The sequence below is a fragment of the Panthera leo genome, chromosome B3 (genome assembly GCF_018350215.1).
Source record: "Panthera leo isolate Ple1 chromosome B3, P.leo_Ple1_pat1.1, whole genome shotgun sequence".
Lineage (NCBI taxonomy): Eukaryota > Metazoa > Chordata > Mammalia > Carnivora > Felidae > Panthera > Panthera leo.
This window is the reverse complement of record NC_056684.1, coordinates 96,078,415-96,150,503: the sequence shown is the minus strand read 5'-3', so window position 1 is coordinate 96,150,503 and position 72,089 is coordinate 96,078,415. Positions and strand designations below refer to the sequence as shown.

The following is a 72,089-nucleotide window of genomic DNA, read 5'->3' as shown; positions in this document are numbered from 1 at the left end:
TTTTTTCCTTAGGTAGATATAAACCTTTGGGGGCACTTAAATTTACCCTTGAAACTTATTTGATGGTTCTGTGGATCTAGGAAAAATAATAAAAGTAGATGGGGAGGGTAAAAATAGGAAATATCTATAATATAGAAAAGAAAATGAAACTTCCTTAAAATACTAAACAAAAAGAAAACATAATGATCCATTAGAGTTAATAAGAAGGACACTTTTGGGGTGCCTGGGTGGCTAAGTCGGTTGAGTATTCGACTCTTGGTTTCTGCTCAGGTCATGACCTCACGGTTCAGGAGTTCGACTCCTGCATCAGACTCTGTACTGACGGCACCCGGCCTGCTTGGGATTCTCTCTCTCCTTCTCCCTCTGCCCTTCCCCTGCTTATGCTTGCTCACTGTCTCTCAAAATTAATAAATAAACTTAAAAAAAAATAAGGACACTCTTACTTCCTTGATGAGAGCACTTTCCAGAGAGTGACATGGATGACATTATTCTACAGGATAGATGAGTAAATGAGAATAGAGGGAGCATAGACAAGTGAAGACAATCTTTCTCAACCCCCTATGATTTTCTAGAAGTATAGCACTTAGGTAAAGTTCTACCTTGTCGTACACAACTCAAACAGTGAAACAATACTCACAGGCATTCTTATTTGACAGAAGAAAAAGAAGCTCATAAAAGTTACTCATTTATTGGATGACACACATCTTAGCTTGGATTCAAATTTAGCTATAACTAATTCTAAAGCTTGTCTTTTCCTTAAATCTCCCTTCTTCCCTTACTTACAAAAGAACTCAGATTCCTCGTCTAGACAGAAAGTGATTATGATTATTTACATCCTTCCAAGCCTGGACCAACCAACTGTAGTTTTCATAGATAAACTCAACTCTACTGATAATTTTTTAAATCTTCCAATATAACTTTGTAACTTACTTATTTATGTATTTATTTTGAACGACATTTTCATGTTCATTTGAGAAAGAGGAGCTGAAGGCCACTGTAATGCTGATGCCTTGGACTATGTTGTGGAATTTACTGCCTTCTAATGACCAGTTGCATCTTTTGATAGTTAGAGAAATCAGCAGTTGTTTGTGTTGAACTTCCTACAGTGAAATTGCTGTTGAGCACCACGAATGCTAATTTTTTTTAAGTGAAATAATTGTTTGTTGAGTATGGCTAAGAAATAATTTTTGTGTTTGTTATTTTATTTAAAAATGTGATAAAACAATATATATTTGGCCGTGTTTGATTAAAAAAACCTTAAGTATTAAATGTACTATATGCTTTAATAAAGCAGAGGCTGTAGGGAAATTAATCCTGCTCTGGGATAAACATATTTTCTGCCACTCCACACCTTTGTTCTATTTTAACCCCCCACAAATCTTCCTGTAGCAACCTCTGTGTGCCCACTATTAGATTTAATCATTGAGTTATTATAGTTATTTGACATTTCTTTATTTCAGGTTTGTGGTAATCTTTTAATGTTTATTTTATTTTATTTTGTTGTTGTTGAAAATGTAGATCTTGTCCACATTTGCATTAATCAAGCCCAGTACTTTGTAGGAATAATGATTTAAAAATAATGACTTTAAAATATATTGATACATCGCTTATCATGGCCTTAATAGAAACTGTATTCATTTATCAACCATTCATTCTAACCTTATTATGGCATTTATTTTTGAAAATAGCAAAGCTGCAAATAGAGTTTTTAAGAAACACACAGTATGAGTTTTTTTTTCTGGGAGACATAAAAGAATTTAAACATTTCTCTGAAGCTATAAATAGTTTACATACAACATAATATAATAACTTATAAGTAACTTGAAAATGTGAGATGTCACATGCCACTTAAATCGGACAGAAGAAATCATAACTACAGTGACATTTCAGTCGTGTTTAAAAATCAGCAGAAAAAAAACATTTAATAACCTGCCACACTGGGAGGTTTGTTTGGGACAATTTTTAAATAATTAATATTTGTTAACTAATACGCTCTAATAAACCATAACTGTGACATTTCAAGTACAAGAGTAGGTCATTATTACTGCAGTCAACATCATATTGTATTAATGTAACCTCAAGCCCATCCATGTTTCTTTGAAAATAAATTTTTAAAATGTACTTTACATGATGTGTTTGAAGTTATCAACTAATTAATGTTAGAAATATGACACTCCCACTAGAGGCAACTAAGAATCCTGAAAAAAATAAAGGAACTCTTAGGCCAGAAAACTGGGTGAGGCAGGAACTCTGGGTTTGCTGTCGGGCATCTGTTCAACCTGGCAGGCCGAGAAACTGGGGGCCTGGGGTGAGAGACCAAGCCAGGCAGGCCAAGGGGGGATCTGAGTGAGAGTGCCACCCCAAGAGTCACAACCTTGGCTTGGAGGGACAGAGAGCTCCAGACAGGTCTGCTCAGCAAGGAATAGCAACTCTGCCCTCAGCTTGCCAGGGGCCAGCGGTGGCCGCCCCAGCAGGCTTTGTCCTGCGTGAGACCTGGCCAGCCTCTGCACACCTTAGCCAGGACTGGCTGTGGGTCTCCTGTCTGCGAGGACTCCCACACTAACCCCTCTGAGACAGTCTTCCACGGGGCCTCCAAGCCTGGGCTCTGTTTCTGGGTCAGCCTGTACCTGTGTCCTTTGGTAAATCTAGCTGACAGAGAGTCACCTTGCCCCTCCTGACCTCAGTTTACTCATGTTTAAAATGGGTGCCATAACCACACATGAGCTGCTTGTAAAGATTAAAATGAAGTGATACGAGTAAGGCACTTAGTAGAGGCCCTTGCATATTGAAAGCAGTGGCTACTGCTAGTTTTCATATTATTATTATTATATAATATTAATATATATTATTAATATACAATATAATATATATTATAGAATATATTTATATATTATAATATTAATATATTTATATATAAATATATAATGTAATATATATAATATATAATAATGTAATATAATAATATATAATGTAATATAAATATATATAATTAAGATACATAATATAATATATATAATATATAAGTTATAAATATAAGTAATAAAAATATAATAATATCTATATTAATATATAATATTGATATAATATATATATAATATCCTGACATCCAGGAGCCTGTGACAACTACTTAATAAAAAATTACTTAAGGAAAAAAAACACAAAAAAACTTAAATATGTAATAAATAAAACTATTTAGAATCGGGTATCCTGGTCCACAGCCATAGAACTAGTTCTCCCTGGCCAGAGCGCTGATTGCACAACCATTTCTTATCCATATTTGATCAGCCCCTCCAACAGTGGGACTATTATACCAGTTTGAATTAAACTTTTGAAATGTTTAATAATGAAACGTTTAAAAAAATCAAAGTATGAGTTGTTATATTATTTAAAGATTTCTCCTTAAGCTTATTCCCTATTTCCCTACATAAAAAGTCTTCTGGGAATTAGGATATGTACTAATTACCAAGATTTGATTGAGGGGGAAAAACAAAGGCTCAGAATAATTGCCAAGGAGTCTTTCTAATTGTACCTTTTAGAAATTGATGTGTTATTCTATGTACATTGCTCTGAAATTTTCTTTTCAATGAAGATGTGTTATAAATATACATTAATAAGTATAGGTGAAATTCAGTTTCTAATGGTTCCCGTACCAGCATTCTATAATACAGCATACCATTATTTATATCTTCCCTTATTGCTAGTCATTAAGAATTTCTGTTTTAAAGTATTAAATTTAATGTTTTAGCAAGTATATTTATTTTCATATCTTTGTATACATATAAAAGGAGTATGTGTGTAGAATACATTCATTAAGTGATATTGCCAGACCATGGATGAATCCATTTACATTTTAATACTATTAAATTGCCCTCCCAAAATAGATTCTACCAATTTATACTCTGTTGCAGTCAGTTTTCTCTTTTTATAGGAAAAAGATTCTGACACAAATCATTCACAGATAAATTATCAGGCAATAGCCTTAGGAACAAATCTTAAAGAAGTGTGGTGGCAATATGATTGGGCAGAGGAAGAATTTGGACCAATATGCAGTTGCAACAAAGGCCTTAGACAATCCCACAGAAAATACTGGATTCGATCTGGCCCTTTATGAGATGAAACCAACTGATACAAAAGAACTAGGGTTTTATAATTCCCATATCTACTAGCAATTGGAAACAAGATACACTCAAGTAGGGGCATAACCTTGGATGAAGCAGCCACCTTGGTTAAAGGCAATTGCTGGGAAAGGAGTCAGATACGAACTCTCATTTGACAGCACTCCTGGCCACTGGGACTGAGTGCCTTGAATCTAGAAGGTGGCATCTGGGTAGTATGTAATGGCATATGGTATTCTCTACCCTTTCTGCCACTCAGATCCACTTGCTTCATGTAATGAGCACATTACACTTGGTACCAGCTTCTCCTTCCTTTTCTTATGTTTATTTATTTTTGAGAGAGGGAAAGAGAGAGAGTGAGAGAGAGAGAGAAATCAAGTACAAGTGGGAGAGGGGCAGAGAGAGAGGGAGACACAGAATCCGAAGCAGGCTCCAGGCTCCAAGCTGTCAGCACAGAAACCAACACGGGGCTCAAACTCACAAACCGCAAGATCATGACCTGAACCAAAGTTAGACGCTCAACTGACCAAGCGACACACGTGCCCCTCCAGCTTCTCCCTATTTGATTATAGGAAATTATTTCATTGTTATCTTATATGGTGTTGTTTCCAAAATTTCACCAATAAGAATTATTGGTGTTTCAAGTTTCCAAGATATATACTTAATTAAAAAATTAAATTTATTTTCTTCTCTTCCAACTTTGCTTAGAGCTTTTATGAATTTGGGAGTTTAGTTTTATCACATGCTTCTTAAGCAAGATTACCACTACCATTTTATTCCATCAACTAATTAATAGTCTAGATTAAATTAACATTTTCTAATGTGGAACCATTCTTGTATTTCTGGACAAGATCTTAGATGGTAATGAGTCATTCTTTAGATACACATTTAAATATTTAAGAATTATAAATTCCTACATGTTTGTAAATAAAATTATCAAGATTTGTATCTTAAAACATTTTATTATGGTTTAGTTTAGTAGGAGAGTTATCCTAATCCACTAAATGATCTAGAAAATGACCCAAAAGTTTCAATGTTCTGTACAGCTCATAAAGTATATCTGTATCCACTTAATAGACGGTTCTATAGCTCTCAGAGGTCAAAGAGTCTAGACCTGGTAACTTTTTTTAAAGACATTTTTTTTTAATGTTTATTTTTGAGAGAGAGAGTGAGAGAGAGAGAGCAAGCAGGGGAGGCACAGAGAGAGAGAGGGAGACACAGATTCCAAAGCAGTCTCCAGGCTCTGAGCTGTCAGCACAGAGCTGGACTCCAGCACCAAACTCATGAACTGCGAAATCATGACCTGAGCCAAAGTCAGACACTCAACCGACTGAGCCACCCAGGCGCCCTAGACCTGGTAACTTTTTTTTTTTTTTTGGAGATTAATCCTTGAATATTTTTAAAGTTTCCTCTAAGTTAATTGTCTATTCTACCTGAGGTACTCTTGTTAACTTCTTTTTATATATACTTTCTACTCTACTGTTTAGAATATTTTCACAGTAACTATTAATCACAAAATACATCCTACATGCCTCATATCAGTATTTTATTGGGTATACAGTTAAGTTCAGATAATTTTAATAACTTGTTGAAAATATACACAGAATTTGTACCAGAACTAAATTCCAAATGCCCATTCTCTCAAGCAATCATTTGTTCAATTCAGGTAGGCTTAACATTTTGTGGGAATAACACTAAGAGAAGTTGGTGGCTTTCATTATTGACCCTGCTGCTATTAAACAAGCCACTCAATTTTTAGATAAATTTTGTAACTCCTTTTAGTCTACTGACTACTATTTCTGATACACATGTTATTTTAAAATGTATATAATTTGAAATCCAATGTGAGAAAATATTTTATAGTGAGAGAAAAATCTTTTTAATGATAATCTAGTTTCTTAAGATATCAAACATTGGCTAAGGAGACATCTGTTACCTTTGATAAGCAAAATTAAAAACAATGTTATGAACTTTGAATTATAGTTAAATATTCTCAACTAAAATTAGTTGAAGTCAAGCTAAATTAAAAATTGTGAAATACAGAAAACTCACCAATTTTCTCAGTGTTAAGTCGTTCAAATTAACTGATTTGGGGAATATTATTTTAAAACATTAATAAGTATATGTGAATAAAAGATATATTTATTGCTAAAGTTCTTAATTATCAAATGTGTTACCAGTAGATTTATTATTCAGAGTATCAGAGATTTGTCTAAAATAATGTGTAATAATTGAAGATTTTTTTCCCAGGGTAGTATAAAATTAGACATAATATCATATGGGGATTTTTTTCACTTAATTAACTTTTTCAGCATTTATTTAATAGTTCCCTTGTTTTGCTGGTTATTATAATTTAAATGATACATATTTGAATTTATGTGACTATGCAAATGCTTATAAAATACTAGCTTTGAAGCAAATTATGCAACATGGGAATTTATTGTAGCCTTCTCTGAAAAAAATTACATAAAACAAAAGCAAATTTGCATGTTTCACTCTTTACATCCATTCATGAGAAAATAAAAACCATTCAATATATAATATATAATAAATATATATAGGAAACCCAAGTTGAGAATAAAACATTCATTTTTAAGGTTCTATCCTAGAGGAATTTATTAACCTGTCATAGAGAATGTTTATACTTACAAGACTTAAAGAACTAATTTTATATATGTATTTTATTGTTAATCTTAAGATTTATTTTCAAGCACAAAGGTAATTATAAGGTCCTTTCCAAGAGAATTCTACTGTGAAACAGACATTTTCACATTTTATTTTCTATTCTATTCAAATTAGTTATTTGCATAATTTTTTATTGTAGTGTTTCTCTGAATCTAATTAGTGTCAGCAAGTTAATTTAATGGCTTACTTTAATGGAACTTTGGAGTCCAGTTCTCCAAGTAAGCATTGTATTAGTGTTCATATGGAAAATGCTGTAAATTATATGACGATAACATAAGTTATTTTTCTTCATCTTGGGAGTAAAGATATATACCTTTTCCCCATTCCTGGGATTTACAAGTAAATGGGTACAATAAATGACCTCTTGGTAAGCTTAGTATTAAAATAATAATCTTAGTTTTAAAATAATAGTTCTGAAGACTTTGGAAATATACTTACATGTTTGATTTTGGTAAGTGAAAATATAAGGAAAATATTTATTTTTTTAATGTTTATTCATTTTTGAGAGATGGAAAGAAACAGAGCATGAGTGGGGGAGGGGCAGAGAGAGGGAGAGCCTGAAGCAGGCTCCAGACTCTGAGCTGTCAGCACAGAGGCAGAAGCGAGGCTGGAACCCACTGACTGGGAGATCATGACCTGAGCTGAAGTTGGACGTTCAACCAACTGACCCACCCAGGTGCCCTGGAAAATTTTAAATAGAGTACTTGATCACCTGATTGGTAGAAAAACATAAATCAGCCTGGTAGGAAAAAATAAATTAGATAGATAGATCCATAGAAGGAATGAAAAAGAAAGAAGGGTGGGGAGGAAAGAAAAAAAAAGAAAAAAATCCTTAATGGTAGTTATTGGATTGGACTTGTTTACAGAAGAACTTTGTCTTTCTCCAAATTGGGAATGTATTTTTACTTATTTATGTGTTTGTTTGTTTGTTTGTTTGTTTGTAATGTTTTACTTATTTTTGAGACACACAGAGAGACAGAGCACTATCAGGGAGGGGCAGAGAGAGGGAGACAGAATTTGAAGCAGGCTCCAGGCTCCAAGCTGTCAGCACCGTGGGGCTCAAACTCATGAACCATGAGATCATGACCTGAGCCGAAGTCGGATGCTCAACTGAGTGAACCACCCAGGTGTCCCAGGAATGTATTTTTAAATAAATATATATCATCAAGAAAAATAGGGGTGCCTGAGTGGCTCAGTCGGTTAAGTGTCCAACTCTTGGTTTGGGCTTAGGTTATGATCTTGGGATTCTCTCTCCCTACCTGTCTCTGCCCTTTTCTGCCCCTCCCCTGCTCACTCACTCTCTCTCTCTCTCAAAATAAATAAACTTAAAAAAATTAAAAAGAAAAAAATATACAGCAAAGGTGTGTGTGTGTGTGTGTGTGTGGTGAAGATCATAACTACAAATATCTTCACCTCTTGCTTCATGTAAAGTGGAGGTGTAGCTAACTGAACATGGACTTTTGTCCTTGTTATGCACTTGAAGCCTTCATGACCCAGGATAGTGAGGTAATTTCTGCACATTGTGTACTACCTTATGGAATCTATAGTTGTTCTTGTAACACATATAAAAGGATAAAAGTGTTACAGCTCTCCAGAGCAAATATATGTAAGCCTGAAGGGTCCAAAAACGAACTGTTTACCCTTTGTCTCCTTGGCTAGGCATATTAGTTTCCTATTGCTATTGTAATATATTGCCACAAACTTAATGGCTTAATAGAACACAGATGTCATTATCTTAGATTCTGAAGGTCAACTTTCTCACACCATTCACAAAAATAAACTCAAAATGGATAAAGGACCTGAATGTGAGACAGGAAACCATCAAAACCTTAGAGGAGAAAGCAGGAAAAGACCTCTCTGACCTCAGCCGTAGCAATCTCTTACTCGGCACATCCCCAAAGGCAAGGGAATTAAAAGCAAAAGTGAATTACTGGGACCTTATGAAGATAAAAAGCTTCTGCACAGCAAAGGAAACAACCAACAAAACTAAAAGGCAACCAACGGAATGGGAAAAGATATTTGCAAATGACACATCGGACAAAGGGCTAGTATCCAAAATCTATAAAGAGCTCATCAAACTCCACACCCGAAAAACAAATAACCCAGTGAAGAAATGGGCAGAAAACATGAATAGACACTTCTCTAAAGAAGACATCCGGATGGCCAACAGGCACATGAAAAGATGTTCAACGTCGCTCCTTATCAGGGAAATACAAATCAAAACCACACTCAGATACCACCTCACGCCAGTCAGAGTGGCCAAAATGAAGAAATCAGGAGACTATAGATGCTGGAGAGGATGTGGAGAAACAGGAACCCTCTTGCACTGTTGGTGGGAATGCAAATTGGTGCAGCCGCTCTGGAAAGCAGTGTGGAGGTTCCTCAGAAAATTAAAAATAGACCTACCCTATGACCCAGCAATAGCACTGCTAGGAATTTATCCAAGGGATACAGGAGTACTGATGCATAGGGGCACCTGTACACCAATGTTTATAGCGGCACTCTCAACAATAGCCAAATTATGGAAAGAGCCTAAATGTCCATCAACTGATGAATGGATAAAGAAATTGTGGTTTATATACACAATGGAATACTACGTGGCAATGAGAAAAAATGAAATATGGCCTTTTGTAGCAACATGGATGGAACTGGAGAGTGTGATGCTAAGTGAAATAAGCCATACAGAGAAAGACAGATACCATATGGTTTCACTCTTATGTGGATCCTGAGAAACATAACAGAAACCCATGGGGGAGGGGAAGGAAAAAAAAAAAAAAAAAAAAGAGGTTAGAGTGGGAGAGAGCCAAAGCATTAGAGACTGTTAAAAACTGAGAACAAACTGAGGGTTGATGGGGGGTGGGAGGGAGGGCAGGGTGGGAGGGAGGACAGGGTGGGTGATGGGTATTGAGGAGGGCACCTTTTGGGATGAGCACTGGGTGTTGTATGGAAACCAATTTGACAGTAAATTTCATATATTAAAAAATAAAAAAAAAAAAAAAAAAAAAAAAGATTCTGAAGGTCAGAAGTCTGAAATGGGTGTCAGTGGGCAAAAACTGAACTGTCAACAGGGTTATATTCCTTCCTGGAGGCTCCAGGGGATAATTTGTTTTGTTGGCTTTTCCAGCTTCAGAGGCCTCCCATTTTCCTTGGCTTGCAGTCTCCTCTTCCCTCTTCAAAGTTAGAGCATAGTATCTTTAAATCTCTCTCTGACTCTAACCTCCTGCTTCTCTCTCTTCCACATTTAAAGGACTCTTGTAACAATATTGAGTTTATCTGTATAATCCAGGGTGGTCTCTTTATCTGAAAGTCAGCTAATTAGCAACATCAATTCCATATACAACCATAATTCTTATCTGCATGTAACAGAATACACTCACAGGTGTTAAGGATTAGGACATGGTTGTCATTGGAGGGTGTCCAATATTTCACCTCTCATGTCATGTTGTACTGCCTTGGCATTTTATTACATGACTAATAACTTTAGAGTTGTCCATGGGAATATTGAATCCACCTGCTATAGGATGACCAAAGAAGTTTATGAGAAGAAATACAGACCATGATTTAATGACAGAGAAGAGTTTGGGATTAAATGTGTTTTCTAACCCCTCCAAGAGGCAATGTCTATTATGTGATGAAAAGAAGCAAGGATCCAACCTTCAAAGAAATGTCAATAGTTTGGATTCAGAGAGGATTGTGGGATAATTGAGAACTTTCATGTTTGAACAACAGAACCAGACACATCTCAAGGGTTTTTAATGAATGAAGTGAATGAGCATTCAAATGCTGAGAAGAGCTTGATATTTTCATGGATGATTTCTTTTTGCTTTTTTTCATGGACAATTTTTATCCAGACTTCACAAATATATAATTAAATTTCTCAATATAGGAATATAAAAATAATCTCAATATAATCTCAATATAAGATTCTTGTATTGTGTTTTAGATATTTATGAAGCTTCTTGGATTAAGGAATAAACCATCCAAAAAAATTATGTAAACTACCCTTAGAATTTGAGAAAAATGGCATACACAAGCACATTTATAAGTGTGTGTGTGTGTGTGTGTGTATGCATTAAAGTAATATTTATCTTCTCTGGCTTATATAATTAACACATGGCTGAAACTGAAGATTTATTATCATTCCAATACAACAAATGTTTAAATTTATTCTGCATGTCAGTGACACCTTACAAACAAAGGACTTCCGTTGAGTTAGAGATAGTAGAGATCAAGACTGTGTTTTCTCTATGAATAAGGAAGTAGCAAAACCCAAAAGGATCTGTTTAGAGTAATGAGCTGTTTGGTAAGCAATGGAGATAGAGTTAGAGACATTGGGAACACTTAAGGTTATTACTGGGCACCACTGTATATTCTGGAATAGCTTCATGTCCATAATCAGAGTTGAAATCAGGGGTTCAGACTGCTGCTCAAGTCTTAATTCTGAGATCTATAGACGAAGTCATGCTCTCAAACCTATTCTCTAAACACAACTGTGTTGCAATGACTAGAAATGGAAAAATATTCTACTGTATTTTCTAGTGTCCAGAGGCTATACTAATGCTGGAGAAAAAAATTCATATTTATTTCCTTCACCCTTCAAAAGTAGTTTACAAATAAATTCTTTCCTTGTATTTCCTCTACCAAATTGTATCATCCATCCTAAAGGAAGTGCACAGAGCCTAAAAGATAAAATAACAGTTGTACACACCAGGACAGACTAATAAAACACCATTCTGAATTTCTTGACACGGAAACCACCTAAGGCTAGAAACAGTTGACTATGATAGAGAAATGAAAAATTGAGGAGACTCAGATGACTCCCTCTTAAGGCTATTTCATAGCATGATTTATGGACTGAGGACTGGGTAAGCCCTACTGAGTGTCTGTTCAATAACAGCAATAGTAAGTCGCAATGATGCACTCACTGATGATCATTCAAGGCTGTGCACATATATTTTTAAAAATGGAGCCATACATATCTAAGTTTGCAATTTTGTAATGGATCACTTTAATTACTCTCTGTATGCTTAGAATTTATTTATTGTTTACCTTGAGAATCACAAAGCCATTTATCAGGTAGCATATGGCTTCAATGACATTAACACAAGATTTAGTTAGCAAGATTTGAAAACAGAGGTTTTTGTATCCACCACTTAAGCAAGCCTCCTATTTAGTAGATATTTAGCCAAACATAGGCATTGAACAGGGTGCTAAAGAGTGGCAATCGTAGTTTTGATCCCTGAATAGAGCACTTTGTGTCCTTCTTACAAATTTTTACTAAGCATGCCTTTAAATTGTTTTTTTTTTTTAAATTGTAGTCAGAAAGGGGTGTCTGGGTGACTCAGTAGGTTAAGCATTCACTTCTCGATCTTGGCTCAGGTCATGATTTCATGGTTTTGTGAGATCAAGCTTAACATTCCTTAAGATCTGCGGTGGCAGAGTGGAGGCTACTTGGGATTCTCTCCCTCCCTCTCTCTCTCTGTCTCTTCCCTGTGTGCATGCCCATGTGCCCCCACATGGTCTCTATGTCTCAAAAATAAATAAATAAATAAATAAACTTTAAAAAAACTGTAGTCAGAAGACATTATTGGTGGCTCATTAGAAACACCGATTCACCATTGTTGAATATAAAGTTCACTACCAGTTTTGATTAGAAATGCACCCATCATGCCATTTTCATTAAAGAAAGCACATTCTTAATATTTGTTCTACCTTAAGTGGAGACCACTAAAGGGAAAACTATAGAAAAAAATTCAGTAATCTAAAAACTAAATAGCTAGTATTATGTAAACTAGTGGATGCAGTTCCAAGTGGTTGTGGATTCTGGTCTTTTCCCTCCATTAAAAATAAGAAAGAAACTTCTACATTCAGTGTAAACCTTTAGTCTTTAAATTGGCAGCAAAGACAAGAATATTACTTAATTTTCATTATGTTCATATTGAACATTTCCTTGGGCACAATTTCAAAAGATTAACTAATTGACACTGAAATTGTTGATGGGATGTACAATAAAAATATGAGTAGATTCATTTACTGTGTATTTTTAATAATTATAGGTTATTTTTGATTAATATATATTAAAGCTGGGTTATGATATATCATGTCTTTTGAACAGAAGGAAGCTCACTTCTATTACATGATTTTCTTGAAACGTGATAGAGCTACATAAAAAGAGATGAAAAAGCCAAAATACCAACATTTGCTTCTATTCCAAAGGGAGGAGAAATGATATAATGAGGAGGGAGTTTGCTAATAAAGAGTGAGCAAGGAAAGAGTAGCTCTCTGGTTGTTCTTAGGAAGATAAATAATGTTCTGGGACACTGGGTGCAAAAACAACAAAGAACAAGCTGGAATAATGAGTGTTTTGGCCATCTGTTTGACTGGTAGAGTGAGACATGATTAAATAAAGCTTTTATACTTAAAAGTAAATAAAAATTATTTGCTTTATTTAGTACTGTTAGTATACTACATGCACACACAAAGGCTAAACATCAAACACAACCTACTGCTTTATTTAGACAAAGAGGAACACATGATGATTCTCTTCCTTTTCTCTAAATTTTTGGTAGAAATTTGAGCAAATGTAAGCAAAATAGATAGATATCTACATATAAACTGTGAATTTTATTCCTCTTGTTTGTCTAACTGTTATGAGACTTGCCTAGATTTCTACAGGATCTCCCCTTCTAAGAAATTTATGATACTAATCAGGAACTAGATTTCACCCTACAATGAAAAATATCTACAAACTCATATCTTCAAAACTATGCACATATCTGTCCATTTATTAATCACAACAAATATTGACTGAAGGGGTGAAGAACATCCTTGGAGTTGCCATTTGCCACAAATGCAATAAAGAATTGTCAAGAGAAAACGCAGCCAATCAAAGTCATCTTGAGATGATGCAGGTATTGGATTCAGTAGACATTAAACATAAAATAAAGCAGTATTATAAACATGATAAAGAATTAACAGACATTTTTTCAAAGATTAAAATAAAATATGAGCATGATGAATGAACAAGTAGAGACTTTCACAAGGTAAGTGAAAACTATAAAAATGGAATTTCTAGAACTAAAACTATAATAATGAAACTTTAAAATATCCTGGATGATTTTCACATCCAATTGCAGATAGCATAGAAAGACAATGATATTGAGGACAGATCATTAGAAATTTTCCACTCTGAAAAAGAGAAAGTACAGATTGAAGAAAAAAATAACAGAAACTTATGGGCCTGTAGAACAATATCAAATAGTCTAGCATGCATAAAATTTAAGATCCAGAAGAAGAGACAGTAGTGCAGAAAATAGTTGAATAAACGATGGCTGAAAACATTCCAAATTTAATGAAAAAACAACTTAGAGATTCTAGAAGCCTGGTGGCTGAAATGGAGGTATTTGCATTTTATTCTCTGGGCTTGAACTCGTGAACCACGAGATCATGACCTGTGTCAAAGTTGGATGCTTAGCCCACTGAGCAACTCAGGAGTCCCAGAGGTATTTGTAATTAATCAAAAGTTGAGGCAACTATAACCATTAGGCTTACAATAACACTAAAGGGGATTCTTTGGGGTAAAAGGAAATATAATAAGATGGAGATCTGGATCTTCAAGAAGAAATGATAAGTGATGGTAATTTTAAACATAAAAAAACTAGATTAATCTTTTATTCTCATAATGTGTGAAAGATGACTACTTAAAAAATAACACTATAAATTGCAATTGAGAATATAGATAGAAGAAAAAGATTAACACAAGAATGAGAATAAGAAATAAATGGCATAATACTATTATAAGGGCATTACATTTATGCACTGTAATGTGGAATGGACAAATCATCAAACATGAAGTGAGAACTTGGAAGTGTAGAGTAGGAAGTGATAAATGTCAGGTGTGAGGAGTGAAATAGTATACTATTAAGTCTAAAAGTCATTGATATTTTTAGGGATGTCTATTATTATTTATAGAGCTACCACTAAAAATAAAAATAATATAATAAGATATACCTGCTTGATATATATTAAAATCATGCTATTTATAAAAAAACAAAATATAAATATAAAGAGACAGGTTGAATGTAAAATGATGTAAAAATACACTAGGCAAAAAGTACACATAAGAGGGCTGCTGTGGCTATATTCGTATCAGAAAAAGTAGATTTCAAGACAAGCAGTACAAGAGCAATGGTAAATGAAGAAATTAATTATAAAGGTAATATAATCTTTAATATGTATGCCTCTAATAACAGAGCTTCAAAAGTCATAAGGCACAAACTGACAGAGCTGAAGGAAGAAATAGACAATTTAAAACATAGTGAGAGATTTTAACTTACTTTTAACAGTAATTTTAACTGTATTTTATGATATTGAACAAAGGGACAAAAAATAATTGTTGACTGTAATAAAAATCTGAACACTACCATTGAACATCAATAATATATTGAAAATATTCTATCTAAACCAATGATTGAAAATATGCATTCTTTCATATACATGTCGAACATTCACCAAAATAGACTATAATGGTCATAAAAATTTCAGTTCTCCAAGTTAAATTAGAAATCAATAAAAATAAGGTATTTGGAAATCCCTAAATATTTATTAACTATAGTATGAGTTCATGAATCAAAAAGAAAATTACAAGGGAAATAAAATCTATCAAACATTTAAAGCAGAAATTATACTATTATGCTTCCTTTTTAAGAAATTAAGAAATTGAAGCTAGTGCTTTCCACTTATTTTTTTTAAATTGAGGTATAATTTACATGCAATATTATATTAGTTTTAGGTGTGTAACATAGCAATTCAACATTTGTATACATTTGTGTATATTGCCACTTAATTTTATGAGATCAGTATGCTTCTGACACCACAAATTTCACACATGATTGCAGGAAAAATATAGACAAATATCCTTCATGATATAGATGGAAATATCCTCAAAATAATAATAGCAATTCATTAATACAAACACACTAATACCTCATGACCATGCAGGATTTATCATATGAATGCAAGCTGAGTTTAGCATTTGAAAGTTAATCAATGTAATGCAACATATTAATAAAAGATAATATCTATTTGTGACTAAAAAAAACTTACCAAATTAAGAATGAATGGAATTTTCCTCAGTTAATAGGTGATATCTATTTAAAAAAACACATAGGTAATGACTAAATGAGTTTCTCTTAATATCAGGGATAAGCAAAAAATGTGTCCCTCAATCAAAATTGTTTTGGAAATTCCAGCTTATGAAGTAAAACAAACAAAACAAAATTGACAAATATATCTATTTGAAGGTGACAGAGGACACAAGGTGAAAATATAAAGAAATTGATTTTTCCTTCTCTTTCTTCATATACAAATTCTATTAGAAAACTATAATTTTCTTCTGATGTTTTAAATGACCATTCTATTTTTATTTATGTATTGATTACCCTTAATTCATAAGATCTATTTTGTTTACTTTTACCTATAAGAGTCTTCAGTTTATTAATGTCCATGAATTTCTCTCATCTTATGACAATGTAGACATTTTTGTTTTAAGTTATATTGATATTTTTAAACATTTTATTAAGTATAATATACCTATGGAAGGACTTATATATCATAGGTGCTTAATGAATTTTATTTTATTTTATTTTATTTTATTTTATTTTATTTTATTTTATTATTTTATTTTATTTATTTATTTTAATATTTATTTTTGAGAGATACAGAGACAGAGACAGAGCATGAGCAGGGGAGGGGCAGAGAGAGAGAGAGAGAGAGAGAGAGAGAAGTGCAGAATCAGAAGCAGGCTCCAGGCTTTGAGCTCAGAGCTGTCAGCACAGAGTCCAATCCCAGGCTCGAAATCATGGGCAATTGACATCATGACTTGAGCCAAAGTCGGACACTTAACTGACTGAGCCACCCTGGTGCTCCCTTAATGAATTTTAACAATATACTTGTGTAACAAGTTTTCATCAAGAGACAGCATTACCAGCTCCCAAACCCATATGCTAGGTTTTCATCCAGTAACTACAACTGTTTGCATTTCTTTCATAACTTCTAAGAATTCATTTAGTCTTGCCTGTTTTTATTTTTTATACTAATGTGATAATAGGCTCTATGCTCTTCTGTGTCTGATTTCTTTGGTTCCAAATTAACTTTGTGAGATTCATCCATTCTCCCATGTGGTTGTTGAAACTCATTCTCAACTGATACATACAATTACAATTCTACCATGTTAATTTACTAATCCATTCTAATACAAATGGACATTTGGGTTCTTTTTTCCCAGCTTGTAGCTGTTATGAAAAAAGCTTCAATGGGCATTCTTACATAGGTCTTTGGTGAATATACACCCATTTTTCTAGGAATTTAACTAGGTGTGAATTGCTGGATCTGAACATATGCACATATTCAGCTTCAGTAGATTCTGACAGTTTTCCAGTGTGGCACTAATAATAATCTTACAGCCTCGTATGAGAATTTCAGTTACTTCAAATTCTTGCCAACCTTTGGTGGTTTCCACCTGTTTTATTTTAGCCATTCTTGTTGGTTGATATATTTTTAATGTTTCAATCACTGTGTATTTAAAATAACAATACATTTAACAAGAATACTCACAATTATCTCCCGTATGTACTTTCCTCCTGGGTACACTTCAGTATTAGTGTGCCAGGGCTACCATAAGAAAATACCACAGACAGGTGGCTTAAATAACAGAAATTTATTTTCTCACAGTTCTGGAGGCTAGAAGTCTGAAATGAAGTTGTCATTAGACTTGATTTCCAGTGTGGCTTCTCTTACTGGCTAGTAATTTGCTGCCTTCTTTCTGTGTCCTAACACAACCTCTGTTCTACGTGCATGTACACAATATCTAGTGTCTGTTTCTTTTCTTATAAAGGCATCAGTCCTCCTGGAGTAGGACTATTTCCATATACAGTCACTTTGGGGATTCAGGCTCCAACATATGAATTTTGGGGAGGAGAACACAATTCAATTCATAACAGTTTCCCTTCTTGCTGAATGACTTATGCCAAGAGATCTTCAATAAAGCTCATTCTGTGTTAAAATTTTATTTACTGTTAAATATATATAAACTTTTGTTGAACATTTCTAAATTTTAGTAGACTTTGCAGCATTATTCTATTATCTCCTTGTGCCTGGGATACATTAATTCCTGCTTCCTCTTTTTAATTCCTACCTGGAATCCCAGATTTGCTATCTTCCTGCTCTGTTCTATTTTTACTTCTTTCATCTTCTAGCAAACTATGTAATTCACTGAATTATTATATATATTATTATATATTATATTATTATATTATATATATTATATAATATATAATAATATATATTATAAAGTAAGCAGTTTATATATATGTAATATATTGTAATTGTATATTGCATATTGTATATGTAATTATATATATGTAATATATATAATATATGTATATGTATTACATACATACATGTATGCAATATACATACATGTATGCATGTAATATACATGCATGTATGTATTATACATATGTACATATGTAATATACATACATGTACATATGTATTACATACATATATGCATGTAATAGACACACATGTAATAGACACACATGTATGTGATATACATACATGTATGTGATATACATACATACATGTATGTACATATATAATATATATTACATATATATATATATATATACATATATATATATATATATATATATAAACTGCTTACTTTATTCCTCCTTTCTAACGTAGAAGCTCTAGTAGGACATAAACTTTTGATATTCTACTCACTAATGTGTTCCACGCACCTGAGAAGAATGCCTAGCCCACAGTATATTTTCATTAAACATTTTTTGATATGAATAAAAAGTTAACTTTCACATCGAATTATCTGCTGACTTGTCTTTCAATGTGTACTAGAAGGAAGACAGGAAAGCACAGGAAAGGGCAGTTCTTTGCTTATCAGGGTGAATTTAGGGAGCAGAGACTCACACTTAAAGATAAAAATTCTAGAGTGGCAACCTGGGGCTAATTACTTCCTGTTGGCCCAATACTTGCCTCTTAGAGAATATTTCCACACCACTGGCAAGGGCAATAATTTCTTCCAGAGCTTGCCTAGCTTCTAGAATTCAGCATAGCTGGAGGGTAAGGGTTTTCATGCCAGTCATACAAGGCATTACCTCTAACTACCTCTCTTGTCCCTATCATCACCGCCACTAGCTAATACTAGGTTGAGTCTTCTGTTTAGCAAGAAGTTGAGCAAGGAATTATTTGCTGAGGAAAATGTGCACTACTATCCACAGCCTATTCTACCTTTATGATACATGGCTGTTTTTCACTTTGTCTGCAACATCCATTCCTATCCTTACACACCCCCACACATACATAAACGGAACCAATAGCTCCCTTTTCCTTAAAGAATTCTCTTAGATTTAATGACTGGGAAAAGAACCCAGAAGCCCATGCTAATTTGCCATTTTCCACAACAAACTTCTGAGTGGCAAAACTAGTGGCCAGACAAAAATGGGCTTGTATCTTCAAAATCCTGATGGGAAATAACTATTACTGAAGAGTCCCAGATCAAAGTAAGCCACTCTCCAAGACTGAGGGCAAAAAAAATATTTGAAGACATTATAAGACTGCAAGTTTAGTATTCATAAATACTCTCTGAAAGAAACACAGAAACATAAACTTCAGTAAGCAGGAAATCAAATACAGAAAAGAGTACTGGAAAAAGTCACAGTGAGCAAAATAACAGAAAAATGTTTTGGCAAATCAATTGTCATTTTCATAAATTCAAATGTAAGGATGTTTTGGGGCGCCTGGGTGGCTCAGTCAGTTAAGCGGCCGACTTCAGCTCAAGTCATGATCTCGCAGTCCGTAAGTTCGAGCCCCCCGTCGGCTCTGTGCTGACCGCTCAGAGCCTGGAACCTGTTTCAGATTCTGTGTCTCCCTCTCTCTGACCCTCCCCCGTTCATGCTCTGTCTCTCTCTGTCTCAAAAATAAACGTTAAAATTTTTTTTTAAATAAAAAAAATTAAAAAATAAAAAAAAACAAGAAAAAAACAAATGTAAGGATGTTTTAAAAATTAGTTGAGCCTAAAATATTAGATAAAAATAACATGTAAGAAGAAAAGGTCAGTGATTATAATTTATGAGAATAATATAAATATTAATTGAATTTAGACACTAAAATATGTATTAACGATGTGGGGCGCCTGGGTGGCTCAGTCGGTTAAGCGTCTGACTTCAGCTCAGGTCAGATCTCACCGTGAGTTCGAGCCCCGCGTTGGGCTCTGGGCTGATGGCTCGGAGCCTGGAGCCTGCTTCTGATTCTGTGTTTCCCTCTCTCTCTGCCCCTCCCCTGTTCATGCTCTGTCTCTCTCTGTCTCAAAAATAAATAAAAACTTTAAAAACAAAATTAAAAATAAAATAAAATAAAATATGTATTAACGATGTAAAAGCAACTGTTAAGATATCATAAAACATATTATTTTAATCACAATTGCAGGAGTGGTGTGGTAGAAAAAGAATTTAAAGACTTATCAATCCAAAGGAAAAATGGGGGAAAATTGATTCTCAAGGAAAACATTATAATGATAAATTGCAAAATAAGATTTCAGAATTTACTACCCAATAAACATGGAGAAATTAAATTTCTTTCAGGCAAAGCTTATCCAATTAAATTTCAAAAGCCAAAACAAGATAGTTATACACTGACCATAAAATCAAATAAAAAATAAATGTTGGAGAAAAAGAATAAAAATGTTATTCCAGGAAAATACTTAACTAAGTAAATACTAATATCTGACAAATACTGTTGCAAAAAATCATTTACAGGGATCACATAATATTAAACAGGTTAACCCACTAGGAATATGTGATAGAGATATGTAAACACATATGAACCTAACAAATGTATCACCTTGAATATAAAAATAATGAAAAATTTGTCAGATCATCAAAAATGGGAGAATTTTCTAACGTAATGCAATATTATTCCTTGAATATATGAATAGACTCCATGGCTATCTTGTTTATCGTGCTTCATTTTCTTCAATGCATGCATCACTTTGATCTTAGCTATTTGCTTACTTCCTTACTGTCTCTCCCTCACTAGAATATAATCTCCTTGTAAGTTTAGTCATTATTTTGTTTCATACTGAGTTCCTAGGCTGAAACAGTGACCAGTATATAGTACACAATGAGTATATGGAATCATTATCCCGCAAAGTTTTCACAAATGATCATTTCCGTTAATTAATTTCTTATTAGCACAAAAAAAATTTAAAAGTCTAATGAGTTAATAAAATATAGGATACAATCTCCAAATACAGCATTTATATTGTGAAGTAAAAAATTTTAAATTATAGGTGAAACAGTATTTTGGATATTTTTAACTAAAGTACAAATAAAATACTCTACATTAAAATTGAGAGTTGTGTAAACTGAGAAAGGAAAACTTCAAAATTTTAGTACACATGTTTTTAAAAAGGTTAGAAATAAAGGAGGTTAGTATTTAATGGAAAAATATGAAAGAATATAAAAAGAAGGAAATAATATTTTAAAAGGAGAAGAAACTTATGAATAGAAAAAAACACACAAAAACAGAATTTAACATAATTTAAAGAAAATTTCCTGAATTTCCATTGCAGGCAATATGGTGAATTAAGCATTCTGAAAAGCATGACTGGAAAACAATTAAAAATACAGAATAATAAAGAATAAAAATAATTTCCTAATTATATCACTAAGCAGATAGAAGAGGCATCCCAAGAGGGTGACAATAAAGTGAATGTGGTAACCCAGCCAAGCTAAAAAACTTCAAAGCTGATATTCACGCAGAGCGTGTTTACTGAACCCTGGCGAACTCTAGTGAATTTGAGCTTCCATTTTTGCTATGTATATACACAAAAATTCATCAACAAAACTCAGTATTTTTCTGTTATAAATAAACGACTATAAAATGTGAAAGTGAATAAAACTAAAAGTTTAGGAAAAAATATTCCAGAAATAGAAGACTATAGAGAAAAGTAAAACTCTCATAAGGAACATAGAGGATAATCTGAATAAATTAAGGGATATTCTATACCTGCACATGGGATGGCATCATAGCATAGATGTCTGTTTTCTTTCATTTTATCCATACATTCAAAACAATCCTATTAAAAGTGCATTGATTTTTTTGACAGTTAGAGAAATTTATTCAAAAAGAATGTGTGGACACTGAAGGTCCACAAAGAGCTTACTAAGTGAGATTTAAATTGAGGATCTAAGGAAAGAGAACTTGGCTTTCCAGGAACATACTTAAATAAACAACCACCATACATTAATCACAAAAAGGAAACAATTAGACCAATGCAATACAATAGTCAGCACAGGGAGAACCTATGCTGATAAAATTTACCTGATAAAAATGACCAATGGGTTGAAAAAGGAAAGAATGTTTATTGGACATTTTTTGGAAAATTGGCTATATTATATGAGGAGAAAAAAAAATCTGAATTTCTACCTAGCACTATTTAGAAAGGTAGACTTTATGTAGATTAAACACCTAAATGTGAAAGATAAAAATATGAACTTAGAAGAGAAAGAAGGAGCATTTCTTAGTGATCCAGAGACAAAAAGTAACATCATAAACTACTTTTTAAAAATGTTTATTTATTTATTTTGAGAGAGAGATAGAGAGAGGCAGAAAGAAAGGGAGAGAGAGTCCCGACCAAGCCCTGTGCTGTCAATACAGAGCCCAACTCGGAGCTGGATCTCACAAACCAGGGAGATCATGAACTAGGCTGAAATCAAGAGTTGGACACTTAATCAACTAAGCCACCCAGAAACCCCTCATACACATTTTTTTTTTAAGTTTATGCATTTTGAGAGAGAGAGGAAGCTATAATAAGTGGGGAGAGAAAGAGAGAGGGGGAAGGAGAGAGAAAGAGAATCCCAAGCAGGCTTCACGCTGTCAGCACAGAGCCCAATGCAGGGCTCACACCCACAAACCGTTAGTTCATAACCTGAGCCAAAACCAAGATTTGGATGCTTAACTGACTGAGACACCCAGGCACCACCCCCTTAAACATTTTTAAATTAGGAACACACATTGGAGTAACAGCTGCTCCTGGTAAAACTCAGAATACAAATAATACTTTAAAGTTAAAATATTTTTGTATCTCACATTACAGAAACATTAGGTATTGTCATTATATTGCTCAAATTTATGTATAAAGATACTGAAGCCTAAGAACGCTGAGAAAGTGGGATGCTGAGAAGTGGTAGGAAGAGGCCATATTATTTAAAAAAAATAATAAACACTTTGGATCCAAGCTCTATTATTAACTAACTGTATAGCCACAAGCTAATCATTCACTTCTTTTCCCACCCATAAACTGGGACTGATAGTACCTACACTAAAACATTGTTGTAAGAAGTAGAGATAATGTAAGGTAAGTTACTAAGATGCAAGAGTAGTGCAGAGTATATGCCCAAAAACTGGAGTGTTTTTTTTATCTTTGTTGCAACCCATCCCTTAGTACAGTGTTCAGTAAGGGTTTTAGAGAATAAATGTATCATCTATTAGGAAGATGCCAGGTGCACATAGCTGTTGCTTTTGAAATCTAGCTAGAGGTCCACAAATGAGATGAAGAAATAATTAGGTTATATAGACTATTGCTCCTTGAGGAGGAGACAGACGGGAGTATCGTTGAACATTACTTTGATCACTTGTTTAGGATTAAATGAATCTTATGAAGAGTTGGATTTAACTGATTCTAAGCTTCCTTGTAGAGGAATCGTTAAGATCCTTTACAGATCATTAAGTTTACTCTAGAAATAAGGGTCGTCTGGGTGGCTCAGTCAGTTAAGCCCCCAACTCTTGATTTCAGTTAAGGTCATGATTTCATGGTTTATGAGTTTGAGCCCCACATCAGGCTCTGTGTTACAGAGCCTGCTTGGGATTCTCTCTTTCTGCTCCTCTCCCACTTGCTCTCTCTCTCTCAAATATAAATAAATATTTTTTAAAAAGACTTTATGTTGAGAGAGAGAGAGACCACAAGGGGGGGGGGGCAGAGAGAGAGAAAGGGAGAGAGAGAATCCCAAGCCACCCAGGCACTTCAAAAAAAGAGTTTAGAAATTAAAGACCTTGAATCTAACTCAAAATTTCCAAGTATTTTTAGCATAAAAATGATTGCTTCTCAGATCCTTGGACTTCTTGCCTCAACTCTATTGGACCAATAAGTACATACTACAAGTTAACAGACTAAATCTACAGCACAGCCATAAAGGGTTCATAAGTGGTAGCTTTTACTCCAAAGGTCTCACTTGCCTCTAAAAACAGGATGTTTCTTGTATACCAGTTATGAGTCTCCTCATGTTTCTTAAAGTTAGGCTTATTCTGTGTTTGCCAATTTTAGGCGATATTTTTATATTTTTGTGTAAGTAGGTCAAGGAATGACTGGGTGGCTCAGTCAGTTAAGCGTCTAACTCTTTGTCTTGATCTCATGGTTCGTGGGATCCAGCCCCACATCAGGCTCTGCACTAATAGCATGGAGCCTGCTTGGGATTCTCTCTCTGCCCCCCCCCCCCACTAGCGTGCTCCCTCTCTCTCTCAAAATATACGAACATTAAAAAAATAGAAATAAATAAACTCAATAGAATTACATCCTTTTCTATACACATAGTGGTTTTAAGCTGACAGATTTTAACAGTAAGTTGAGGAAAAAAGTGGCCAAAGGAAAGGAGGAATGACTATGATGAAAAACAGGTGCAGAAGAAACACAAAAATTCAAAAACACAAAATGGTGGTGTAATATTCACAAGTATAAATGCTTTATATTGAAAAGAACAATGCTCAAAAATCTATAAAGAGACTCAGAATCAGAACTGAACTCATAGAAGTTGGATTTCTGCCGAAAGTGTTGTTTTAAAGGTTTATTAATTTATTTTGAAAGGGTGAGAGCATGAGCAGGGGAGGGGCAGAGAGAGAAGGAGAGAGACAACCCCAAGCAGGCTGTACATGGTCAATGAAATGGGACTCAAGCTCCGAACTGTGAGATCATGACCTGAACCAAAACCAAGAGTCATAGGCTAAACCGACTGAGCCACGCAGGCACTCCTGGGTAGTAAGTTTTTTTGTTTTGATTTTTTTAATTTAAAAATTTTTTAATGTTTCTTTATTTTTGAGAGAAAGAAAGAGGCAGAGTGTGAGTGGAGGAGCGCAGAGAGAGACAGAGGGAGACGCAGAGTCTGAAGCAGGCTCCAGGCTCTGAGCTGTCAGCAGAGAGCCGGACGCAGGACTCAAACTCGTGAACTGTGAGATCATGACCCTAGCCGAAGTCAGACACTCAACCAACTGAACCACCCAGGCACCCCTGCAGAAAGTTTTTTTAATTAATTTTCAACACTGAAGAGCAGCAGAGGTTGTGATTAGACTACTAGAACAATAATCACTTCACCAGGGATATAAGTGAATAGAATAATTTACACTTTCATATGTGAATTTATTTTTTTGAAGAATTCATTTTGAATGTAGCTTTATAAATCACCTCCTCATCTGTGTTTCTCTGATTTTGCACCAGGTGTTCAGCCCAAAATGTTTGTGTGGTCCTTTGATATGGTTCTTATTCGATTCATTTCATTTACCATTTATGTTCAGTATTCCATATATTTTTAGTATTATTTTCAAATAATTCTCTTATCTTAAGGTAGATTCCAAATTGACCTGCCAGAGAAAAGGATAGGATATATGCTTCACTGTCTTAAGTCCCTTGGAGAATATTTCACTAATAATAAATTATCTTCTCCACATTTCATATCTATTTTCACCTCCATATTTCTCAAAATTCAAGAGGAATGAAATACACATTTTCCTTCAAATAATATTTCATGTACCTTGTTTGCAATAACATATTTTCTAGAGGCTAATAGAGACATAGGAAAAATATATTTCCCTTACTGATAGAAAAAGTAACTACTTAACTAGTATGTTTCATTTGCATTAGTTCTTAGTATTATTCCACAAGAGCAAAATAATATGCTTCTTTTTGAAATTGTTGGATAATTTTGTTTAATCATGTGATCACTACTTCAAAGATTTGCCAATAAGAATTTATGCTGTAAAAGAATCACTAAGTACTCTATTAGGTATATTTTTGATAAATGTTGAAATAAATCACCACATACACTATCTTTAACAGGTCCCTTTTTTGTTAGACAATAGCTTCTACAATAGTTGCAGTGAATGCAGACAATCTATGTCTAATCCTAAATAGTATTGTAGTTCTTATGGATAATATTTCAATGAAACAAATATTATTTTAGTCAATATTTTACCTAAACTTATAGATACAATGACAGGTTATTCTATTGATGGTCATGAGTATTTTTTTCACACTCTGCTACCCCAAATCTCATGTTCTTCAGACTCACATTCAGCATATGTGGAAAAAGTCACATATTTTCAGTTACAGTGACCAATGTTGGTAACATCTATTCAAATTCTTAACTTTCTTAGAAATTCTGATATTCATAGAAACATCATGATAATCTATTTCAAATATTAGAAAAGTATGCCTTATATAACTGTGTGTTTCTGGCTAAGACTGGGATGGGAGAGTCTAAACAATTCAGTGTGCTGTTATAGTATTCCAATTTGTTCATATAAAACTCCAATTATCACAGAAAATTTTTAGGACAGCGAAAATACTCTGCATGATACCAAAATGATGGATATATGTCATCATACATTTGTCCAAATCCAGGAAATATAAAAATGAACTATGGGTGTTGGATGGGGGTGATAATTATGTGTGCATTTAGATTCATCCGTTGTCACAAATGTACCACTCTGGTAGGGGATATTGATAATGAGGGAAGGCTACGCATGTGTGGGGACAGAGGAATATGGGAAGCCTTGAAACTTCCCCTCAATTTTTCTGTGAACCTGAAAGTGCTCTAAAAAACTAAAGTCCTGATAAAAACAAAAATGAAACAAACAAAAAAAGCCAACATATCATCCCCTAAATATGATAGGCACAATTCTAACTGATCTTTTCTTTTAGTTACTCTCCCCTCAGCTCACTCTACTCTGAACCATGTTAGCTTTTTTAACTGTTAAACAAACCAAGCCTACTCCTGTCTCAGGGACTTTGCATGTGTTATTCCCTTTCCTGAAGTACATTTCTCCCAGAGACCCATATGATTCCTTCACTCAAGTTTCTTCTCAGATGCAAACTTCACAGGGAGGTCTTCCATCCCCAGTATTGTGCACATCCCTAAAAACCTGCTTTATCCTACTTCTCTCCCTTACTTTTCTTTTTAGAAATTATCAGTGTATTAAATTATATACATACGCCCCTATATATTTTGTTTACTGTTTATATAATCCAGTAAAATATAGACTTGTGAGGACAAGGAAATTTTTATCTGCTTTGTTACTAAGTATTTATTGTATTCCCAGTACTTAGAACAGTGTCTTTCAAATACTGGGTTATCAAAATGCTTGATGTAGGAAGTAATCAATTAGGAGAATTTTTATGGGTTTTGCTGCAACATTTGTCTATTGCTTTGTATATGAGAGTTTTTAATAAAGAAAATTTGAATTTGAAAAATCAGAACATGCTTAAAAAAGCAATGCTAGTTTAAAGCTATTTCTTTTTTATCTTCATAAGTATTAATACTGAGGATTCCATTTTAAACTTCAATTTTGAGATTTTTAAAGAGTGTAAAAGGGTAGCACTTTTACAAAGATGATGCATTGTATGATATTTCACCCATTAAAAAGAAACCATTAATAATATCACAGATGGATAGTTTCAGCTATAGAATAAAAAAGTGTTGAGAAGCCAATTTCGACTGAAACTTTTAGCACTGGTACCTTGAGAACTGGTACTTGATTTTTTAGAAACATAGGCAGAGCCTAAACCTTCATTGATTTAAACAAAACTCCTTAGATTTTTCCCATCAGCTCAGTAATTTTTTTTTCAGACTGAAGATTTGTCTTGAAAATCTTACTTTCATTGGGAAAGACTCCTTATTTAAAAAAAAAATCAGACTTGCTTCAAAATTGTTTGTCTACATCTTAAAATATGTAAACAAAAATTTTAAAAAGCAAAATAAAAACAAAAAACAAACAAAACAAACATTTCCCTTGTGCCCATCCTTTGGCTATTTTCTTATAAACCAGGGCGCTGTGTCTTAGGAAACTGAATTAGATTAGATACTTCTGAATTATTTCTCCTCACTGGCTATCATTGTTTAATTTTCAATGGTAAATTTAAAAGAATGGATGTGTAATATTGATCTGATAGTGGTGGGCTTAATGATTCTTCCCATCTTCTATTTGTCTTGGAATGATTTTTCTTGTTAATTTTCTTCATCTATATTCCTAATGCACTTAATTCTTCAAAATTCTTTAAAAACTAAACATCCAGATGATCATTTGATCATTGTTTTCTTATTACGTTATTTACATCTATCTCTCATAAAAGTACTAATTCTACAACACTAATTGTGTAAGCGGGTTGGAAGACTACACACACAACAGAAACTAAAGTAGGTACAGAGGTCCAGAATAGATGAAAAATGAGCAAACTCTTAAATGAGTTAAGATAAAGCTGGGAATACAGCTAGTAGCCATAATGAGCACTAAAAAAATGCGTAAAATTTTTTATTGCAGGCTGAAATTCTGTATCTATGCTTTCTAAAAGCCAAAACAGAGAAAAATAAGTTGTACAATAAATAAAGTTCTTAACGTGTAAGTCCAGTAATTTAGAAAGACAACATATATGCCTGAGATTGAGAGCTGAGAGAAAAGGTTTTTCTGTGAGATCTAAAGGCAGCTACATTATAATTAGCTACATTATAGTAAATTCAGAAATCTATTTCACTTGTCTGTTTTTAAATAGTGCCTAATATTGGCCAATCACAAAATGTGTATGTAGATAATACAATGAGTTAATTTGGGGTTGAAATTATGTTTTTTTTTTTTTTCATTCATTCATCCAATGAAACTCCACATTAAGTACTAGAATTACTACCATGAGCAAAAGAAGTCATAGGTCATATGAAGAGATAGATATTAAACAATAAATTACATGGGAGAGCCTGGGTGGCTCAGTCAGTTAAGCGCCTGACTTCAGCTCAGGTCATGATCTCATAGCTCCTGGGTTTCAGCCCCACATTGGGCTCTGTGATGACAGCTCAGAGCCTGGATCCTGCTTCAGATTCTCTGTCTTCCCCACTCTCTCTGCCCTTTCCCTCACTTGCCCTCTCTCTCTCAAAAATAAATACATAAACGTTAAGAAAAAAGCAAAACAAAAACAATAACTTACATGAATAATTAATTTTATAATAAGTGTTAAGAAAAGTAATTTATAGTATGCAGCAAGAGTTAATAGAACAGGACCATAATCTAGTCTACAGTAAAGTGATGTGAACAGTATATCTATAATATATCTCAGTCTTAGAAATATTTTTCTGTCAATGATAATTTTGATTTTAAAATAGCTTATCATCAATTATTTGGGGCAGAGAGTGAGTAGGAATTAGATTATATGAGCAAACTGGGGGACCTGGATGATTCAGTTGGTTGAGTGTCCGATTTTGACTCAGGTCATGATCTCATGGCTCATGATTTTGAGCCCTGTGTCTGGGTCTATGCTGACAGCTCAGAGCCTGGAGCCTACTTTGGATTCTGGGTCTCCCTCTCTCTCTGCCCCTCCCCGACTCATGCTCTGTCTTTGTCTTTGTCTCTTTCTCTCAAAAATAAACATTAAAAATTTTTTAAAAAAAGATTATATGACCAATTACATTAGATAATTAGATGGACATTGCCAATAAAGTAAACAAGGCATAGAATATATTCTATATATTCTATATATTCTATAGTCTAGGGACTATACCTATTTACACAATTGTGACACCAACTTACAAATTCATTCTAACTATTGGTTACATGAAATAGGAGGAAGGTCTAAAGAACATCTGTTTATCTGTTTGGCCATTCCTGCTAGCTCTATGGAAATAATATTAAGGATTAGATTCTAGGTATTTTTAGTGGCCTGCTTTATATTCAATTCATAAAACTTAATTCACAAACCATTTTCATACTAAAAAGTTCAAAGAAATTTATGGAGTAAAATAAATAATGATTTCTGATTTGTGTTTGTTTTTATGTTATTACATATCCAACCATCATTAGATCATTCTCCAAATACCTAGGCATGGCCAGCAATAAATTCAGTTATCATTGGCATTATGACAAACTTTCCAACACATACAAATTATCACTATGCATGTTTTACTGTATATGTCATTATGAAGGTATAGAGCCAAAGTAGCAGGAAAGAACATGTGCAGATCATTTGAAACTTTTTTTTAACTTGATTTGTTCCTTTTTACATCTTGTTTTCTCATATTACTTTTCCCTGACTGCTTTAAGGTTTTCTTTTTATCACTGGCTTCAAGGAATTGATCTTTTGTCCCTTGAGGTTTTTTTTTTTTTCCTTTTTGTATTTTAGGTTTGATGGAGTCCTTGTATGTGTGATCAACTTTGGGAAATTATCATTCATAATTTATTCAAATACTCTTCTCTTATCCTGTCTTATCTTTGGAAACTAAAATTACTTGTAAAGCATGCTTAACGTTGCTAAGCAATACAACAACTATTTGTTATTTTTAAAAAATCTATTTTTGATTTGGATTATTTATGTTGAGAAATCTTCATATTTATTGTTTTCTTCCGCAGTGGATAATATGCTATTAATGTTATTCAATAATTTTTCTTTTTTTTTCCAGTGAATTTTTCATCTTACAAAGTACAATTTTTATTTTGGAATGTTTAATTTGGCTTCTTCTCATCACTACTATACCATGCTCATAATCCCTCTGGCTTTTTCAATACATGAAATACAGCTATAATAATATTTACTGTATTTCTTTACTAATTCTAACATGTTATATTTCTGCATCAATTTTGATTGATGGAATTTTAATCCCTTTAGGTGTCGTATTTCTTTGCATGTTAATAAGATTTTATTGGATGCTAGACGTTTTTCATTTTATCTTGCTGAGTATTAGATATTTTTATATTCTTACAATTATTCTTCTTTTTAAGTTTTTCTTATAATTATCCTTGAATTTTGTTTTAAAACAACTTTCTCTGAAAATAATTTAATCCTCTGACATTTGCTTTTAATAGTTATTTGGCAGAGCAGAGAAGTATTATTTTAAGGACAAATCTTTCTGACTATATAGACAAAATATTTCTGATTATTTTAGTCAATGCCCTGTGGATGATGACATTTTCTACTCTTGTTGGTGGGAACACTCTTTTTGGCCCTGTGCATTCTCTCAATTCTGTTCCCTCAAGTATTTTCATGTGGTGGTGGTGTTTTTCTCCCAAGTTCAAGTAGTTTCCTCACCCATATGCACTGATCAGGTAGACTCCCTACAGATCTCCAGAGTCCTTTTTCTCTGCAGCCCTCTCCTCTCCACTATTCTCTACTGCAAATCCTAGCTGCCTTCATCTCCCAGGCTTTCAACCGCACTGCCTTACATCAGGGTTGGGCTCCACCTTGCTAATGTCATTAGGAATCTCTCTCAAATCATACGGTAGGGAAGTTACAGGGCTCACCTCACTTATTCCCTATCTCTGAGGATTGCTATTCTTCGTTGTTTTATGCCTTCAGTCTTCAAAACTGTTGTTTCATATATTTTGTGGGGATACTTAGATGTTTCAAGTAGGAAGGTCAATCTGGTACCTGAGCTGCTATAGAGGCAGTGGTATCCTCAGCAGGGAGAGTGGCTCCACTAAGCTCCTTCCCTGGGAAATATGCTCAGCATCTCAGCATCAAACCACCAAAACTTTGAACTGTGTCTATGAGTATCTGTGCTTTATCTCAATTTATTTTGCGCACGGGTAAGCAAAATAGGTCCTAAAGTATCAGAAAAGCTTAAGAGGCTATTTGTTTTAGTTTCTGCAAGTTTTCATACATACAAGTGCTCTTTCAGATAGCAAGGGAAACCTGTAATATTAGTAATGGAGTTACTTAAAGATGTATGATTACTCAGGTGAAGAAGTTTATTGTCCAATTATATATTAATTATTTCCTTCACCTTAGGTTTTTTATTAAAAGAATTCGAATATGACACATTATTGATGCGTATTTAAGTCTTAAAATCTACTGATTGTATATAATGCATTTGTCAAATAACACAGTCATAAAACTTATATGTCAAATGGAGGAAAAATTAGACAATAAGCAACACAAACATTTTAACATTTAAATGTTAAATGTTTAACATTTAAGCATTTGCCAAATCTTTTTCTTCTTTAATATTTGTAAATTGTTTGTAATATTATGTATATTTTCAAAACCATTTAAATTGCCACTGTTATTCACTCTAACAGGAAGTAGTAATGTGATTTAAAATATTCTCAGTGGGGCACCTGGGTGGCGCAGTCGGTTAAGCGTCCGACTTCAGCCAGGTCACGATCTCGCGGTCCGTGAGTTCGAGCCCCGCGTCGGGCTCTGGGCTGATGGCTCGGAGCCTGGAGCCTGTTTCCGATTCTGTGTCTCCCTCTCTCTCTGCCCCTCCCCCGTTCGTGCTCTGTCTCTCTCTCTGTCAAAAGTAAATAAAAAATTTAAAAAAATAATAAAAATAAAAAAAAGTGTCCGGGGCGCCTGGGTGGCTCAGTCGGTTAAGCATCCGACTTCAGCTCAGGTCACGATCTCGCAGTCCGTGAGTTCGAGCCCCGCGTCGGGCTCTGGGCTGATGGCTCAGAGCCTGGAGCCTGCTTCCGATTCTGTGTCTCCCTCTCTCTCTGACCCTCCCCCGTTCATGCTCTGTCTCTCTCTGTCCCAAAATAAATAAAAAACGTTGAAAAAAAAATATTCTCAGTGATTTATTTTGGCATTGGAATGAATATCTAAAAAGTATAGGCTTTCAAGAGCAAAATCTTGGTTCATATTCTAGATTTGCTAAATTATTGTTTTGTATCTTCGAGGAAATTAACATATATCTTTTTTCCTCAATTAATGTGCTTTGAGTTCCACAGGTTTGTTGTGAGGGCCAAATGAGAGAACTACAAAGATATACTGCATAGCAGTCTTGTAAAATATAATTCTCCTGTCTAAAATTGCTATCACCAATTTAGCACCGAGATTGATGGTCTGAGTTCAGATCTGATATCACTTAACTAAAATTATTACCAGTTTAGGTCTGATGTATTAAATCAAGATGACTAATATGTTTCAATTCACATGCTAATGTTGATGGATTGGTTGTGGCTTCCAGGAGGATTATATTGAAAACGTTTCAGTGCTACATCCAGATTCAGTGGGAAAGGGTTTGGTGATTGATTAGTGATTTCCCATAAGAAGTGTTGCTCATTTTCTCTATATAAACCAGTATATACTATTGGCATAGATTTTGGTCCACCAAAATCTACTATAGCTAAGGTTATTAAAAGTTTTTAGGCTAAATGTAAACATTTTTCAAGTAAAATATAAAAATAAGAATTTTATATACAGATTAATTCCCTTTTTCTTCCAAACAAAAAATGCGTTGTTTCAAAGCCTCTGGCCTATATCTGCAATTCTACACATTCTTCTATATGTGTAAAAGGAGTTATATATTATTCATATAATATAGGAATTCTAGAAGCAATGGAGATTAGAATAACAATACAAGAAAATGGATATTGGTATTGTATATGCTGAACTTTAAATAATAAGGTAATTTAAATGGATATTGAGAACTAATACTTCTCCCATCACACAAAGAAATTTGGAATATTAAAAAATGGTAAATATCACCAACCAAATAATAAAGAAAGAGAAATCCCTAGATGCAATAAATGACAAAGATAATTAAAGTCTGAAAATGGTTTCAAGGGACTTAATCTTTAAGGGTATTCCCAGAGGAATCAAGGACCCCAAGGTTGACAGAGTTTAGTGTGGATGCAAAGGCAGCCAGAAAGCTGGAATGGAGCTTCCTACACAATCTAGAATACTACAAGGGGCCCCTCCTACCAGTGGAATGAGGAACTGAGAAATTTCCACCCTCTAGTCTGGAGAATCAGCAAGGAAATATGTGAAGGGAAGAAAATAATAAAAACCAGATAAATAAATAAGTAGCAATTGACATTTTAGAAGTATAGTCATTAAAATTAAAAAAAATACAATAAAGATTCTAAACAAAATATTGGGTATATCTGAAGGAAGAATTGATAGCAAAAGTAATATATTTGAGCAAATAACCAAGAACATAAGAGAAATAAAGAAATAGAAAATACTAGACAGATTTTCAGAAACACTGGAGTAACATGAGAAGAGTAGAAACTCTAATTGTACTCTTGGCAGCATACAATGGAGTAAAAGGAAGACAAGTTGTATTTGAAGAGGCATTCATCATAAAATTTTCAGAACTGAAAAAAATATTGAGTGTTCAGATAAAAGCAACAGAAAAGAGGGGTGCCTGAGTGGCTCAGTTGGTTGGGCTTCCAGCTTCAGCTCAGGTCATGATCTCACAGCCTGTGAATTTGAGCCTCATGTCGGGCTCTGTGCTGACAGCTTGGAGCCTGGACCCTGGAGCCTGCTTTGGATTCTGTGTCTCCCTCTTTCTCTCTACCCCTCCCCACTCATGCTCTGTCTCTCCTCAAAAATAAATAAAAAAAATAAAAAAAATAATTTTTACAAAAAGCAACAGAAGATTCTGAACAAGAGAAAAATCTAGGCCTAGATACACTATTTTGAATCTATAAATCATAAAATATACAAAACATTCTTAAAAGTGACATAAGAAAAAGTATAAAATGTACAAAAATTAGCCTGAAAACAAAGATCTCATCAACAGTAATGAACGCCTATAGACACCAGATTAATATCACAGAAACACTAAAGAATAATTGTACACACAAGAATAATTCTATACCCAGCTAAGCTATTATTCAAAATGTATTGCAAAATGCAAATACCATGACACAAAACATAAACAAAAGACAGTATCCTACACATACCCTCATTAAAACATCAACCAAAGAACAAACTTCAGTAATAAGTGAAGAGTGAAAATTAAGGATCAAGAAGAATGACCATAGAAATCTATAAACATTTAGATAAATAAAATAATTATTTACATAGGGAGGTTTAAAAACAAGATATAAATTAAATATTTGGTAAATTAAGAGAATTTTAAGAATTAAAAAAGAAATTTGTACATATTGATTTATCTTAGACACAGTTAAGCCAGGTAATCATCAAAAATTTCTAAAAGAATGGAAATAGAATATATAGCTCCAAAGAAACACATACAAGAAGAAAAGAAAATCAATAAATGCAATAAATGATGTAAAAAGAAGATATAGGGGCACCTGAGTGGTTCAGTTGGTTAAACATCTGACTCTTGATTTTGGCTCATGTTCATGAGATCAAGTTCCAGGTTGGGCTCCATGCTTGCCTCTCTCTAACATCTCTCTCTGCGCATCCCTTACTCATGCTGTCTCTCAAAATAAACATTTTTAGAAAAATAAGATGTAAATAAAATACATGGTCAATAAAATAATAAATAAACATCAATGTTTATAAATATACACAAAATATGTTAAATATATTAAATTTATCTGGAGATATATACTTTCAGGTTTGATTAAAAATATTTTTCCATGTGCTGTTCAAAAAAGATTTACCTTTTGATAATTTCTGCTGTTCTAGAATATTTTCCTTCAGTAAAGTTACAATGATTTTGTTGAATAACATAGAAAGCTGAAAAAGCTAAAAAATAACATGCCAAGAAAATGATAATGAAATAGTCTGCATAGCAATATAAATGTCAGAGAATTATTTTTAAGACAAAAATTAAAATTAACCATAAATGGTTTAATCCTAAAGTGAAAATTTAACTAACAATCTATAATAATCAGTATTAATATGGTAAAAAATGTAAATGTAAATGGATAGAAATGAATGTACACAAAATCAGGTGGTCAGTTTTAATTAAGCCTTATGAAAAAAATTGATAACACGATCCTTATTACTAAGGATATAAGTATTAGTAAGGATAATGTAAATTAACAACACAATTAATACATATACCTAGAACTCTGCACTGCAAAAGTAAACACTTTTTTAGTACCATAATACATATATATATATATATATATATATATATATATATATATATATATAAAATCTGATCATGTAGTAGGCCACAAAGCAAATATCTACAAATAAAAAGAATTATGATGCTATGAAATATAGTATATGACCAAAATATGATAAAATTAGAAATCAATTACAAAAAAGGGCTAAGAAATTCTTAATTAAAATAAAACAAAAATAATTAATAAAACCCAAAAAAGATTCTTAATATGTTCAAAGAAGAAATGACTATGGTAATGTTTGAAACTGAATGCAACATTGTCACTATAAATCAAAACCTATTTGAAATCTGGAAAATGGTGTCTATAAATTAATTTTAAAATGCATATTTCAAAAGAGAATCAGGGGTGCCTGGGTGGCTCAGTCGGTTGAGCGGCCGACTTCGGCTCAGGTCATGATCTCGCAGTCCGTGAGTTCAAGCCCTGCATTGGGCTCTGTGCGGACAGCTCCGAGCCTGGAGCCTGTTTCAGATTCTGTGTCTCCCTCTCTCTGACCCTCCCCGTTCATGCTCTGTCTCAAAAATAAATAAACGTTAAAAAAAAATTAAAAAAAAAAAAAAAAAAAGAGAATCACTCAGAAGCATTATACTACAAACGCCATTAGTACAGCTTATCAAATATGTTGGGTTTTTGTCCCTTTCTGGGCAATGATAGAATTTTACTTTTTTTCTTCTTGAATTTAACATATATTTGACATATTTTGGCCAATGAATTTTGAGGGTCACAATTCAATGTGTCATGTTTGGGCAGAAATTCCAAGTGCCAGTTATCTTGAGACACTATATCCTTTCTCTACTGCTGCAGCAATTGTAAAAATGCATGTCAAGGTAAGGCCTTCATCAGCCTGATTGCTGAAGAAATATGAGAAGATAACTTGTCAGACAACACTGACATGCAGTATGAATGACAAGAATTTTTATGTGTATTTTGCCAAGATTTTGTAACTGATAGGTATAATATAGAATACTGTAGCCAGTACAGGCATTGCTAAATTTAAGAAATTAGAATTGGGGGTGCCTGAGTGGCTCAGTCAGTTAAGCATCTGACTTTGGCTCAGGTCATGAATTCATGGTTCGTGAGTTTGAGCCCCATATTGGGCTCTGTGCTGACAGCTCAGAGCCTGGAGTCTGCTTTGGGTTCTGTATCTCCCTCCCTCTCTGTTCCTCCCCAGCTCCCATTCTGTCCCTCTCCCTCTCCTTCTCTCTCTCAAAAATAAAGATTAAAACAAATAAAAAAAAAAAGAAATTAGAATGAGAAAGTCAAAAGAGTCATTGAAAGTCTAATAAAATAGGTAAATCTCAAGAAAGATTGTCCAAGGAAAAAGAAAATAATATGCAACTTAGAATATTAAGATTTTAAAAAGGGACTAATTTTCACAAGCAACAAAGCATGAAGAAATTGCAATGATATATATAGGAGACATTTTATACCAAGTATGTTTAAATAAATTGAAGCAAAATATCCTAAGAGTATTTAAACTAGCAAAACTGACTCCAGAAAAACCTGCAAAAAACTGTAGCTTTTGAAGAAAGCGAATTAAGTTCCAGAATACCTTTCAAAAAGGCATCAGGCCCAGATAGTTTTACAAAGTTAACCAAACCTTCAAGACAGATAGATATATCCTGTATCTTCTTCAAGGTGTTTCAGAGAATATGAGAAAAATTTTACACTGTAATTTATGAAGCTAATTTAATCTTGTTAAACAATTGGTAAAAGAACATCAAAATTAAAATTATGGAACATTGGTTTTTAAATTATCAAAATTGTTCTAAATAGTGAGCCTGATTAAACTTAGCTTGAGCATACATTTTCTAGATGGCCACAATCCAAGCATTCCCTATGTAATATATAAGAGTTATGCAGTTACTGATCTACTCAGGCATAGAGTAGTCAGAAAATAGAAGGGTAAACTTTGGGGTGGGCTTGCATCCAGCTAAGGACAGCCCATTCATTTTTCAATGTAGTTTATAAATAGAATTTTCTGTGTATGCCAAAATCTTAAAAAGATTTGGGATCAGTATCATTTTGTCTTATACCTATTGTAATCTCACACATTTGCTATTTATCACTTCCTTGTGAACATTTTAGTTTGTTATGGAGGTTCTGAGAATTAATTTTAGTTTCACTTAACTGAAAAATTACAATTGATAATAATAATAAAATAATGAGGAGTGCTGCCTTTGGAGAACACTAATATGATAAGTTTAAGTTGCACAATTTTAGGCTAAAGTGTAGTTTAAATTCAAATACATGATAAATGTGACACGATGTCATTGGAGTTTTAGCTTATGATTTTAATTTGTCAATTGTGCTTTTAGTTTTTTACATGAAATATTTTATCCTTAACTTTATAGACTATAGCCCTAATCTAAGTGGACTACTGTGTCCTAGTTGAGTTAGTGGTAAGGTACTAAGATGAAATTATTGAGACCATTATCATGACAACAAAAGATCAAATACTCAGAAGGAATTGGTAGTTACCCTTGTCCATCTAAGAGAGACTATATGTTGAATTCAAACACAACACCAAATATTTTCTTAACAATATTCCAGGAATTTCTTTTATAGCTCAATTTCATACTGAAGAGAATATGTGTTAAAAAATATTACAGCAATACTAATTCTACACCTAATTCTGTTGTAATCAATTGTTTCATTATTCTCTGCTTTGTGATTCCTATTTTTATCATGAAAAGTCAATGAAAAAACTTTCCCCTAAATTTTTTTTTCTTTAAACATCTTTGTCATGTTTATATTTGCTGTTTTTCTCAGTTTGAATGATTTAAATGTAATTTTTTTCAACAAACACAACTTTGTACCTAGTGAGTTTTGTGTCCCCTGTTACATTTTTTTAAATGTTTATTTATTTTTGAGAGAGAGAGAGGGAAAGAGAGAGAGAGCTTGAACAAGGGAGGGGACAAAAGAAAGAGTGGAAGACAGAGGACGTGAAGCAGGCTCTGCACTGATAGCAGAAAGCCTGATGTGGGGCTTGAACTCACAAACCAAGAGATCATGACCTGAGCCAAAGCTGGATAAGTAACCAAATGAGCCACCCAGATGCCCTTGTTACATTTGTTATAAAGGCAACATGACTTCTCTCATAAAAATGTTGGTGTATTGGGGCGCCTGGGTGGCCCAATCAGTTAAGCATCCGACTCTTGATTTCAGCTCAGGTCATGATCTCATGGTCAGGGATTGAGCCCATGTCGGAATCTATAAGCCTACTTGAGATTTTTGTTTTCTCCTTCTGCCCCACTGCTTGCTCTCATGCTCTCAAAAAAAAAAAAAAAAAAATTGCTGAAGTGTAAAATAGGCTAACCACTTTCTTATTGAATATTTGTCCTATGGTTTTATTGATTCTAGTGAAAAAAATCCTTATTTTAGAGTTGAAAGGTTATAAAAAGGTATGATTTTTAAGTACTTATAATATTTTTACAAAAGTCCATGTTTTGGTATTAGAAATAAAACAAAATATTGATTTTTATTTAATTATCATATGTAATTTTTTTCTATCTTGCTAATGAAAATACATTCTGCCACTACAGTACTGCAAGAAAATTTTACTCCTAATATGAAATTCTCACATTTTTTATGATATGTCACTGGCATCAGAATTATGATATAGTGTATCATAATGCACTTTTGATGTTTAGAGATCATTTGTCGTTACTGCCATTTAATTGGTCTTGCACAGTGCCAGCCAGAATGTAATCCACATTATAAACATTCAGCAGATATTTATTTTGTGAATAAATAGAATTTGAAATCTCATTTTATAATTGAAACATCAAAAACCCATCATGTAAATATTTGCTTCTCTCATTCATATGTTCTGCTCTCCTGGCATTTTATCCTTGATGTACAAAACAAAAATATCTGAGTTTTTATTCTTAACATGATTTGAAATTTCAACTTTTTAAAAAGAATCTTTATTGGATACAATTACTGACTGAAATTACGATAGGAAATATTTTAATGAAATTCACTATACAGTTGACCCTTGAATAACATGATTTGAATTATACAGTTCCACTTATTTTTTTTATCACCTTATTTGAGTATAGTTAGCACACAATGTTACATTATTTTCAGGTGAACAACATAGTGATTCCAAATGTGCAGGTCGACTTAAATGTGGATTTTTTTCACTAAATACAGTACAGTGTAGTAAATATATTTTCTCTTCCTTATTATTTTTTAACACATTTTGTCTAGCTTACTCTATATACAAGCTTGTATATATACAAGAATACAGTATATAATACATATAAAATACAAGATATGTGCCAATAGGCTGTTTATGTTATCAGTAAAGCTTCAGGTCAACAGTACGCTATTAGTAGTTAGATTTGGGGGAAGTCAAAAGTTAATATGTGGATTTTCAACTGCATGGGGGTCAGCACCCCTAACACCCATATTTTTCAAGAGTCAACTGTAGTTATTTTTCAGGAATATGCCTATTAAATGATTAAGCACAGAGATTATGAGTAATGGCTCTCTCATTTTTTCTAACATCAAACTTCCACTTAGCCTGCCAATCTGATAATGTCTTATCTCCTCAATTGTTCCCCCGACCCTCCAAATCCTGGACTGTTTTTATTATAGTTCTGTGACTTCCTTGTGGTTATGGCCATTTTGGTCAGTTTCTTGTAATCCTCTAACCCTAACCTGTTCTGTGAGCTTCTCAGCTCTTCATACAAATTGGACTAGTTCTAGGTATACAATGTTTTCATGAAATTTCCCATTTCAGATCCTTGGGAAGTGTACTCCTGGTGGATCAATCTAGTCTTTCTCTCTGAGGAGGAATTAATTAAAAACTACTGAAAACAGTAAGTTTTTGCTTAGTTAATGATTGATTTGCCAAACAGTTCTCATGATAATTAGGTTTGTAAGTCCAAAAGATTGACAGTGTGTAAGTAAAATCTCAGAATTTTCCATTCATATTTGCAAATATGTTCTCAGTATGTAGCTTATCCAGTTAAATTTGGGGTGCAAGTTGTCAAAAATTTTAAAAAAAGAAATTCTATTTACTCATCAAATAACACTGTTTATTAGTCTTAACCTTAATAGTGTATGTGAATCATCATACTATAGTCTCAGTATCCCAATTGTCTCTATACTAAAAGTTATTTAAATGCATTCTGTGTGACATTTATATAAAATTTATTCAAATAGTCCTAGATAGAACAAATATAAATTTAATGTGAGTATTTTTATAACCAATGGTAAGGAATTTTTATTTTCTTTTATTATTTTATTTTTAAATTTGTTTTTATTCATTTTTTTGAGAGAAAGAGCATGAGTGTATGAGTGGGGGAGGGGCAGAGAGAGAGGGAGAGAGAGAATATCAAGCAGGCTCAATACTGTCAGCACAGAGCCAGATGAGGAGCTCAAACTCACAAACTGTGAGATATGACCTGAGACGAAATCAAGAGAGGATGCTTAACTGACTGAGTCACCCAGGCACCTGGGAAATTTTTATTTTAATGGAGGATTTTTAAAATTTACATCCCAGGAAGGATTCAGTTTTAAGATATCATCCTATGTCCTTATTTTTTTGCATAAAACTGATACCTTAGTGTGTGTTTTCATTTATCCCTAAAGTAAGTTTAATTGTAACTCATTTTAAAGGTCCATAATGATAATAGAAACCTTTCAAATTTCCTTTTTAGTGATATAAGTTGCCCTTATTTTCCACCAGTAAAACTAGGAATTTTCATTTTGAGCAGTGAGATCATTATTGTATTGTATGGTATTGTAATTAATTAATTAATTAATTAATTTATGGAATCGGCAGAGAACACATCTAATTCAGATTTCATTGGATTTCAGACCAATGTATTTTGTCAGGGAAATCACTTCAGATGTAATTCTATCAGCTAAGAACTGACTGGAGTCCCCGTTCACTCAACACATTTATAAGAGTAATTAGCTTTGATACAGATTCATATTTTGTTTCATGGCTTTCTCTGTGCAATTTTTATTCAGAAGGTGGTTTGTCCTATCTAGAGTATAAAATCTGTGAAACATTTTAAACTAAATGCAAATCTGGCAAGTTTGGAAGTTTGACAATTTCAGAAGTAATTACATGCTTTCATGGGAGAATTTCACATTGTTTTGCTGCACTCCCTCTCCACCACTCCTGAATGCATTGTGCTCAAAGGTATAAATTTGGCAAGTGCAAAAGAAAAATAAGCTTCCTTGTAGTTTTATTTCATTTTCATTATTAAGTGAAAATATAATGTACTACACATATTTCTATACAAACTAATATGTACAACATGAAATATATTCTGAAATTAAGTTTAAAATGTTCATCTCTAAGGAGCTGTTAATAACCTTGAACCAGTATGGTTGAAGGTACCATATGTTTCGTTAAGATATTCAGTAGGAGGACAGGTTTGCAACTTTTACAGTATTTTCCACACTGGATATTTTTTCCTCCCAATTTGTGCTTACTTGTCTTAGTATTTCAGAGTCTTTAGTATTGAATTCATCAAAATATACTGAGTCACTTTATTTTACATACAATCCTTTCTATTGCTGTCTCATGTGTGCCCCACCCACACTATCACAGATAACAAATTAACTCTATGATGTGTCTCCTTGCATAGTGGATCCATAGTCATAACTACATGCAAATACATTCATATGCACACATACACATATGCATGCAGTTACACACCTATATGTTTTTGTTTTCTTTTTTTTTTTTAAAGTAGGTCTATATTACACATGTTTTTCTGCATCTTGCTTTTTTAATTTTTTGGTATATCATAAAAAATATCTTTAAGTCAATTGTTTTACATCTGATATACACTTTTAAATGACAGTACAAAAACAAGCAACGGGGGGAAAAGAGGGAGGAAAACCAAGAAACAGACTCTTCTTTTTTAAGTTTATTTATTTTGAGAGAGAGAGAGAGAGGGCAGAACGAGTGGAGCAGAGGGAGGGGAGAGAAAGAATCCCAATCAGGCTCCACGCTGGGTCCACACTGTCGGTGCAGTCTGATGGGGGCTTGATCTCACAAACCATGAGATCATGACCTCAGCTGAAGTCAAGGGTCAGATGCTTAACTAACAGAGCCTCAGAGGCACCTCAGACTATTGACTATAGACAGCAAGCTGGTGGTTCTCAGATGGGAGGTGGGTGAGGGGATGGATTGAATAGGTGGTGGGTATTAAGGAGGGCACTAGTGATTAGCACCAGGTAATGTGTGGAAGTGTTGAATCACTATATTGTACAGCTGAAACTAATATTACACCGTATGTTAACTAACTGGAATTTAAATAAAAATTAAAAAAAAATAAATGTCAGTACTGTATTCTGCTTTTGGATATTGGTGTCATTTCTGGTTTATTCAACTCTTCACTTACTGATGGTATTCTTTTTGTTTCTAGTATCTATCTCAACAAACAATGCTTCAGTAAACATCTTTATGACTGAAATTATTCCTTTAAAATTTTTTAATCTGATGAGTATAAAACGATTATTAACTGTTATGTAATTTATGTTTTTCTGAGTGGGAAATTGAGAATATTTTCATATATTTAATAACATTTGGATTTAATTTTCTACGAATTGTCTATTTGTATTCTTTGTTCTTTTTTATTTTAGTATTTTTCTTTTGGTTATTAATTTATAAGGTCAAGCTTTGCTTTACCTGAAGATATTATATCTAGACTATTATCTTACTCTTGTTTTGGATCATTTCACAATTTATATGTCAAAGTTTCAAAATGTGAAATATACCTTATTAAACTACTAATCATAGAATAATGCATGCATTTAAAATAAAATAATTGCTATGTGCTTTAATTCCCTCTCTCTTCTAATTCTCAGAAATAAAAACTGGTAAAAGTTTGGACTTTAAAGGGTTTCCTATAGATGATTTTTAGAGCAGATCTGTGATGACAAGTTCTTTTAGATTTCTTTCATCTGGGAATGATTTTCTCACACATTCATACCGAAGTATACTTTCACAGATGTAGATACTGGGAAGACAGTTCTTTTCTTTCAGTACTTACATAATGTGCCACCTTCTTACTGACTCCACAGTTTCTGATCAGAAATCTGTTGCCTTTAGAATTGTCATTTCTCACAGCCAATGCATAGTTTCACCCTGTCTGCTTTTGAGATTCTTGTCTTTAATTTTCAGAAATTTATCAAGAAGTGGCTAGGCATAGATTTCTTTGATGTTATCTTGTTTTCAGTTTGTCAACTTGTTGAATCTATAGGGATTATGTTATCTTTTTTTCCTGCCAAACAGGGATCTGTAGCCCCAAATATTTTCTTTTCTTTTCTTTTTTTTTTTTCAGTTCCACAATTTCTTTTCTTCTTTCTCTGGGACTCTGATAAATATTCCTTCATTTTGTTATTGTCTCACAACTCCCTGTAGATCAATTTACTCTTTTCCAATATATTTTCTCTTTGGTGTACAGATTTATAACTATTGCTTTATCTTGAAATTATTTGATTGTTTCATCTGTTGTTTCCATTCTGATATTGAGCCCATTCAATGATTTTTTAGAATTTCTGTTATAGTGTTTTTAATTTAAAATTTTTCATTTGATTCTTTTTTATGTCTTCTATTATTTTTTGCTGAAAGTTTTAATAGTTTAAGTATGTTTCAAGAGTGTTTGTTATTGCTCATTAGAGTATTTCAAGTGACAGCTGCTTTAAAATCCTTGCCAGAGAAGTTCAATACCTGTGTCATCTTGGTGTTAGTGTCCATCATCTTTTCTAATTCAAGTTGAGATCTTGTTTACTACGATGTGTTCATTGACTAGGGGATATTTCCTAGTTACTCAACAAAACAAAAATCTAAGTGTTGCAGTGAATGTATTTTATAGTTGTGATCAAAGTCCACGATCAGTTAACTTTTAAGTAAGGGAGATTATTTTAGATAATCTAGGTGGGTGTGATTCAATCAGTTGAAAAGCCTCAAAAGTGTAGTTGAGAATAGAAAAAAAAAAATTCCCCTGAAGATTGCAGTGTCAGCCCATCCCCAGTAGTTCCAGTATATTCCTCCTGACAGCCTGTCCTTTGACTTTTAGACTCATCTAGCTAGCCTCCACAGTCAGGGAAGCCAAATTTTTTGCAACAAACTTCTTAATATAAATATTCTACAGGTTCTTGTCTGGTTAAATCTTGCCTGATATAGCTATTCATAGAATATCAAATACCTTGCACTGCACCATGAAAATATTTTGTGTCAGAAGACTATATGTTTCCTTTGTAAATCTTCATTTTTATTTTTTAAATTTTTATTTTTTAAATTTAATTTTGTTTTTGAGAGAGAGAGAGAGAGAGAGAGAGAGAGAGAAGAGAATGTGAGCAAGGGAGAGGTGCATAGGGAGAAAGAAAGAGAATCCCAAGCAGGCTCCATGCTCAGCACAGAGCCTCACACGGGGCTCTGTACCATGACTCTGGGATCATGACCTGAGGTGAAATCAAGAGTTGACGTTCAACTGACTGAGCCACCCAGGCATCTCTATAAATCTTCTGTTTTAGTCGTTAGCTAATTTGCTTAGATTCAGAATGCATTTCCTGACTCATTTCTGTGGGTTATATTTCAAATGTGGGTTGGTTGCCATCTCATTACTAATGGATGTGGAATTTAGAGAATCTACTGGGGAAGGCCATGCAGGAAATAAATTACAATGGGAGGAAATATGAAACATCAGTAATTAAGAGTAATGGGAAGCATAAACATATAAGTAAAAATAACACTCTTGAGTGTTTAAAATTACATTTGACTGTCAAAAGCAAAACCAATTATAAAATGTTTAAATCTGACTCTCAATGTGTGAAGAGATAATATTTCAGATAACTATATCGTAAAGGAAGGAGGTTAAAGAAATGCAAATAGTGATAAGGTATCTGCATTTTACTTGAAGTTGTAATCTACAATCTTAATAACCACTCTCCTAGGTATTTACATATATAAATTTAAAACTTATGTTAACACAAAATACTGTGCATGGATGATTATAGAAGTCTTATTGAATAAGCTCCAAAACCCGGAAGTAACTAAGATTTCCTTCAACATGTGAATGATATGTGGGATAGTATTCTGTACTATTCACTGATAAAAAGAATAAGATATTGATACAGATAACAAATATGGATGAATCTTAAACACACTCTGGTAAAATAAAAAGCCATACCCAAAGCATATTTGTATAATTTCATGTATGTGACATTCTGGAAAAGGTAAAACTATTGGGAAACAAAACAGTTCAATGATTTTTTCTGGATTTTGAAGACAGCAAAGAGTTTACTACAAAAGAAATTTACATATGGAAGCAACCTAAGTACCCATATATAGATGAATGGATAAAGAAGACGTGGTAATCGAATGTTACTCAGGTATAAAAAAAAAAAGAATAAAATCTTGCCATTTGTGACAACATGAATCTGTCTAGAAAGTATATGCTAAGTGAAATAAGTCAGACAGAGAAAGGCAAATACCACATGATTTCATTATATGTAGAATCTAAAAAACAAAAAAAACAAACAAAAAACAGATACAGACTAATTAATTGAGAGAACAAACTAGTGGTTGCTAGAGGAAAGGTGGTTGGGAGGATAGAAAAATAGGTGAAGGAGATTAAGAAGTACAAACTTGCAATTATAAAATAAACAAGTCAAGGGTATGAAAAGTACAGCATAAAGAATATAGTCAACAATATTGTAATAATGCTGTATGGTGACATATGGTAACTACACTTACGGTGGTGAGCATTGGGTAGTGTGTTGTCTAAAAGCTATGTTGTACACCTGAAACTAATATAACAATGTCTGTTGACGATACTTCCATAAAAAAAAAGGAATGCGCAAGGAAATGTTGAGGGTTATGTAATAACTCCTCTGTATGGCACTGGATTGGTGTATCCATGACTTTCGTATTTGTCAACATCTGTATAAAAAAGAGTGAAATTTAATGTAAGAAAATTTTAAAAATTGACCAGGATGTTGGAGAACCCCGGAATGAAATACAGACTGATACAAATATGGCATATATTAGAGAGCATGCAGAAGTAGTGATATCTTAGTAGAAATAAGCACACTCAGCACTCAGGTTTTAGATTATAAATACCCATTCTCCAGGAGAAGGAACTAGATATTCCCAAAGAAATAACTGATCTCAAGCCCAGAGCAGGTATGATGAGGTCAAGCACTTTATAGTATTAGAAGTGAGTAAGTGCTGAAACAGGAAAAAAAAAATTTAAAGAAATAGATTATATCAGGACACAGAAGCAATGTGAAAGAGCTCCCGATGGCCAAAGTTGGAAGAGCTAAGCATCAAAATAAATAACATAGTATTGGATGATAACTCGTCACTAAATAAATATCAATGAGTCCATACTGATATACATAAATGATTAAGAAAATAAATAATGGCAGAGAAAGAACAAATTTTCCTTAAAGGAGAATACCAAATAATGTATGCAGATATTTCTACCACTAAAAGGTAGAATTTATGTCTCTGCCCTGTGAGTGTTGGCTGGACTTACTAATTTCCAAAGAATAGAGAACAGAAAGGAAAAAAAAAAAGAGTAACTTTACAGTGGAGAAGTCTGACAACATCCCCTTCATCAAGTGATCAAGGTTAATATCACCAGTAATAGGCATGTTGATAGCCGATGTGATAAGAAGGCAAACTCCCCTCTGTAGTATTCTTCTCCAAAATCCATAACTCCAGTCCATCCATGAGAAAGCATCATTCAAACCCAAATTAAAGGACATTTTACAAGCTACTGCACATATGGTTTTCAAAAGCATCAAGATCTTGACAAACAAGCAGAGTAACTGTCACAGAACACATTGTTACTGTTTCCAGAGGACTTTATAGTCTCTTTATTGTTATATTCCATCACTTAAGAACTCTTACCAGCTCTGAGTTAATTTTTCCAGGAAACATTTTTGCATTTCTTATGCCTAGTATATTGCCTGGCACATGATTTCTTGTTCATTTTAAATTAATGTATTAATTTCTTTCAATAATCAAGGTTACATATGTGCTAGTGATTTTGCATCCCATCCCTATGTAGTTCTTGTTCTCAACTTACCATCATTAACTTTCATCTTGCTACTTAGAATTTCACAACCTGGTGCTATAATTCTTTCAACATGCATTAATGTTATTTAGGCTTAGTATGAAAGAACATGGAGTCCACCAGGCATGCAAGAAAAAAAAATACCCTTTTGTATTCTCCCCCATCATCTTTTCATCACCAGGTTTTGACAATTACCTTAAGGCAGAATTGTTTCAGTGCTTCAGGCGTGTGCATCTAGACTCTCCTTCAGTTCCTTCTATTCTTCCAATTAATCATTTATGGACATCTCTGCTAATCTGCAATCTGTATTGCATATAGGCTTTATGATCCCTTAGATTTCATTTTGGCTATAACAATGCAACTTAGAAACTTCAAAATAAACTACTAGTATGGTTCTAGAAAATCAAGAGGATAAATATATGCAGAAAAAAAGCTTTTTTTCCTGTAAGATATTGATATCATAAATGTCCTCTTTTTGTCTTTTGGGGGGAGAAGGTTTTATAATAAATTTAAGATATTGCATTAATAAATGGTATATTGATAAGCCAGTTCTCTAAACTAAACCAAAACAGAAATTAACTGATTTGCAGCATTTGCTGATGTCCATGGTATAAATACTCCACCATGACCAAATTCAAGCAACCAACATGGCATCATTGAATTAGAAAAAAGCAACAGATCAACTCCCATAAGGCAGTATGAATCAGCTCCAGGTACTGGGGCATTACTCCAATATTGTACTGTCTTGACATGACAGAAATAGTAAAATGTCCCTGTTACTATGAACCCGAAGGAGACTGAGTGGTAGGATTAAAGGATCTCAAAGCTTGTATTCAGCAGTTCAGAGGAAGTTTGTTCCTCCAATAAACCTGAAACTGGGGAGAAGCCAAGATGGCAGAACAGCGTGGAAGATTTTTTTCATCTCGTGTCCACGAAACACAGATCAACACTAAACCATCCTGTGCACCTAGAAAAATGATTTGAGGATTAATACAACAACTTGCACAAACTGAACCACAGAACTCAGAAGGTATGCTGTGTGGAGAAGTGAACTGGGGGAGAGAGAAGCAGCGGAGGGCAGGGAGCTGTTTTTGCTTGTGGAGAGAGGATGGAGACGGGGAGTGGGGAGGGAATACAGGAAAAGTCCCCCCCCCCACACACACACAAAAAGCAGCCAGAGAAACAGCTGCAGGGACTGAACTAAAAAGGGAGAAAGGAGAAAGGAGAGGGTTTAAATTCCATTAAGTCTCTGTAAACAGGGGGAGTGAAGAGTCTGAAACTCTGCAGCTCAATGACTGGCAGTGCCCTATGTGAAGAGCGAATCCCCAGGACAGAGTGAGGTCCCGGCAGTCCTCGGGCCACACGAGCAGAGTTAGTTCCCCTGCAGGGAGGACATTTGGTAGAAGCTGTGCTGCCCTCCCACAGGCAAAGTTCCCAGCAGACCCCAAAGAAAAACCACATTTGCTGGTACTGGAACAAGGTCATTAAGTGTGAAGCATGGTGCCAGATGTGTGTTGTGATTTTCCAGAATCCTAGAAATGCTGCTGCTACACGATCATGTGAAGTTTTTCTGGGGTGGGCTGGCACCCAGCTGCAGTCTCTGGGCATTGGCAGCAGCACAGTACTGCAAATGTTCCTGGGTGGGGCCAGCACCCAGTCATTGTTCAGCAAGACCTCCCGCAGAGGGTTAAGAACGGGTCAAAGCCGAAGTCCCTCAGAAGTGAGGGATCAGGAAACATAACCACATCTGAGATAAAACTCAGGAGGGAGGTGCCGCCTGGAAATCTGATGGCTTGGTCAAAAACAGTGTAAAAGCAGGGAGTGGATGGAAGCCACAAAGGACATGTGCCCGATTGCTGATCAGGGAGAACAGAGTTCCAATACTACAGACTGGGTAGCTGGGTGACACCATTTTTACCCCTCCTGCGCATGTGCAGTCACAACTACAAGACCCAAAACTATCCACCCCAGTAACCTAAGCAATGCCATCTAGTGTAGAATGGAGCCATTACACTAAGCCCCACCCAACTGGGTCAACCTCACTTTTCAGGAACACCACAAGTCTCTCTGCCTGCTTAGTATATGGACTATAAAGTGCTTCACAGTTTGATTTCTAGGGGAAACTGATGCACTTTCAATTGTATTACAGTCTTTTAGCTGGTCTATCTATTTGGTTTTCTTTTCTTTTCTTTTTTTTTTTTTTTTTTTGGTCTTTCTTTTTCTTGAAACAGAAAGAGAAAAATTTATTTTTATTTTCAATTTTTATTAAAAATATTTTTCTTTAATTTTTTTCTACTATTTTTTACTTTCTTGTAAATTTTTCAAATTCTATTTTACTTCCATCATTTAATCTTTTTCTATTTAATTGTATTCATTTTTTTCAATTTTTCAAATGTTTTCCTTTTCTCTTTTTTCCTTTTTTTATCTAATCTATCAAGCTCCTTTCAACATCGAGACCAAAACACACCTAAGATCTAGCATCATTTATTTGATTTGTGGGTGTGTGGGTGGGTGTGTGTTGCTTTTAATTTTTTAATTTTAATTTTTTTTTACCATATTAATTCCTTTTCTTCCTTAAAATGATGAAACAAAGGAATTCACCCTAAAAGAAAGAGCAGGAAGAAATGGCAGCCAAGGACTTAATCAACACAGATACAAGCAAGATGTCTGAACTAGAATTTAGAATCACGACAATAAGAATATTACTTGGGGTCAAAAGTAGATTAGAATCCCTTTGTGCAGAGATAAAGGAAATAAAAGCTAGTCAGGTTGAATTAAAAAATGTTATAATGGAACTGCATGCCACAATGGCAAGGAGGGATGAGGCAGAGCAGCAAATTGGCGATATAGAGGACAAACTTATGGAGAATAATGAAGCAGAAAAAAAGAGAGAGACTAAGGCAAAACAGTATGATTGACTCATTAAAAAGACACAACATCAGAATTATAGTTGTCCAGAAGATGAAAAGAGAGAAAAAGGGGTAGAAGGGTTATGTGAGCAAATCATAGTAGAAAACATTCTTAACCTGGGGAAAGACACAGACATCAAAATCCAGAAAGCACAGAGGACTCCCATTAGATTCAACAAAACCCAAACATCAGGAAGGCATATCATAGTCAAATTCACAAACTACTCAGGCAAGGAAAGAATCATGAAAGCAGCAAGGGAAAAAAAAAGTCCTTAACCTACAAGGGAAGACAGAGCAGTTTTGAAGCAGACCTATCCACAGAAACGTGGAAGGCCAGAAAGGAGTGGCAGAATATATTCATTGTGCTGAATCAGAAAAATTATGCAGCTAAGAATTCTTTATTGCAAGGCTGTCATTCAAAATAGAAGGAGAGATTAAGTTTCCCAGACAAACAAAAACTAAAGGAGTTTGTGACCACTAAACCAGCCCTGCAAGAAATTGTAAGGGGAACTCTCTGAGGAGAGAAAAGACAGAAAAGAAAAGAAGACCAAAAGCAACCAAGACTAGAAAGGACCAGAGAACACTACCAAAAACTCCAATTCTACAAGCATCCTAATGGCAATAATTTTATATCTTTCAGTACTCACTCTTAACTTCAATGAACTAAATGCTCCAATCAAAAGACATAGGGTAACAGAATGGATAAGAAAACAAGTACCATCTATATGCTGTTACAAAAGACATTTCAGGTCGTTAGACCTAAAGACACCTTCAGATTGCAAGTAAGGGGATGGAGAACCATCTATCCTGCTAATTGTCGACAAACGAAAGCCAGAGTAGCCATACTTATATCAGACAACCTAGACTTTGAAATAAAGATTGTAACAAGAGATGAAGAAGGGCATTATATCATAATTAAGGGTTCTATTCACCAAGAAGACCTGACAATTGTAAACATTTATGCTCCAAATGTGAAAATACCCAAATATATAAATCAATCACAAACATAATACCATCATAGTAGGGAACTTCAACATGCCACTTACAACAATGGACAGATCATCTAAACAGAAAATCAACAAGGAAATAATGGCTTTGAATGACACACTGGACCAGATGGACTTAACAGATATATTCAGAACATCCTAAAGCAGCAGAATATACATTCTTCTCCAGTGCACATGGAACATTCTCCAGAATAGGCCACATAGTGGGAAACAAATCAGCCCTCAACAAGTACAAAAAGTTTGAGATCATACCATGCATATTTTCAGACCACAATGCTATGAAAGGCAGCAAATACTAGGAGACTAAAGAACTTCCTACTAAAGAATGAATAGGGTAACCAAGAAGTTAAAGAGGAAATTAAAAAGTATATGGAAGCCAATGAAAATGGTAATACCACAGCCCAAACCTCTGGGATGCAGCAAAGGCAGTCATAAGAGGAAAGTATATAGCAATCCAGGCCTTCCTAAAGAAGGATGAAATGTCTCAGATATACAACCTAAACTTACACCTTAAAGAACTGGAAAAAGAACAGCAAATAAAACCCCAAACCAGCAGAAGACAGGAAATAATAAAGGTTAGAGCAGAAATTAATGCTATCAAAACCAAAACAAAACAAAACAAAACAAAAAAACAAACAGTAGAACAGATCAATGAAACCAGAAGCTGGTTCTCTGAAAGAAATAACAAAATTGATAAACCACTAGCCAGTTTGATCAAAAGGAAAAGGAAAGGACCCAAATAAATAAAGTCAATAATGAAACAGGAGAGATCACACCCAACACAGCAGAAATAAAAATATAATAATAAAAGAATATTATAAGCAATTATATGTCAATAAAATTGGCAATCTGGAAGAAATGGACAAATTCCTAGAAACATATACACTACCAAAACTGAAACATGAAGAAATATAAAATTTGAACAGACCCATAACCAGTAAAGAAATTGAATTAGTAATCAAAAATCTCCCTAAAAACCAGCGTCCAGGACCAGATGACTTTCCAGGCGAATTATACTAAACATTTAAAGAAGAGTTAACACTTATTCTCTTGAAGGTGTTCCAAAAAATAGAAATGGAAGTAAAAGTTCCAAACTCCTTCTATGAAGCCAGCATTACCTTGATTCCAAAACCAGACAGAGACCCTACTAAAAAGGAGTACTATAGACCAATTTCTCTGATGAACATGGATGCCAAAATCCTCAACAAGATGTTAGCCAAACGGATCTAACAATACATTAAAAAAATTATTCACCATGACCAAGTGGGACTTATATCTGGGATGCAGGGCTGGTTCAATATCTGCAAAACAATCAATGTGACTCATCAAATCAATAAAAGAAAGGACAAGGACCACATGATCCTCTCAAAAGATGCAGAGAAAGCATTTGACAAAATACAGCATCCTTTCTTGATAAAAACCCTCAAGAAAGTAGGGATAGAAGGGGCATACCTTAAGATCATAAAAGCCGTATATGAATGACCCAACACTAATATCACCCTCAACGGGGAAAAAATGAGAGCATTCCCCCTAAGGTCAGAAACAAGACAGGGATGTCCACTCTCACCACTTTTATTCAACATAGTATTGGAAGTCCTAGCCTCTGCAATCAGACAATGTAAAAAATAAAAGGCATCCAAAGTGGCCAGGAGGAGGTCAAACTTTCATTCTTCACAGATGACATGATACTCTATATGGAAAACCCAAAAGATTCCACCAAAAAACTGCTAGAACTGATCCATGAAATCAGCAAAGTTGCCGGATATAAAATTAGTGCACAGAAATCAATTGCATTCCTCTATATCAACAATGAAGCAACAGAAAAAGAAATCAAGGAATTGATTCCGTTTACAATTGCACCAAAAACCATAAAATACCTAGGAATAAATCTAACCAAAGAGGTGAAAAATCTATACACTGAAAACTGTAGAAAGCTTATGAAAGAAATTGAAGAAAACACAAAAAAATGGAAAAATATTCCATGCTTCTGGACAGGAAGAACAAATATTGTTAAAATGTCACTACTACCCAAAGAAATCTACATATTCATTGCAATCCCTATCAAAATAACACCATCATTCTTCGCAGAGCTATAACAATCCTAACATTTGTATGGAACCAGAAAAGACTACGAAGAGTCAATGCAATCTTGAAGAAGAAAACCATACCTGAAGGCATTACAATTCCAGACTTCAAGATGTATTACAAAGCTGTAATCATCAAGACAGTAAGGTACTGGCACAAAAACAGACACTCAGATCAATGGAACAAAAAATAGAACCCAGAAATGAATCCACAATAGTATGGCCAACTAATCTTTGACAAAGCAGGAAAGAATATCCAATGGAATAAAGACAGTCTTTCTTGCAAGTGGTGCTGGCAAAACTGGACAGTGACATGCAGAAAAATGAACTTGGACAACTTTCTTAAACCATACACAAGAATAAAGAAAGGCCTCAATGTAAGACAGGAAGCCATCAAAATCCTCAAGGAGAAAGCAGGCAAAAACCTCTTTGACCTTGGTCGCAGCAACTTCTTACTCTACATGTCTCCAGAGGCAAGGGAAACAAAAGCAAAAATGAACTATTGGGACCTCGTCAAAATAAAAAGCTTCTGCACAGCAAACAATCAATAAAACTAAAAGGCAACTGACAGAATGGGAGAAGATATTTGCAAATGACATGTCAGATAAAGGGTTAGGATCCAAAATGTATAAAGAACTTATCAAACTCAACACCCGAAAAACAAATAATCCAGTGAAGAAATGGGCAAAAGACTTGAATAGACACTTCTCCAAAGAAGACATCCAGATGGCCAACTGACACATGAAAAAATGCTCAACATCACTCATCATCCAGGAAAAACAAATCAAAACCACAATGAGATACCACCTTACACCTGTCACAATGGCTAACACTAACAACTCAGGCAACAACAGATGTTGGTGAGGATGCTGAGAAAGAGGATCTCTTTTGCACTGCAGGTGGGAATGCAAACTGGTGCAGCCACTCTGGAAGACAGTATGGAGATTCCTCAAAAAATTAAAAATAGAACTACCTTATGACCCAGCAATTGCACTACTAGGTATTTTCTATGGGATACAGGTGTGCTGTTTCTAAGGGGCACATGCATCTTATGTTTATAGCATCACTATCAACAATAGCCAAAGTATGGAAAGAGCCCAAATGTCCATCGATGCATGAATGGATAAAGAAGATGTGGTGTATATATATATATATATATATATATATATGTATATACACATATATATGTACATATATATATAAATACATATATATACATATATATATGTATATATATATATACACATATATATGTACATATATATATACATACATATATATACATATATATATGTATGTATACATACACAATAGAGTATTATTTGGCAATCAAAAAGAATGAAATCTTGCCATTTGCATCTACGTGGATGGAGCTGGAGGTTATTATGCTAAGTGAAATTAGTCAGACAAAGACAAATATCATACGACTTCACTCATATGAAGACTTTAAGATACAAAACAGATGAACATAAGGGAAGGGAAGCAAAAATTATATAAAAACAGGGAGGGGGACAAAACATGGGACTCAAATATGGAGAACAAACAGAGTGTTACTGGAGGGGTTGTGGGAGGGGGGATGGGCTAAATGGGTAAGGGCCACTAAGGAATCTACTCCTGAAATCACTGTTGCACTCTATGTTAACTTGGATGTAAATTTAAAAATAAATTAAATTAAAAAAAATAAAAATTACATAGGTGGGAGGCGGGACAGCAGAGGGTTGAAATGTGATCTCACCATTCCCTGCACGACTTGATTTTTAAGACCCTTTCTCACTCAAAAGACATCAGTGACAGAAGGTTTTCTGTGTCCACATCTCCCACTGGGATACACCTAGCTTATCATTTCTTCAACAGTGGAGAAAAATTTGAAAAGAAAAATCTTTGGAAAATTTGAAGACCTGTAGGGATCAAGATGAAAAGTAATTGAAGCATTCATGGGACAGGAAGTGGTTCTGTCTTCAGCCAATGTGAGCTAAACTCCTCAAGCATCCCATTCTCATCCCAAACCCATCTTTTCCAAAACAAGGAACACCTACCAATTAACACAGTACCTAGAACACATTAGAGATAAATGGAGAGAAGGGTTTGAAGCAGTTTCATGCTCTAGTTTCTGCTGACAAAAAAACCCCCTAACATTGCATATAATAAAACACTGCTGATGGTAAAAAAAACAAAAACAAAAACAAAAAACTGAAACTGGGTGCAGTCAAGCAATCAGACTTCCAACCGGATGTTCTAGGTGAAATAATTAAATGTTAAATTTAATTTAACCAAAATTAACTTTGATTTTTAAAAAGTTTACAATGCCTTGTGATGATTTAAAATGTATCAGGTTTGGGGTCTAGGTGGTTCAGTTGGTTAGGCATCCCTTGATCTCGGCTCAGGTCATGATCTCACGTTTTATGAGATCGAGCCCTGTATAGCAGTCTGCACTGACAGTGTGGAGCCTGCTTGGGATTCTCTCTCTCACCCTCTCTCTCTGACCCTCCCCTGCTTGCTCTCTCTCTCTTTCTCTCAAAATAAAGAAACTTTAAATATATTTATATATAATATAATTAGGTTTTACAAGATGTATTTATATAGTTATAGTTATTTATATATATTATATATAATATATTATTATATTGTAATACTATATATATAGTTATTTATATAGTTAGAATCTTAAAGACAGTAGTCTTTTCAGATTGACTTCTTTTACTTAGTAATATGCAGTTAAATTTTCACCATGGCTTTTTGTGGCTTGATAGCTCATTTCTTTTTAGTGCTGAATAATATTCCATTGTCTGGATACACCAGTTTATCCATTCGCCTACTGAAAGACAACTTGGTTTGCTTTCAAGTTTTGGCAACTATGAATAAAGCTGCTACAAACATCCATGTGCGTGTTTTTTTGTAGATGTAAGGTTTTATCCCCTTTGGGTAAATAACAAGGAGCATGATGGTGGATCATATGGTAACCGTATGTTTAGTTTTATAGAAACTGCCACACTGTTTTCCAAAGTGGCTGTATCATCTTACATTCCTACCAACTGTGAATGTGAGTCCCTGTTTTCCCCAATCTCATCAGCGGTTGCTATTGTCAGTGTTTTGGATTTTAGCCAATCTAATAGGTACTCAGCGGTATGTCATTATTTAAATTGCTGATCATCTTTTCACATGCTTGTTTGCCATATGTACATCTTCTTAGCTGTTTTTGAAGCAAGAACTTCCTATGGATGAAATTAGCTTGGTTTAAGTGTTGGGAATAAATGGAGAGTAAGTGCAAGAAATGCTTGGAGTTAGTATCAAGTTGGAGGAGGTCCAATTGCTGAGGACATTCACATTAAGGACATCTAATCATTTTGTGAACCTAGGAACAGAGAGGCTACCTTTTATTGATCTTAAGACAGAATCTAAGAGAATGTATGCTTACCATATCAGAAGGTCCAGTTGAAAAGAGGAAAATCTGACAGACACTTATATGCTGAACTATTATAATGTTATTCCCTCCTATTAATGAGCTATGATCATTAAAGTTGATTCATATAAAAAAGGTAAGTAAAGTTATTTCAGATTCCATCTTATCTAGGGCCTTTCACATACTTTCCCGTGTTCAACTCCAGACATGTTTGGAATCTGCACTGAAAATCCCTAAAAATGTCCTTTTTTTTTTTTTTGTATTTGTAAATTAGTGCAGCTGAATCCTATCAGAGGCCTAAGAGAAATAACAGTTATTCTAAAACATCAGTTGTAGCAACAGAGAATAAAAAGGAATAACATGAAAGCCACTGTGGAACTGTTATTCAAAGCCACTGTGGATATCAGAAAGTAAGTCCTATGGTAGGCTCAAATTTCTCTTGCCCTTCCAGTTCTGTCTGAATAAATGATTTTTAATTTTTTTTAAAATTTTTAATGGTTATTTATTTTTGAAGGAGAGAGAGAGCATGAGCGGCGGAAGAATCCGGAGGAGGCTCCAGGCTCTGAGCTGCCAGCACAGAGCCCCACGTGGGCCCAGACTCACAAACTGTGAGATCATGACCTAAGCTGAAGTCAGACGCTCAACTGACTGAGCCACCCAGGCGCCCCTTAATAAATGATTTTTTAAAGGATGCTTCAAACATAAAAGCATCCTGTATATGCAGACATAAGAGTAAAGTAATATTAAAATAGATACAGGAATGCATGAAAGTGAAAATTAAATACGAAATAAATAAATTTTAGGAGGGTGTTGAAAAAGAAAAGACCACACCAGACGGTTTTCACAGGAAACAAGATCAACAAATGAGAAAACTAGTAAAAGTTATGGAAACATCAACTTCCTTACAACATCCATATGGAGAAGTGATATGTGTTTTCTAGAAAAGATGAGTGGATCAAACATATGTAGTCTGGTCTGTTACCCAAGAGAGACATTTATTCAGAGTTACACAGAAATCAAAGTGCAATTTTTTCCCCACATGAACTGCTCACTTATCAGCAGTGGTTCTGCAATGTAACAGTTTCCAGTAAATACACTGAGCTGCACAGAGGTGGCAGAACATGGTGAAGCTCAGATGGGTGAGTGACAGGCTCCTATTTCTTCCACTGATTCTTGTCGTTGTCCCACTCAGCTGAGAAGCCCTGCATCAGCCTGACCTTCATGTCGAGTATCCTCTTGGTCTGTTTGGCCACCCACTCCTCTTCAAAGGTGTGTGGATGATATCCTACAACATAGTGCTTCTACCAGATGGGAATGAGATCAGTCAAAGCCTTTGAAGAACATGGCGGTGCCCATGGTGGTCTTCAGCTCCTTCCTGCTCCTGTTCATTTCAGCAAATCTCATGTTGAACTGAATGTGATACAATTCAACTTTTTCATTAAGGGAGAGGCTGCTCCAGGGAGCCCTCTTCTCATTCAAGGCCTTCTGGTGTTATGCCCAGAATTCATGATCCCCAAAGACCACCAGGGAGCCGAGTCCAATGCAAAAGCAAAAGAGCCTTTATTCGAGCTAGCTCGAGCTCAATCCCCTACCTGCACGACGCATCGGTGAGATACTGGGGAGAGAGAGCGAGTTTCAAAAGCACAAAGGTTTTATAGGGGTCTAGGGGCAGTTGGTGAGGTAATGGCTGTGGCCTCAGCTGATTGGCTGGGGAAGGGTCGGAGTCCTGTTACGCAGGTCGCTGGGCGTGTTTTGATCGGGAAGTTTGAACCGGTGAGCGGGAGGTTGATACTCAAGGGGAGGAGGCGTGGTCTAGGTTTCTGCGATTTTCCCGGAAAAGGGGTCCTGTCGGGGACATAGTCACTCAAGGTGGAGGACACAGAACAAGATGGAGTCGGCCGGCGTACGCCCGCCCTTTCACTGGCTGGCAGAGAGGTTCTTTTTTTTTTTCTTTTTTTTTTTTTCTTTTTTAATATATGAAATTTACTGTCAAATTGGTTTCCATACAACACCCAGTGCTCATCCCAAGAGGTGCCCTCCTCGATACCCATCACCCACCCTGCCCTCCCTCCCACCCCCCATCAACCCTCAGTTTGTTCTCAGTTTTTAACAGTCTCTAATGCTTTGGCTCTCTCCCACTCTAACCTCTTTTTTTTTTTTTTCCTTCCCCTCCCCCATGGGTTTCTGTTATGTTTCTCAGGATCCACATAAGAGTGAAACCATATGGTATCTGTCTTTCTCTGTATGGCTTATTTCACTTAGCATCACACTCTCCAGTTCCATCCACGTTGCTACAAAAGGCCATATTTCATTTTTTCTCATTGCCACGTAGTATTCCATTGTGTATATAAACCACAATTTCTTTATCCATTCATCAGTTGATGGACATTTAGGCTCTTTCCATAATTTGGCTATTGTTGAGAGTGCCGCTATAAACATTGGGGTACAGGTGCCCCTATGCATCAGTACTCCTGTATCCCTTGGATAAATTCCTAGCAGTGCTATTGCTGGGTCATAGGGTAGGTCTATTTTTAATTTTCTGAGGAACCTCCACACTGCTTTCCAGAGCGGCTGCACCAATTTGCATTCCCACCAACAGTGCAAGAGGGTTCCTGTTTCTCCACATCCTCTCCAGCATCTATAGTCTCCTGATTTCTTCATTTTGGCCACTCTGACTGGCGTGAGGTGGTATCTGAGTGTGGTTTTGATTTGTATTTCCCTGATAAGGAGCGACGTTGAACATCTTTTCATGTGCCTGTTGGCCATCCGGATGTCTTCTTTAGAGAAGTGTCTATTCATGTTTTCTGCCCATTTCTTCACTGGGTTATTTGTTTTTCGGGTGTGGAGTTTGGTGAGCTCTTTATAGATTTTGGATACTAGCCCTTTGTCCGATGTGTCATTTGCAAATATCTTTTCCCATTCCGTTGGTTGCCTTTTAGTTTTGTTGGTTGTTTCCTTTGCTGTGCAGAAGCTTTTTATCTTCATAAGGTCCCAGTAATTCACTTTTGCTTTTAATTCCCTTGCCTTTGGGGATGTGCCGAGTAAGAGATTGCTACGGCTGAGGTCAGAGAGGTCTTTTCCTGCTTTCTCCTCTAAGGTTTTGATGGTTTCCTGTCTCACATTCAGGTCCTTTATCCATTTTGAGTTTATTTTTGTGAATGGTGTGAGAAAGTGGTCTAGTTTCAACCTTCTGCATGTTGCTGTCCAGTTCTCCCAGCACCATTTGTTAAAGAGACTGTCTTTTTTCCATTGGATGTTCTTTCCTGCTTTGTCAAAGATGAGTTGGCCATACGTTTGTGGGTCTAGTTCTGGGGTTTCTATTCTATTCCATTGGTCTATGTGTCTGTTTTTATGCCAATACCATGCTGTCTTGATGATGACAGCTTTGTAGTAGAGGCTAAAGTCTGGGATTGTGATGCCTCCTGCTTTGGTCTTCTTCTTCAAAATTACTTTGGCTATTCGGGGCCTTTTGTGGTTCCATATGAATTTTAGGATTGCTCGTTCTAGTTTCGAGAAGAATGCTGGTGCAATTTTGATTGGGATTGCATTGAATGTGTAGATAGCTTTGGGTAGTATTGACATTTTGACAATATTTATTCTTCCAATCCATGAGCAGGGAATGTCTTTCCATTTCTTTATATCTTCTTCAATTACCTGCATAAGCTTTCTATAGTTTTCAGCATACAGATCTTTTACATCTTTGGTTAGATTTATTCCTAGGTATTTTATGCTTCTTGGTGCAATTGTGAATGGGATCAGTTTCTTCATTTGTCTTTCTGTTGCTTCATTGTTAGTGTATAAGAATGCAACTGATTTCTGCACATTGATTTTGTATCCTGCAACTTTGCTGAATTCATGTATCAGTTCTAGCAGACTTTTGGTGGAGTCTATCGGATTTTCCATGTATAATATCATGTCATCTGCAAAAAGCGAAAGCTTGACTTCATCTTTGCCAATTTGGATGCCTTTGATTTCCTTTTGTTGTCTGATTGCTGATGCTAGAACTTCCAGCACTATGTTAAACAACAGCGGTGAGAGTGGGCATCCCTGTCGTGTTCCTGATCTCAGGGAAAAAGCTCTCAGTTTTTCCCTGTTGAGGATGATGTTAGCTGTGGGCTTTTCATAAATGGCCTTTATGATCTTTAAGTATGTTCCTTCTATCCCGACTTTCTCAAGGGTTTTTATTAAGAAAGGGTGCTGGATTTTGTCAAAGGCCTTTTCTGCATCGATTGACAGGATCATATGGTTCTTCTCTTTTTTTTTGTTAATGTGATGTATCACGTTGATCGATTTGCGAATGTTGAACCAGCCCTGCATCCCAGGAATGAATCCCACTTGATCATGGTGAATAATTCTTTTTATATGCTGTTGAATTCGATTTGCTAGTATCTTATTGAGAATTTTTGCATCCATATTCATCAGGGATATTGGCCTGTAGTTCTCTTTTTTTACTGGGTCTCTGTCTGGTTTAGGAATCAAAGTAATACTGGCTTCATAGAATGAGTCTGGAAGTTTTCCTTCCCTTTCTATTTCTTGGAATAGCTTGAGAAGGATAGGTATTATCTCTGCTTTAAACGTCTGGTAGAACTCCCCTGGGAAGCCATCTGGTCCTGGACTCTTATTTGTTGGGAGATTTTTGATAACCGATTCGATTTCTTCGCTGGTTATGGGTCTGTTCAAGCTTTCTATTTCCTCCTGATTGAGTTTTGGAAGAGTGTGGGTGTTTAGAAATTTGTCCATTTCTTCCAGGTTGTCCAATTTGCTGGCATATAATTTTTCATAGTATTCCCTGATAATTGTTTGTATCTCTGAGGGATTGGTTGTAATCATTCCATTTTCATTCATGATTTGATCTATTTGGGTCATCTCCCTTTTCTTTTTGAGAAGCCTGGCTAGAGGTTTGTCAATTTTGTTTATTTTTTCAAAAAACCAACTCTTGGTTTCGTTGATCTGCTCTACAGTTTTTTTAGATTCTATATTGTTTATTTCTGCTCTGATCTTTATTATTTCTCTTCTTCTGCTGGGTTTAGGCTGTCTTTGCTGTTCTGCTTCTATTTCCTTTAGGTGTGCTGTTAGATTTTGTATTTGGGATTTCTCTTGTTTCTTGAGATAGGCCTGGATTGCAATGTATTTTCCTCTCAGGACTGCCTTCGCTGCATCCCAAAGCGTTTGGATTGTTGTATTTTCATTTTCGTTTGTTTCCATATATATTTTAATTTCTTCTCTAATTGCCTGGTTGACCCACTCATTCGTTAGTAGGGTGTTCTTTAACCTCCATGCTTTTGGAGGTTTTCCAGACTTTTTCCTGTGGTTGATTTCAAGCTTCATAGCATTGTGGTCTGAAAGTATGCATGGTATAATTTCAATTCTTGTAAACTTATGAAGGGCTGTTTTGTGACCCAGTATATGATCTATCTTGGAGAATGTTCCATGTGCACTCGAGAAGAAAGTATATTCTGTTGCTTTGGGATGCAGAGTTCTAAATATATCTGTCAAGTCCATCTGATCCAATGTATCATTCAGGGCCCTTGTTTCTTTATTGACTGTGTGTCTAGATGATCTATCCATTTCTGTAAGTGGGGTGTTAAAGTCCCCTGCAATGACCACATTCTTATCAATAAGGTTGCTTATGTTTATGAGTAATTGTTTTATATATCTGGGGGCTCGGGTATTTGGCGCATAGACATTTATAATAGTTAGCTCTTCCTGGTGGATAGACCCTGTGATTATTATATAATGCCCTTCTTCATCTCTTGTTACAGCCTTTAATTTAAAGTCTAGTTTGTCTGATATAAGTATGGCTACTCCAGCTTTCTTTTGGCTTCCAGGAGCATGATAGATAGTTCTCCATCCCCTCACTCTCAATCTAAAGGTGTCCTCAGATCTAAAATGAGTCTCTTGTAGACAGCAAATAGATGGGTCTTGTTTTTTTATCCATTCTGATACCCTATGTCTTTTAGTTGGCGCATTTAATCCATTTACATTCAGTGTTATTATAGAAAGATATGGGTTTAGAGTCATTGTGATGTCTGTATGTTTTATGCTTGTAGTGATGTCTCTGGTACTTTGTCTCACAGGATCCCCCTTAGGATCTCTTGTAGGGTTGGTTTCGTGGTGACAAATTCCTTCAGTATTTGTTTGTTTGGGAAGACCTTTATCTCTCCTTCTATTCTAAATGACAGACTTGCTGGATAAAGGATTCTCGGCTGCATATTTTTTCTGTTTTGCACACTGAAGATATCGTGCCAAGCCTTTCTGGCCTGCCAAGTTTCAAAGGAGAGATCAGTCACGAGTCTTATAGGTCTCCCTTTATATGTGAGGGCACGTTTATCCCTTGCTGCTTTCAGAATTTTCTCTTTATCCTTGTATTTTGCCAGTTTCACTATGATATGTCGTCCAGAAGATAGATTCAAGTTACGTCTGAAGGGAGTTCTCTGTGCCTCTTGGATTTCAATGCCTTTTTCCTTCCCCAGTTCAGGGAAGTTCTCAGCTATAATTTGTTCAAGTACCCCTTCAGCACCTTTCCCTCTCTCTTCCTCCTCTGGGATACCAATTATGCGTATATTATTTTTTTTTAGTGTATCACTTAGTTCTCTAATTTTCCCCTCATACTCCTGGATTTTTTTATCTCTCTTTCTTTCAGCTTCCTCTTTATCCATAACTTTATCTTCTAGTTTGGCATAGAGGTTCTTGATGCAGGTGTGTCAGGCAGAGATAGCTGGTGGGCATAGCTCGGGGGAAAGCATAGTCTTCACTCTTCCGGACACTTCCATGTGTGCTCGTACACACTGAGGTGGGAATTGCTTGCCTGCCAATTAGGCTAAACGCTCTGGCAGCCAACATTTTGCCACTGCCCCCACTACTCCAAAATGCAATTTTTGATCCAAATATAAAAGAATGAAAATTGTACTCAAAAGTGAAATAGGAATTTCAGGTTGACAGATTTGCTGAAAATCTATGTTGAAGAAGAAAATGGTACACTGGAATATATACTTTCAGATATATTACCAACATGGTCATTTGGAAGGCAAAAATCTGTTTATTCTTAACTATCCGTGATTATCTGCAAAAATAAAAATCCAAAATTGCACGTAGTGAATTTCCATAATATGGAAATTATGTTTTTGGATTAAGAATAAACAACTCTGAAACTGCTTGCAAATCATGTTATTTTTAAAGTACACAATATTCAATGTTCCCATGAGCATGACATTATAAATATTTCACAAACAAGTATAGTAATAAGATGATGTTGTATAATTTTCAGACAGAGCTACAAGACAGTAGACTCTATATCCTGGTGTACTTGTGGGGCCTGTGTACTGCAGTAATCGTGACAGAATTCCTGGAAACAATCCTGTAAAGTCCTATCACTTCACTTTATAAACAAATGCACCAGAATGATACTTACAATGTCACATTGGTGACTTGATCTAAGAGTTCTCTCTTAAAAATGCATTTATTATTGGGGCACCTGGGTGGCTCAGTCAATTGACCATGGACTTCAGCTCAGGTCATAATCAGGTTCGTGAGTTTGAGCCCTACATCAGGCTCTGTGCTGATAGCTCAGACCCTGTAGCCTGCTTCAAATTCTGTGTCTCCCTCTCTCTCTGACCCTCCCCCACTTGCGCTCTGTCTCTTGGAAAATAAAAAAGAAAACATTAAAAAGAATTAAAAGAGGCATTTATTATTAAATCTGATTCTTTACAGTAGACAGCAATATAGGGTAGAGACAAAGAATTTTATTTATTATATATTAACACTTTGAATGTAAACACACTGAAAAAAAAAGACTAATGATAATCTATTCTAACTTGTGTGTAGTTTTAGTGCTAATTCATGTTTAATGGCAACCCATCATGTCTTAGCTTGCCTGGGAATGTGTGTTCATCCAGTCCTCTAGTGTCAAACCTCTTTTCCTTCACTCCAATTTGGTGAATCTTGTACCTGCCTTGACAAACATTATTTTGCTTCTTGATCCTGGACAGCTTCTTCCTGATATTAATGCTAATATACTAATTCCAAAAAGCTCCAAGACTCTGTCTCTAAATCTTCAGATTTCAAATATAATTTCAGAGGTACATTGTTCATGGTCAGTTTTAAACTTAATAGTTAAACTCTTGATTCCATCTCACTAAAATTAGAAATGGACAATAATATCACTTAGTATTAGGTAGAAGCTAGACATGAGCAGAGGAAGGAACACCAGAAGGCAAAGTCCCAAGTCCTTGAAGGGTAATGATGGAGACATCAGCTGGAGGCAAGGATGGTAATAAATAAACTATACATTAAAAGCCCAGGGGCACAACATCCTGACCTTGTGGCTTCCAAGACCTTGGGGTTGACAGATCAAGAGCCACGGGTGGGGAGCATGTGTTCTCCTCTTCCACCTCTGCCCCATGATAACCTTTGTTCTCATGATAGTGTAATTGCATTGTGGTTATAACCCCACCCCATGGAGAAAGGCTGCCATGACTATTGAGGTGCGAATCTTGTAGGTCAAAAACTCTTCCTTCCAACCTGTGGGAGGAGTCCCCCAAACGATTGAAAGCAACCGCCAGTAGAGACCACCCCAATATACCTCATGGCTCCTCCCAGCCCAGAAAGATACAACAAACAGCCGATGGGAAGCAACCTAGGACCAGTTCCACCTCGTAGAACCTGTCAGTGCTCCCACCTTGAGAGTGTACTTTCGTTTTAAAAAACTGCTTTATGCTTACTACTTTCCTTCTGGCTGTCTTTAGTCAAGCCTGGATCCCCACATCAAGCTTCTTGTGGGGAATCCAAGGACCGAGACCTCCGTTTACACAACACATACTCTCCCACTGGTAACGTTAGTACCTCGTTAACATAAGCTCAAATACTCTTCTAAAAATATTCAATGAAAAAAAAAAAGGAATTAAATTCTATATCTATTAGAAAAGAGTGTCCACCAAGTAAAGAAAAGAGGAGAAAAGAAAAGAAAGGGAGGGGAGGGGGGGCGAGGAGAGGGTAAGGAAGGGAAGGGAAGAAAAGAGTCTCAATTTTCAATATTATATCTTGGTTGTCTACCGAAAAAGAAGAAGGAGAAGAGCAGTACCTCCTGAAAACCTAGTAGGAAACACTTGGCAGTTTATAAAAGTAGTATTTTGGGGCGCCTGGGTGGCTCAGTTGGTTAAGCGTCCGACTTCAGCCCGGGTCATGATCTCTCGGTCCGTGAGTTCGAGCCCTGCGTCGGGCTCTGGGCTGATGGCTCAGAGCCTGGAGCCTGCTTCCGATTCTGTCTCCCTCTCTCTCTGCTCCTCCCCTGTTCATGCTCTGTCTCTCTCTGTCTCAAAAATAAATAAACGTTAAAAAAAAAATTATATATATATATATATATATATATATATATATATATATATAAAAGTAGCATTTCATAAGATACTTAAAGACTTTCCCACTAGCAGGAATAGCCAGAAACGGTGGTGAAGGCCGTGAACACTGCCATCAAGCAGTCCTGAGTTCAAGCCACTAGACACACCAAAAGGGGGATCATGCATTCTTTGAAAATCGTAAAATATATTAGGTTTCATAAGACAAGGAAAGTATTTGCACAAATCCTACACAGTACTTTAGTTGCTAATTTTACCCAAAGGCTGTATGACCTAAATGCTTATCTTGGAAACACTGGTCAGGCATTGCCACAGAGGTAACTCTTAAAAATAATGCAGGGTACTTTTTGATAATAAAATTCGATTTTATTTTGATATTAAAATAATTTTAGTAGACAAATTATTTTAGCATTGATCAAGTAGCCTACAGAGAATCTGGTGTAGGATAGAACATTTAGAAAAGTTTATCAATATTGATGCTTATACTAGGAGAGAAAGATGGAGATACGATGCTCATTTGTTCTAATTAGCCAGGGGCACAATCTTCTAGTTGTCTCCTAAACCTGATTTCTCCTCTTTCATAGCGTTAGTAATTCAACTGGCCACATGAATATCCAAAATAAAAATTTCATTTCCCAGACTCCTTGCAGCTAGCATTAAGTCTTAGAAGTAGAAGTATTATTTGGTAGGTTCTGGGAACTTTCTCTCCTGGGATGGAGGGTAGATATAAGCCACTGCAATACACTTTGAAATCAGTCTGCTTAGGTTTGAATGGTTGGCACATAGGTAGTGCTTAGTAAATGTAGTTATTGTACTATAAAGACACGCTATTAGATTTTGATAAATTAGATATTTTAAAAAGTTGCTTAAATAGTGAAGCCTTTAAAAGAATTATAACACTAATATCCTCACAGATACATGATATAAAGAGATCAGGTTATTCAGACAAAAAACCTTCTATTTTCCTGTCACCCCGCTAAGCTCTGCCAGAAATCTTTGCAGCAGAATAATAATAAAAGCCTGCAAGTTTGCAAAATGGCATTCTTTGGTGTTTTCAATCCCACCCATTTTAGTTAGAATGTCTAAGTTTAAACACACACACACACACACACACACACACACACACAACTAAACAAAAACAAAGCAAAAAACAGTATCAACAAGCTTCATCCACATTTTTAAACCATCCATAGCCTCATCTTAAAAACTCTGTACTTGGGAAAAGTGAAGAATTTTTCTGTTGTCTAATGTGATGTATTTAAATTAAGCTTTAGAAATTTTAATGTTTGGGGGCACCTGGATGGCTCAGTTGGTTAAGTGTCCAGCTTTGGCTCAGGTCATGATCTCGTTTTGTGGCTTTGAACCCCACGTCGGGCTCTGTGCTGACAGCTCAGAGCCTGGAGCCTGCTTGGGATTCCGTGTCTCCCTCTCTTTCTGTTCTTCCCTCTCTCTCTTTCTCTCTCACACTCTCTGTCTCAAAAATAAACATTAAAAATTAAAAAAAAATAATATTTGGTTTGCACAACCAAAGATCAAGTATAACCACCTAAAACTGAATGATTTTAAACTTACATCTATGAAAACTTTTCTTCATGTGGAATGCTTTCCTAAACTTTACTGGCTCTTTGGAAAATATTTTCCCCTGTTGCCAGACGGCACTCTCTTTGAGCTGTCACAGAGTTTCTTCTCTTCCAGGGCTCAGTTTTCTGTATCCATCTCAAGCCATAGCTTTGTCGCAGAGTTAGTAGATTAAAGGGCTACCCCTGGGCCTCTGTCTCGGGTTCTTCACTGAGCTGCTCCTGCCCGTCCTTTGCATAGCATTTTCTCCACCTTTTCTGTGTCCTGAGACATGGGATCATTCTATAGCTTCCCTGACTTACAAAAGTGCCATCATTTCTGCCAGGCTCAGACCAGAATAGCTTGAACACAATGCACTGTCCTTCCTTTATTGTGGCACCTCTAGGTGTCAGCTTGTGGGACAAGATGTCCTCATAGCATCCAGGGATCTACCAGATCAATGGATTCCTTCCTTTAAGATCCCCTGCTGCCTCTACTTTTTGGACTCACCCATATTCTCTGTCTTCCTACAAAACTAAAAGAATATTCTCCAGTCTCCCTAGAGTAAGGAGCCCCTCAGTCTCAGCACTCCTGACATATTGGACTGGGCTAGGGGTGGAGGAGATGTCTCGTGCACTGTAAGATGCTTATCAGCACCCTGATCTCTAGGGATTCCAGATTCCAAAATGCCCACCCCATTTTCCTGATGACATTCAGAAATGTCTCCAGATTTTGCCAAATGTTTTCTGGTGGGCAGCGGGAGGGGCACAAAATCACTCCCAGATAAAGAGCACTGCTCCAGCAAAATGATACTCAATCCTCAAACGTCACTCTCCAAAATATTTAAAACATGCTAGAAGTACCCTGAAGTTTTTCAAGGGCTATATTATTTTTGGACAAAAAGCAAAGACTTAGCAAATATTTTCTGTTTTCCATCAAACTAATATCCCTTACCCCAAGATAATATTTCTAAATCTGTTTCACTGAATGACATGATAGAGGGGGGAGAAAAAAGGGAGGCCATTTCAAGTAAAAAAATCAATATCTCAAAAATAAAAAAAATATTATTCTGTCACATGTATCTATTGTCCTTACAGGTTCAGTCTTCTGTTTTGATGGGAAAAAATACAGAACATTTAAATTATTTTTGGAAGTAACTAGGATGTCAAAATGATTTTTCTCATTGACATGCTTCTCCCATAGCACATGGAGCATATTGCCTCAGAATATTACTATGCATTAGTTCATACCTATTATCATGGGGTTACAAAATCTGTCTCTTCTCTCTGTACTCCTTTCTTCCGTTTTAGTGACATTATTCCCAGGGCTTAGCTTCTAAATCGGATTCCTCTATCATTCTCACTGATCCTATTCCTCTAGCTGTGAACACAGTGGAACCATATGATTTTGGGACAGTCTTTGCTTCAAATCTGACATCATTAAGGCACTGAGTCTGTGATATATACAAGACTGAACTATGATACCTTTTATTGACTGGAAGAGTTATTTTATCTTACCTTCTCTTTTCCTACCCATGAGGCTTGCTGTTAACTTAATTGTTCCCTTAATGGTACTATCACCTTCCTCTCAATTTTTACAGATTTTAAATACAATTTTATTTTTTTTTCTAGACACGTATTTTTTTTTCCTGTGTGAATCATTGAAGGTTGTCCCAAAGTTTTAATTATTGTGTCCTATGGAGGATGGCTCTGCTTTAGCATTCTTTTTTTTAAATTTTTTTTTAATGTTTTATTTTATTTTTGAGAGATAGAGAGAGGCAGCATGAGAGGGGGAGGAGCAGAGAGAGAGGGAGACACAGGATCCGAAGCAGGCTCCAGGCTCTGAACTGTCAGCACAGAGCCCGATGCAGGGCTTGAACCCACGAACTGTGACATGATGACCTGAGCCAAAGTTGGACGCCTAACCAACTGAGCAACCCAGGTGCCCCTGCTTTAGCATTCTTAATTAAATTTGATTTATAGTACCTCTTTTCCCCTCAAATCATTTTTTTCCTTAAATTTGTTCTTATAAATCCATAGAATAATTTGGCTCCAGAAAAACATTTTGGAGTCAGTTTTGATTTTTTTTTTTTTTTTCTCTCACAACCTACATTCAATTTGTCAGGGAATTCTGATGGTTCTCCTTTCAAAATGGATCCACAAGCCAACAGCTCTGGTTGAGTCTCTGAGAATTTACAAGTGATATACCAGTGTCTAGAAATAGTAGGTGCTTCACAATATTTGTTTAATGAATATATGGATGAAAATACTTATATTATCCATATATACAACTCAGTTCACATACCTAATAAACAAGAATATATAAAATCAGTAGCAATGCTAATTATGCAAGAATTTATTTTGCCTATAAGAAGTAAAAAAATATTATAGTCAACTGCAACCACAGTAGCCATCATTTTATTGTCTGCTAAGAATATATTACCAATATCATCAGATAACCAATAATTATGGTTATAATTTCAAATATTTCCTATCTCTTAATAAAAAAAGTCTTAACTGTGCACTGGTAAGGATCTCAAATTGGAGAACTGCTGCTAAGAAAGTACAACTTGCTGCATTCTTCTCTGGGATTGCTTTTTAATAGATAAAACAGAAGCAAGCATTGTCCTTTCCAATGTACATATTTTTTATTATGAATATAATAAAAATAAATTAATTGGGTAATTAAATTCCTCTTAATATCTTTCTTGTGATTCAATACATTTTCTCAGGGGTTACTTAACTTTGTTTTCCATTGTATGCATTAAACAAAAATCTGAACTATGCGGGGAATATTCTGTTTAAAAAAAACACTGGCTTATTTAAACATCACTTTCTCTCTTTTTTTTTTTTTAACTTTCTCCTCAGAAAAAATGGTGCCTAAAACCTGGAAGGAAATAGTCTTTGTTAAATAAATTAATGAATCAGTGCAATATGTGACTGGCAAGTCAGCGTTACCTATTTTTCAGCTTCCGGGTTCTTTGATTCTATTTTCCCTTTTAAGTATTTGTACATGAAAGGTGACACATTGTTTCTTTAAATTCTATAGAACACTTTTCTACAAGCTGAAAGTATTGCTTTCTGCATCCTGTGCTCTTGTCAGTTTCACGGTCACTTACTCCTAGGGACCCACTTGGTAGTTACATTTGGCCCGATAATTGTCTTGGTCATAGTATGATCTAGTTTATCAGATTCCCTTAATGTTTGCCTTGCGAATGGAGAATGTACTGGTCAACAAGATTAATCAGGTATCAGCTAGGTAAGTTTGCTTTACCTGCATGAGAGTCCTGGCAGATGTTTAAGTGGATTTGGTGCTCATTTAGTATTCTTGCATTTGTGCCAATATTGAGAACTGCATATGGAACTTTTTATCTATTTACATCATCAAGCCAGATGGCTTATCATATATTCCTTAATTGATGCTATGTGTCTTACTCTTTCCTTTTATTCTATGCAAAATGAAAATTTGCCTCATTAGTTTCATTTGCTTAGAGAGCTTGACACCTGTTAGATTTCCTTCCTGAGTCTCCACTCTCAGTAAGAAAGAATTTGATCTGAATGTGAATAGTCTCCTGTCCTGTTTAAATTGTGAAGGTATTCTTGGTAAATACCAAACTAAACTACAGGTACAATTAAAATTGCATTAGAAGTTACTTTAATGAAAACTTCTTTTACATAAATATATATGTATATGTATATAAATCACAAAGTAAAATGGTCAAATATCCTTTAAAATTTTAAAAATGTGCTAATATTAATTATAGTCC

General features: G+C 35.0%; 1 pseudogene; it reads right to left on the bottom strand.

Moving 5' to 3' along the window:
* Positions 1-58,474: 58,474 nt before the first annotated feature.
* LOC122221317 lies at positions 58,475-64,425 on the bottom strand (annotated as a pseudogene).
* Between the last annotated feature and the right edge of the window lie 7,664 nt (positions 64,426-72,089).